We start from the raw sequence: 71,657 nt of genomic DNA, 5'->3' as shown, positions 1-71,657 counted from the left end.
GCCTAACTGGGGTTTTTGGGTGTTCAGGAAGATAAACATTTGCAGATTTTATTGCGTTGATGCATGCATCCCATCACCCTGGGGTTATTTAGTGTCTACCAACACAACACAAGTGAACCTCATGCCTGAGGTAGAGCATGTTGGGCTGACAGGTGGGTAGTATGGTGTTCAATAAGAACAGAATGGTGACTAAAGCTCATCCCACATTCATTACATATAAAGGACTCTTCACTGTTAGTGTCTCTAAACTGGAGTGGAGTTTCTGGTGTTTAATGAGACCTGACTGGTAGCTAAAACATTTATCGCATTCAGTACATTTGTAAGGTCTTTCTCCTGTATGTGACCTCAAGTGGATACTAAGGTCTGAGCTCTGAATGAAGCTTTTCTCACATTCTGTACACTTAAAGGGTCTCTCATCCATGTGACTTCTCAGGTGTCGCACGAGAATTGGCTTGTTATTGAAGCTCTTTCCACACACGTTACATACAAATGGTCTTTCCCCGGTATGCATTCTCTTATGACTAATAAGATGTGAGTTCTGGCTGAAGCTTTTCTCACATTCAGTACATTTATAAGGCTTTTCCCCCGTGTGAGTACTATGATGTCTGATCAGAACTGATTGATAACTGAACGTTTTCCCACATTCTGTACATTCATAGGGCCTCTCCCCAGTGTGGATTCTTTGATGCTTAATTAAATTTGATTTCTGATTGAAGCTTTTCTCACACTCCAGACATCTGTATGGTCTTTCTTGAGTGTGGATTATCTGATGTTGAATCAGGACGGAGGCCTGACTGAAGCTTTTATCACATTCTGTACATGCATACGGTCTCTCTCCTGTGTGAGTCCTCATATGTTTACTGAGATCTGAGCTCTGAATGAAGCTTTTATCACATTCAGAACACTTATAAGGTCTCTCCCCAGTGTGGATTCTCTGATGTTTACTGAGGCTGGAACTGTCACAGAAGCTTTTCTCACATTCCACACATTTGAAGGGTCTCTCTCTCATATTGATCCTTCGGTGGTAGCAGCTGAAGCCAGAGTTCTCTGTAAAGCTTTGTTCCCATTCCATGTAGAAAGCAGAGTTCTCTCCTGCATGGATCTTCTGATGTTTGATGAGGTTTGATTTTTGGTTAAAGCTCTTCTCACAGTCTGTACAGTGGTATGGTTTCTCTCCTGTGTGGGTCCGCAAGTGCCGATTGAGGCTTGGTTTATTATTAAAGCGTTTTTGACATACACTGCACTGGTAGGGTCGCTCTTCTGTATGAATTCTCTGATGTTGAATCAGAATGGAGCCCTGTCTGAAGGTTTTATCGCACTCATTACATTTGTATGGCCTCTCCCCCGTGTGAATTCTCTGATGTCTGCTGAGATCTGAGCTTTGAATGAAGCACTTCTCACACTCATGACATTTATAGGGTCTCTCCCCCGTGTGGATTCTCTGATGTCTTATAAGACTAGGTTTGTTATTGAAGCTTTTCTCACAATGCGTACATGTGAAAGGCTTTTCCCCAGTGTGGATGCGCTGATGTTTTATAAGATTGGAGTTCTGGCTGAAGCCTCTCTCACAGTACATACATTTGTGGTATTTCTCTTTTGATGGACTTTCTGATGTTTCAAAAGATTCATTGGCTCAGCAAAACTTTTTCCACAGTCAGTGCATACATAAAGCATCTCTAATTCTTTGTCACTGGTATATGAATTGTTGTCAGCCCTCTCCCACTGCAAAGGCTGCTCTAGACTGTTGTCTATGGGATCTCTCTGTTCGCTTTGTAATTTCTTCTGTTTCTTGCAAATTTCAGCCTCCTGTGAACAGTGCAGAATCTTCTCTTTGACCTTTCCTGACAATGCTGGATGTGGATCTTGTTTTTCAGAATGCCCATCTTGATGCTGCTTCTGTCTTTTAGCGACATCATCACCTGTTGAATTCAATAAAGTTTGCATATTAATTTGTGTGGCTAATTCAGAAACATGGAAAATGATGGCAGAAAAGGACTGCAAGCTCCATCTAAGATATCATGGTATACAGCCCATCTGATCTCAGGCTTCCTTCCCCTCCCCCAATATCCTGTGTGCTTATCTCATACCTTGAATTCTGGTACTGTTTTGGCATCCACAGGAAGACTGTTCTATGTATCCACTACCTTTTCTGTGAAGAAACATATCCTTATGCTACTCCTTTAGTCTATCCCCTCTGGGCCCTCATTAAAATGATCTTTCCATTGAAAACACTTGCTTCTTGTGCCTTATTTCTATTACTTATAACTTTGATGTAGGGTTATATTTTTTATAGTGCAGACACTTAACTATTTTGGATACCCTTCACTGAACTGCCTCTGTCTATATCATTTTGATGATATGCTCTCCAGCTTTGGACAATATTCTAGAAGAGGTCTCATCAATTACTACATAGAGGCATTATCATCTCCTTTTTTCTACTAGTTAGCACCTAACATTTATCCAGCTCTTCCCACTGCTTTGGCACATTGTTTTGCCATCTTGAAATAATTAAGTATGATCCCTGTGTGTTAAGATTTTAGGTAGTTAGTAATTAGATTCCCAGAAGATTATTGTATGCAAAGTTGGGTTGATAGGAGATCAAAACAATCCTCAATAATTGATAAATGTGGATCAATATATGTATATTGCACATAGCTTAGCATAAGGATCATTGAGGCTTGAAACTGTAGCATTCTGCTTGGTACATATGAGCTAAAAAGACAAGGCAGGAGACATTTGCCTTTCTATTCACAATCTGACCCATTTCAAATTGACAAAACAGATACTAAAATATTTATGTAAGTGTAGTCAAAGTATAGAAAGCAAAAGTAATAGAAACAAAGATTTAAAAAGGGGGGACAGCAGCAAAGTAAAAGAAGAATTCAAAGGAAAACATTAAAAAAAAAAAACACAGACCAATCCATCTCGGCATTGAGTCCATGAAGAGACATAGACTTCAGCAATTTATCCAGCGAAGTTCCCATTGAAGTAGTATATGGGAGAAATTCTGCCTGTTTGAACAGAAAACTTTTGGTTTATAACAAAACAAATACCCCACAGGTCCTCTGGTATTTGGAGTGCCTTTTGCCAGTGTTGTACAAGAGGTACATTTTCTCGAGAATGGCATAGACATGATAAAAGCTGAAAGATCTGTGTTCGGATCATATGGGTGGTTTTATCGAAATAGAGGAGAGAACAAGGACAGCGTATCACGTAGATAATGCCGGAAGTGTGACAGTCAGAGGAGAACCTTAAATCTACGGGTTTATGGAGAGAAGGATGTGAAAAGCCAGAAATGGTTAGAGAGTGGACATGCTTTGCACTTACCACAGGGGGAGTGCCCAGAGCTTAGGCACTCCCCCTGATACTCAGAAGATACAAGCTTGTCACGAAGGTTGTGTCCCCTGCGAAAGGCAAGGCGGAGACTTTTGAAAAATCAAGATGGGACGTAGTAGAGACCAGCGAGACTAGTTCCTTGCACAAAGCAACCTCGATGTTCACTTTCTCTCCCATGGTTATCCACATTGAGTGGTTAAATGCACTTTTAAAATGCGCTTTATATACTGATCGAGATTTATTTTTTCTGAAATCTTCCTCAATGATTCTGACACTTTTACCCATGTGCTTCTGTTTTTCCCTGCTTGTTTGAAATTTGTATCATTAAACATGTCACCAGTCTCTACTACGTGTCCCATCCTGATTTTTTAAAATGTCTCCATTTTGCCTTTCGAAGGGGATGCAAACTTTGCGATAGGCTTGTCTCCTCTGATTATCACGAACCTGTGCAGACACCCTCCCTACACTCCGGACGTTCCCCCTGTGGTAAGTGCAAAGCATGTCCACTCTCTCTAACCATTTCTGGCTTTTCACATCCTTCTCTCTATAAGCTTGTAGATTTAAGGTTCTCCTCAGACTGTAACACCACTGGCATTAACTATGAGATACGCTGTCCTTGTTCTCTCCTCTATAAATTGGGTACAACCATCCTTATAATTTGAACTTGGATCTTTGAGCATTTATCATGTCTATGCCATTCTTGAGAAAATGCTCCTCTTATACAATACTGGCGAGAGGCACACCATATACCAGAGGACCTGTGGTTTTTTTTGTTATAGACAATATTTACTGTTCAAACAGGGGGGGGGGGGGGGATTTTCTCCAGTATACTAGTCAACAGGAAGTTTGCTGGATATATACTCTGAAGTCTGTCTCCTCACGGACTCAATGCTGAGACTGACTGGTCTGTTTTCCCTTTGAATTCTTCTTTTCCTTTGCTGCCTACTCTCCTTTTTGAATTTTTGTAATTTCTTGTCCTTTTTTACAGCCTTTACATCTCCTCTGATGCTCCTCATGATGTTTCCTGGCGTTGACCTGCTGGTAGATACTGTCACATGATTTCGTTATGGGCAACCCTTTGCACCACTATTTAAATCCTCTCTTACCCGCCTCTGCAGCTATGCTATTCGTTATATCTGCCTCTTGATTAGAATCAGTAAGCTGCTGTTGTCACTTTTCTTTTACCTTTTGTTGTAACCTTAATTTTGTTCTACTTTATTTATACTAAACTGCTTCATCACCTAATTTTTTTTTTTTTTTTACTTATTTCTTTTAGAAAAGCCCTTGAGTGTTTTGTTAAGCCATTGCTTTCAAATTACTGGTGAGACCCCATGGTGCTATTACTTTCACTTTCTATACTTTGACCATAATTATATATACTGTTTTAGCATCTGTTGTTTTATCACCTTGCCTGTCTACATTCTGACCCTTTTTTTTTTTTTTTCCCCAGCTTTGGACCTTCCCAATGCAGTTTTTCTAAAATTGCGGTCTGTGTCGGGGGACCGCTAAATTACTGTTATAATATTGGAATCATCTCTATGAAACTTTAATTAAAGCTCGTCTCTGAACAGCATAAAGCTGTGGACATTAAAATTGTGCGCCCTAATCTGTTGGCCCCTACTGATGGAGTCCATTCACCAATTAAAAGGAAAATATTCTTACTATGTTTAGAAAACTGCAAATGCATATTGGGGCGGAGTTTTAAAAGGCCTGCGCGCGCCGGCGTGCCTATTTTGCATAGGCCGCCGGCGCGCGCAGAGCCCCGGGACGCGCGTAAGTCCCGGGGCTTTCTAAAAGGGGCGGGGAGGGGGCATGGTCGGGGGCATTCCCGAAATGACGCGGCGTTTTGGGGCGTGCCCGGGGGCGTGGTGCCGGCCCGGAGGCGTGGTCGAGGCCTCCGGACCAGCTCCAGGGTCGGGTGACGGCGCGCCAGCAGCCCGCTGGCGCGCGCAGATTTACGTCTGCTTTTAGCAGGCGTAAATCTGCCAACAAAGGTAAGGGGTGGGAGGGCAAAGGAAAGTTCCCTCAGAGGCCGCTCCGAAATCGGAGCGGCCTTGGAGGGAACAGGCACGCGCACTGGGGCTCGGCGTGCGCAGGTTGCACAAATGTGCACCCCCTTGCGCGCGCCGACCCCGGATTTTATAAGATACGCGCTGCTACGCGCGTATCTTATAAAATCCAGCGTACTTTTGATCGCGCAATTTTTAAATCTACCCCATTGTGTTTTGTTGGAAATCTGTTTGACTACAGAAGAACATAAAATTTAAATGTGATAGAATATGATATATACACATTGGTCTATCCTAGCAAACAAATGGGAGAGATTTCCATGCTACATAGAATTTGCCCTTTGAAATAGAAAACATAAATAAATAAATAAATTATAGATCCTGATGGCTTATTTGTCTGGATTGGTCTTGGTTCCAAAAGAAATAAATATTTATTAGAACTATTTATGCACCCAATGCATATAGTCATTCTATTTTTCACAATTAGTAACTTTACAGTCGTTTATAGATCATATATTTACTATAGGGGGAGATTTTAATCTAAATCGATCCATGTGTTGATGCTATATCACCATGACTAGCTAAAATTCAGATGAAAAGGGATGGGATTAGCTCTTTCTTTTGAAAGAGCTTCAGTTACTAGATGTCTGGTGGATATAAATCCAGATGTGTTAAGACTTCATTTTACTCCAAACCTTATGATGGTTGCTCCATATAGATTTGCTTAGCTCTACTTCCATGTTTTCATGAGTTCTATGGTATTATGGTACTATGACCATTTTTAATCATGACGCCATTTTCTTTGGTGCTGCAGTTGGACAAGGTCACATCTACAACTTTTAAATGGCACTTTAATAGTTTTTTTTATATCATGATACAACATTTTGTATCTTTATCAGATAAACAAGGCAAGAATATTTAAAGGTGAAAACCACCATGAAATTACTCCAGATACCAGCAGGTCCATAATATACTGTAAGACAGTAATGAGAGGCAAAATTAAAGCATACAGCAAATAGAAAAAATTTGCAATGCAAGAAATTCTGAGATTGATCAAACTATTGATGCTTGAGAAGCAACAACATATTAAGATGACTGCTAAGAATAAAGTATATTTTGACTCAATTAGGAATAATTTAAATCATACTACTGCATTAAAGGGCTTTAGATATGCTAATAAATCTAGCAAATTATTTTGGCTAGACTAGTTAAGAATACTCAAACCTAAAAATTATATAACAGACATGAAAACTATAAAAAGGCTGAAAGACAGAGATATGGAACACATTACAAATTTTTTTTAGAATATTATAAAACAACTATATTCAGAATAATCTGCTTCTGCTGCTCGAAGCGAGCAGTTTGCAGTTGGTCTTCACAAGTGATCAGTTAAATACTCCTATATCTGTGAAGTTGTTGTCAATGGATTAACATAAGAACATGCCACACTGGGTCAGACCAAGGGTCCATCAAGCCCAGCATCCTGTTTCCAACAGTGGCTAATCCAGGCCATAAGAATCTGGCAAGTACCCAAAACTAAGTCTATTCCATGTTACCGTTGCTAGTAATAACAATGGCTATTTTCCAAGTCAACGTAATTAATAGCAGGTAATGGACTTCTCCTCCAAGAACTTATCCAATCCTTTTCTAAACACAGCTATACTAACTGCACTAAACCACATCCTCTGGCAACAAATTCCAGAGTTTAACTGTGCGTTGAGTAAAAAAGAACTTTCTCCTATTAGTTTTAAATGTGCCATATGCTAACTTCATGGAGTGCCCCCTAGTCTATTATCCGAAAGAATAAATAACTGGTTCACATCTACTCGTTCTAGACCTCTCATGATTTTAAACACCTCTATCATATCCCCCCTCAGCTGTCTCTTCTCCAAGCTGAAAAGTCCTAACCTTTTAGTCTTTCCTCATAGGGGAGCTGTTCCATTCCCCTTATTTTGGTAGCCCTTCTCTGTACCTTCTCCATCGCAATTAGATCTTTTTTTAGATGCGGCGACCAGAATTGTACACAGCATTCAAGGTGTGGTCTCACCATGGAGCGATACAGAGGCATTATGACATTTTCCGTTTTATTCACCATTCCCTTTCTAATAATTCCCAACATTGTTTGCTTTTTTGACTGCCGCAGCACACTGAACTGACGATTTCAATGTGTTATCCACTATGATGCCTAGATCTCTTTCTTGGGTTGTAGCACCTAATATGGAACCTAACATTGTGTAACTATAGCATGGGTTCTTTTTCCCTATATGCATCACCTTGCACTTATCCACATTAAATTTCATCTGCCATTTGGATGCCCAATTTTCCAGTCTTCAAGGTCTTCCTGCAATTTATCACAATCTACGGCCCTGGCCGACAGAATGGTCAAGAACTCTGATTCGAGAAGTCCTGTGTGATCGTCCCAGCTCCAGGATGGAATGGGCGGGAAGTCTGGGGTACAGTTGAAAAATGTAGACGATAACCATGGGTTATGATGAACAGAACCCACCGATCCGTGGTAATTGGATTGGGTGCCAATTGGTTGCAAAGTGGCAGAGGCGGGCCTCCCACTGGTAAACTGGGCTGTGGGATCAAGGGGGGGGGGATGACTGCTGCTCTCTGGAAAGGAGTCAAAATCCAGTCGCAGGCCCAGCTTGTGAAGCTGGTTGCGCTCTAGGTGTCCATGTCCTCTCCAAGGGGCCCGATCTAGTCGAGAATGGGATGTGGGAGAATAATATCTGCATGGTCTGTAGTATTGCTTTCTGTCTGTGTCCCTGCAGGCTACGGAGGGTGCAACTGAGGTGACAGTTGTTACAGGGTCTCATGATGGCCCTTTAACTGGGCCACTGCATCTTAGATCTTGTCCCCGAACAGGTTTTCTCCTGTATAGGGGATATCTGCAAGCTTGTTCTGCATCTTCGGGCGTAGGTCTGAGGCCTATGCCCAGAGCCAGGCCCAGCGCCTATCACTAATGCCCGCTGCGGAGACTCTGATGCTGTTTCAAAAGAGTCATAAGCAGCTCTGACCTCAATGTTTACCTGCTTCCAATCCTTTTTTCAGAATGGAGAAGCAATGTCTTTTGAATTTTGCTGTGGTAAGGTGTCTGGCAAAGTCCTGGAACTTGTTTCCAGAGATTCTGTTATATTGGGTCATGCTATTCGCACTATCAACATGGACCCTTGAAAGACTCTACGTCCCAATGCATCCACTGCCTTCTATTCCTTTCCAGGAGGAGCAGAGGAGTGCGGATGGGATATTTTAGCTTTCTTTTGTACCGATTCCACCAACTACTGAATGGTGGGGGCAATTGGCGTTTTTGAAATCCTGGGGCTTGTTGGGACCAGGTAAGTAGCATCTGTCTTCCAGTTTACTGGAGAGTACCTGGATGGTCCCACAGGTGGTGCAAGATGTAAAGTAGAACTTGTGTGCACTGGTATCGCCATTACCCCCTCTTTGGAGCATCTACAAATTGTAAGACCTCCAACATTTTATGGTGAGCATCCTCCTCCGTTATAAGTGGAAAAGGGTACAATGGTCAGACATCTCCTTTGACAAAGCTGGCAAAAACAGAGAGGTCCTCTAGGGGGAAAACGACACCGTTCTTCCGGGGTGAAGGCTCTGAGAGCAATTCATCAGAGGCTTGTGAGAATGGTCCGAGGATGCCTCCTCCCATGTATCATAGGGATTTCTTCCTGTCCCGCTGGTATTCCTGAGGGAGGAAGGATGCTAGAGCCTAGAGCAGTGGGTTGGGCAAGTCCGGTCCTCGAGGGGGCTGCAAACCGTCGGATTTTCAGGATACTCCTAATGAATATGCATGAAATAGATTTGCATACAACTGGGCAGTGTGTATGCAGGTCTCTCTCATGCATTTCCAATTAAGGATATCCTGAAACCCGACTGGTTTGCAGCCCTCGAGGACCGGAAATTGCCCACCCCTGGCCTAGAGGATGAGACGGCATCAATGTAATGTTGAGGTGGCATCGAGATTGATGTGGCACCAGCTTTGAGGAGGTGGTGCTAGCAGAGGCACAGAGGCGGATGAGGGTGCGCTTAGGCACAGACATTCCTGATGGACCCGGAATGGCTCCGGCATCGGTGAATCCCATGCCGGGATCGCGGCCAGAAGTCGCCTCCTCCTCCGAAGAAATCCGTTATGGGAATTGGGATTTGTGGAGGGCCTCGATGGTAGACTAGGTGCCAGCATGTCCGATGGCACGGGCTGAGTCAATAGGGCACCGATGAGGGGTGTCCAAGCGCTCGAGGAGCAGTGCGAACATCAAGGGCACCAGTGGCGATTGGAAGGCCCAAAGGGCATTCAGCACTGCCTGTTGGACTAATCTGTCCAACTCCTCCCTGAAGACTGGTGTAGACAACACTGGCGCCTGGGGTAGGAGGCAGGTTAGGCATAACTGGAGACTCCACAGGGGTCTGTGGAGGCTCAGTACCCGGCATCGATATCAGTGGGGGAACGCCTCGGGGTCTAGGGTCCAGAGGAGGATGGGGGCTCCTCTCCCTGGGCCCTCTTCGCAGGCGGCTCGGTGGAAGTCGATGCCGCTGCAGTATCGGTGCCGGCACCAGGCATGGATGCATGTTGTTGCTGCTTGGGTGTGCTGTTTCCCGGTCTTGTGCTCGGTCCAGTCCTTCTCCGGCACCAAGTGATGATGACTTCCGATACTTTTGAAAGGGTTGGTGATGGATGGTCACCTGCACCATGATGTCCTAGGCGGGGCATCTCCAAGTAGATGGGCCCCATCTGGTCAACGTACACCTTGAACTGGAGTCGATGGAGCAGAACGTTTCGACACAACAAATGCTCCATCTTGTCCAGTCGAGCGTGCCGGCCTTTTGGGGGTCATTTGTGCACAAACTGGGGGTATCGACGGATGTCGTGCTGAGGGTCCTAAGCACAAAATACAAACATTGTGGGGTCTGTTATGGACATGGTTCTCGGACATTCGGGGGCATTTTCTAAAGCCAGTCGCCATGTCCAAAAATATGGCGCGTGGTCGGTGACTGTTGGCCAGAGAGGTTTGCTGCCGGGACACAGACCGCAAACTACGGGGAAAACAATTACCGAGCGTCTGAGGGAATGGAGCGTGATGGGGGGACCCCGGTGAGGGTGATATTTGGAAGGGAAACTTCAATTTCTTTCATGAAAAAAAAGTGTGAGAAATGTCTCACAGAGCTTCTAAACCGCGAGGCAACTTGCTGAGCGGAAAAAAAAAAAAAAAAAAAAAGACTGAAGGGGGACCCCGTGTGGCCACAGGGTTTGTGGCACACTCACAGTGCCAGTCAAAGTTCTAGAAACTTTGACAAAAGTATTTTGTGACAGGGCTCCAACTGATGTCACCCACATGTGAGGACTGTCCTGGGAGAATAGCATTACTGAGCAGCTGCTCCTCGTCATGAGGAAGGCATTTTGAGCACACATACTGATTCCTCTATTTTTCTTTAGCAACCATTTTTTCTCTGAACAGATGGTGCTGGGCAATTAAAAAAAGAAAAAAAAAAGTCCTGCTTGCCAGAAATTTGGTATCTTGAGTTGAGATTGTACAATTTTTCACTATAAAAACGGTAATGCACAGATTCCAGCATTCCCAGCTTTATAAGGCCTCCCGAGCTCTTCAATAGTTATTACCTTTAAGGACAACTCCAGTAATCTCTATTTCAATCCGAGCTCCAGTGGTCCTCGACAAGCTCATCTTTTCTTCAAGCCTCAATATAATCTCAGGTTCAGCAGCTGTAGAAGTCTGAGTCAGGTTCAAAAGAGAAACACATAAAATGATGATGAGCATCAGAAACATTTTAATACAAAAGCTAAAAGTTAGTAATTACACCACCTTTGGACAAATCATGCTTATTTGTCTATACTAGACAACACATCACATGAACCCCTTAACAGTTAGTAAGCCAGACAGACATGTACTCTTTACTACTATGAGGTATTTAAAAAACATGAAGGCACAAAATTAGTCTTCCCTCAAAGGGCACTGCCATACAAGCCTATACCAAACCTGGGGGAAGAATCATGCTTAAAGGCCAAATTGGTGCCTGAATGGCGAGCAATAGCAAATCGTCCTATAATACATAAAGTCAATCTACCCCCCGCCCCCGGCTTTATTCTCATTTCTAACTAATTGTAAAGAAATTTGTTGGCGGAAGCAAAAATGAGCACACAAGGGGCCAATAAAAGTAAAAACATATTCCTACTTTAAATACATTTTTCCGTACAACCTAAGTTCTCCAAGAAGAATACAGCTACTAGCCCTGCACTTCAGCATGTACCAAAACCCTAAGCTGTTAAAAAGTTATTTGCTCCTCCCATGTCAGTGACATACATTGACAAGAAACGTGCCAACTGGGTGTGCGGCCCAAATAACCTCTCAATATCCTGCAGCCTTCCTGAGCTTTCAGCTCCTTCTTTTTGCTCCTCACCTCTGTGAGTGCTTTCAGGTTTTTCTCTTTCCTGCAAACCCCAGTGATTCTGGAGAGGGTCTTCCCCGACCTCTTTAAGCCCCAACTGGATTTCAGGCTCAGCAGCTGTGCACCTCAAACCTGGAAAGGAAACAAAAAACATATTTTAGTTTACGTTTTAATTAAATTTTCCAAATGAATTCAGTGCTGGTGAGAGGTGCCAGAGTGACAGCATTAGAAACGTATCCACCTAACTGACACAGCATGGACAGCAGCATATTCAAGTTATCCCTCAGATTCGTCTTCCGAACAAATGAATAGGTGTTACCAATCTTCACACCGCCCCCCACTGCCAAATAGGGACAGCATAGCAGTATCAGTACAAACTACCTCACAACCCAAGAGTTTAAATACTGCACAGGCATCAGCAGTGCAAATCTCCCTCACACAGCAGAGACAACAGAGGCATTGGCAATAGACGTTTCCGCCACCTGGTGCCCCACCAAAAAGGGAAGAGAAAGAAAATCAGACAGGATTTTAAAAATTAACTTGCTGCTTGCCTGGGACGAGTGGAATTTTTTCAGCAGGCAAGGAGGCGGTGGCATCTTTGGCTCCAATTGGGGTCTGGGAATTCAGAGAGGGTGTGGCAGGCAGGAGGAAAGTGGGTAGAAGAAAGAGTGGGAGGGATGGAGGGAAAAAGAAAGAGAGAGTGGAAGATTGCACATGATTGAGGTAGGTCAGGGAGAGGAGAGAGGGCTGGATGGGAATGAGCTGCAGGTGTGCACTGGCCAGGGAAGGAATACACTTACTATGTACTCCTGCCATCCATATCCCTCTAATTTTATCTGGATGAGGGGCAGGGAGAATGGAGCGAGAAACATGACGAAGGGGGAATACATGGCAAGTGCATTTTCTTGGGGGAATTTTTCAAAGCCGGCAGATGGGAAGGCTGCAGAGAGACATGGAAAGGGGGCTTCTATGGACTATGTGCAAGTGCGAGTGTAAAGTGAGAGGAGTGATCAGGTACAAAAAAACAAAGCAGTCTGAATGTAACACAGGAGCTGGACACCATTGCAAGGACCTAGAATGGGAAGGAAGAGAGAGGAAGAAATTTGAGAGAGAATGGCATGGCTTGCGTTGGGGGTGGTCTAGCTCTGGATAGATTAGGTGGGGGAGGAGAGGCTGAGCAGGATTTGTTGCAGTAGTGTTAGGGAGAGACACTATGAGGTAGGGAGTCAAAAACGTTTGGCAATATGGTCGGTAGAGGGAAGATGATGAGGATCTTAAGTTATCCAACAGAGGAGATTTAAGGTGACAGAGCAGAGGTACTGAACGCCACTTCTCTGGATACAAATACATTTCATAAATAATCACTGCATATGGCCTGAAAACCAGACCTGCTGGTGGACCTTGATGTACAGCATTTGACGTCCCTCTGACAGAGGGAGATGAACAATAGAAGGAATGATGGACTTGAAGCTAAGGGTGGAGGTCCACAGAAGAGACGCGGAGCGCAATACCTTGCACATGAAGGTGGTGAATGAAATCTTAATGACCATGAAATAAGATTAAAAAGCTAGTCTTTACCTAGGGATGTTTCGGCTTTATCATCTTCCTTCATTGTGCCCTCTTAAAGCGTCTTCCACCGTTTTTTCTAAAAGCTCCCACTCCTCTTCAGAGGCTGGACTGCAACAGCATAGGACGTAAGCAGCACCTGAAACAGGAAGCACACACTCATTGTCTCCTCAGTCCCCAACCGGGGGGTAACTCACAGCTGTTAGCCAAAAATATTACACACGCAACAGCAATTAGCTACAATGGCCATGGAATGCCGATGACATGGCAGTTCTCTATTCTTCTGGGCAACCAGCAGTACATGCGCATCTTAAGTGGGTCGCAAAGGGCAGATAAGCCTTGGCTTTCTGACACATACTTGAAGGACGGTTTCTAACACTGGCAAATAATACCCAGTATCATCTCCAGCAGACAAACGGCTTGCTTCTCTACAATCAATAAAGATATCCGAAATACACACTGAGTTATCAATTATTTGAGTACTTATTCAGGATTAAACCTAAATAAATTTGGCATAAAACTGAACTGTATGGGCCAGAATTAGTAACCAAACCCTGGAACTGCATGTTTACATGCATAGATAATTTAAATACTAGGGTGCAATACCTGTTTACAACCCAAGAAATGCATTGAAGTACACTGTTGAGAAAGTTTAAGACTAAATTCAAAATTTACCTCTCTTGGTGTAATCACACTGCCAGAACTGCAGGAAATTGCATATAAAGTACCAGATAAGCCAAAAAAAAAAATAATAATAATTTGGGGATTTTTTTTCCTGCCTTTCCAAATATTGCTCAAGGCGGCACACACTTACCAAGAGACCAGGTAAGTGAATCAGCTTGAAATGACCCAATAATGCCTGGGTATAAGTAACTCTGTTCCTGACCATTTCTATGTGGTTTAGCAGAGCACAGGATGGACTTGTGAAATGACATCCATGCCCTGGGAATATAAACCATGAGGACGACTCCAGCAAGGACTTGATGACAAGTACTGACCTGACTGCTAAACCAGACAGCTTGCAAATACTGACCGAGCAGCAAAGAGCACCAAGCTCTGGATACACCTGAATGCAACAGCTTTTGACATAGACTGAGTAACCTTTTTTATTTTTTCAAGTTTTCATCCTTTAGGGCAGAGCTTTCCAAACTTTTCATGTTGGTGACACACTTTTAGACAAACATAATTTCACGACACAGTAATTCAGTCTACTAGCAAACCAGAGGTTAAAGGTTAAAGAAACTAAACATATTTAGACAATTTATGTATGTTTCCTTAAATATATACATTTATTTATTTATTTATATTCCGCTTTTTTGCACTTTTTTCAGCGCTTCAAAGTGGATTACATTCAGGTACTGTAGGTATTTTCCTATCCCCAGAGGGCTTACAATCTAGAGGGCCTCCACATAAATAAAAATGTTTCATGACACACCTCTCTCATGAAAACCTTTCATTTATATTAAAAATATATAATATTCCAAGTGCTATTTTCCAAAAAAAACCCAAGCCCAAGCACATGTCTGTCCCCACACACATCTCTCTCCCTCCAGCACGTCTGGCTCCCACACTCATGAACCTCTTCTTTTGATTGTTGCCAGTTAAGTGCTTCACTCCCTTCAGGGTTCAAGCCTGCCCTGGTGCATAACACCTTCCAGTATCACCAGAACTCTGTTGCTTGGAGTCAGTAGTCCTCGTAGCCAGGCCTCATCGGCAGCAGCAGCCAGTGACAGGGACAGCTGGGCTTAAGTCCCACCCACCAAGCCCAAAAAAAACCACAATTGACAGCAAAAGTCGCCCAATAATAAGCAACCCACAAACTGAAAAAAAAAAAAAAAAGTGAATTGCTAGAAAAAAAAAAAAGCCCAAACTCACGTTGGAATTGACGGCGCGGTGTGCGACACACTACCGTGTCACGACACACACGTTTGGAAAGCTCTGCTTTAGGGATTCTTTTTCCCTTCACATCAGAAAATGGTTATGAGGTTTTAGGAAAGCAGTACATCAGCAAAAAAATACTCTCACTCTGGTCATCACCCTTCCTTGTTCTCACCACTGCCCTCCGTGCTAAATGGCATATTTGCATATTTGGCATAAAAATCACACCTCTTACTATGCAAAAAAAAAAAGAGTCCTTTTTTTTTCAACTACAATCCATTCAAGATGTTTTTAAACAATTTAAACTATATATAAAATGCATACATTCCTTCATGTAATTAACAGCATGAAAAACTGCTGATGTGGAGGGCATTTTTAAACATATGTAAGCTAATATACTCAAAAGACAAGGACTTTCATGAAAATATAAAAAAACAATTCAAAACAAAAAAGTGACATCTTGATAAGTTGTTGATTTTTGTATTTGCTACACTTTCTATATATTAGACACTTGGTAAATTAACAAGTTTGAAACTTGTTGGCATTAGTGTTAGACATTAATTGCCCTCTCTGTTAGTTGTAGGGCACAAACAGTTAGACCTCAAAAACCACATCCATGTCTTTATAGCTGGTTGGCCACATGCAGGGTCCAAAATCCATTTGCATAAAGATGAAATTCTTATAAAGGGACATTACTCAATCCACAAATATCAAAATCATCTTTGGGTTTGATTTTAAAAGATCTTTGAGGGATTAAACATTCTGACTGCTTTCTCTGAGCACTCCAATTTCACACATCCTTTCCCAGGGGCGGATTGGTCTATCGGGGAATCGGGCATCCCTGGTGGGCCGATCGCTCCAGTCACGTGGTCTGCCATGCACGGCCGTGCAGAGCCGGCTCGGCAGATCATGTGACGTGTCCTGGGCGGCGAATACCCGGGCCGGTCCGACATCGTGAGCCCGCCTCTGTCTTTTCCTGTTACCTTCAGGGCAGGAGGAAATGGGGGGAGGGGACAAGAGAGGGAGAGAGGCTGCATTGGGGGAACAGGCCTCTTCTTTACTCTGTCTGCTCCAGCCTCAGCCTCACCCCAAGCCCTCCCCTCCTGTTCCTTGTAGGCTGTTTGTGAGGGAAGAGGCTGTAGCAGGAAGGTGCAATTGAAACTTACCTGTTAAATTTCCTTTCCTTTAATCCTGCCAGACCAGTCCAGGCAAGTGTGTTATGTCCTCCTGCCAGCAAATGAAGACAGAGAAAAAAGCTCAAAGCTGACTTCACTACACCTGTAAAGATTTGGTTCAACTGAAGGCAATTATTTGTTTTGGTTTCCAAATAACAAAAATCTGATACAGCCAAGAAACTTCACTCTATGATCATCAACCCAGGAATAAAATCCCTACACCAAGCTCATAATAGGCCAGTTGCTTTCTGGTGGGCAGCAGTATACTCACTGTTAGATTTCTGACCTTATCAGACTAGGAACCCTTGATGTTTTGGCTTCCTTAGGTGGGTTCTGGACTGGTCTGGCAGGAGTAAAGGAAAGAAAATTAAGAAGTAAGTTTAAAATTCACCTTCCTTATTGACCAGTTCAGACCAGTGGGATGTACCAAAGCTCCATCAGCCTGGGCAGAAGGAAGCCATGATAGGTCTCAGGAGTCTTGTATCCTCTCCCCACCTATCCTGGGGTGATTAGAGCAGGGATGCAATGGGGGAAGGGGGCAAGGGTGCTGCCCTGCCATTATCTTCTGAACAGATAGATTGTGATTCAGAATTTTTTCACTCTTGTTAAGCAGGGTCACCGACGCCTGCAAACTCTGCTGGCAAGGCCAATTTGCTCTTCTCCTTAATTATTCCTGAAATTGATGCCTTAGAAACCACTGTGCTTTAACAGGTCACATTAATAGACCAAAGATCTATCTGAGAAGAAACTGGTCACTTATAAACATCTCAAAACAGACTTGAAGTGGCTGACCTTGTCCTAAACTACATCGCCTGTCAACCTCATAAGTGAAAATAGCCTGATTCCGACAGTAGTAAAACTCTACCCTTCCCTCCCTCCCCCAAAAAAGGGGAGGCATACTGGGCACATAGATACCCTTTCTTTTAAAATTACCAAAGGCACCAAGGAGTCCTATTTCACCAAGATGTTACCCTATGAAGCTCAAAAAGGAACCAGATCCCTTCAAAATAAGCTCACTTCCAAGCTGAAGAGACCTCCCACAGCGGAGGACTTGTGATCTTGAATCCTCGGAAGAAAATAAGTATCTTATCTGAAAAGGTAGCCAGGAAGCTTCCGTGCCTATGTCTCTTGCAGCAAGCCAAAATCAAATCTCTGTGAGTTATGTCTTCATCCTAATCTCCTTTGGCTGAAGGACAAGATTGAAGGAAGGGAATGAATCCCTCAATAGGAAACATTGTCTCCTTCGTAAACTGACTTTGCAGAGGCTCTAAACTTGAAAGGTCTGCTACGTTGTCTGCTTTCGCACCATCGACGACGGTAACCCCCAACATTTAAGTATCCTCACTATGTAGTCTGGTTTTCTTAGCAGCCAAGGTTGTAAAAGAGAATTGAAGGGATCTTCTAGGGAAGAATCCTCCGACTAGTGTGAAGGAGCACCCCTACTTTCAACTTCAGAACTCAGTCTAGGGAATGTACTGGACACCAGCAGACACACATGCCAGATGCATGGAATACCCACCTGGAAGAGATGGTGAAGATGAGAACAGTAATGGAGTTCAAGGGGGCATGGGATAATCACTGTGGATCCCTAAAGGCTAGGGGGATGGAAATAAATAAATGGGGTAACCTATGTTAACTTGGTGTGTAATATTTCTCCACGAGGATAACCTGCATGGAGCGGCAGTTACTCTGTAAACAACTTGCTGGGCAGACTGGATAGACCACTTGTTCTTTATCTACTGTCATTTACTATATTACTAATTCCCTCAGTTTGTTCATATCAGCTAAAGGCATTACACTGACCACTACCGCCCAGGCTACCTTCTTCCAGCTAGAAGCCAGGATTCCTGGTGTGCTCGACAACTGGCTCTGACCCACTGCCTAGACTTAGGCCCATTGGTTCTTCATTAGGATTACTGCCCCTGCTTCAGCTGTCCTGGATCATAACTCCTTTCTTAATCTATAAGGCTCATGTCTACAACGCAAAAGAACCCTGAAAGAGACTCAAGATCTACTCCCTTCAGGAAGTAACTATGAAAAAAACCACCTGTTCAGGCTCCTTACAACTTCCCTAGAGAGAGGGAAAATAGCCTTGTGACCCTGGCTACTGAATATCATCCTGAGAGGAGAGTAAATTGAGTGAGATGCACCTGGGTTTGTACCTAAGATATACTACAGGGTGGCCCATGGAAAAGTAGCCTGCCTCCAATAAATGGTGCTGGTATTGGAGGCCACCCTGTATGTTCAGCTCCACTGCTCTGGAGCCTAGGACCTGCTGAACAGACCCTGGTTGGGGTGGTTTTGGAATGAGACAATTGGCCACCAAGAGCGAGGCCTTGAACCCATGATTTCCAAAGCCATAAGGTTACCATCTTCTTTGGAGATATACGGGTTTCCTTATACATTAGAGACTGGAAGGACTAATTGCTATTCAATATACGCATCAGTCAGCATAGGGTTTCCACCCCTATGTAATCCTGGGCTTTCCTGTTTCATCTTGGTCCTGAATATTTAGACATCTGATAAGGGAGGCCTTACTACTCTTTGACCAACATGTATTTGAAGTCCTGGGTAGCACAAGGGAACAGCCCTCATAGCTGCCAGTAAGGGATCCAGGATAAATCATCTACCTCGTTATAATCCCTGGAGAGAATAAGCAGTAATGCCCCTGTGTATCTATGAGGGGAATCACCTAAGACAATTGTCTGTCATTTTCCATGGGACCACAAGAATAAAATACTTCATTGCCTCTAGTAGGAGACCTGAAATAAATCATACTATGCCCGTGTTCTCTTTTCAAGGAAGCAATAGTGCCCCAAAGCCGTAATTAACCAAACTAAAAACTAAACTAGTCTAGTATCATTGTCCCTGAGGCCTACACGGAAGGGACAAGGAAGTCTCCCAGCAATGTTCCACCATCTAGTACAGAAGACTTCAAGTGTTTCCATGAAGCAGCATACCCAGAACCCTGCCACGATTAGGAAACTGCCCCAGATAAATCGATTGTCTTGGAATCCTTCCCCAAGGAAGGAGAGCTGCCTGAGCAGATTGCTTGTAGCCTCTGAAATGCCTCCCAACCATGACTGGTCTTGGGCTCTGAACTTTGAGCCCTAAACTTCCAGGATCCATACTACAGACAGTTCTCTTAGAGGATACAAATGTACAACTAGAGGAACGTCCTGAGAGGCAGAGCCATAAACTGTGTGACACCCCCCCCCCTCCCCCCTCCTTGAACTAGCACTGATCAGGTCAGATGGGGGATCTGACTAAAATGAGCTCCCAACTTCACTTATCTCCACAGTGTAAGCCTCACCAGCTATAAACACATCCAGGAGCTATTAGTTCCTGTATAGGGAGGTTCAAGACCTCCATCTTCTATATATCATTAACTGTGGAAATGGTCACTATGGCCTCCAATGAGGGATGTTGGACCCAATGCATGAGGATTTGAGTCACAAGCCATTGTACATAGCAGCCTGGGAAGAGAAACTAGACATTAAAAAAAAAAAAAAAAGAGAGACTATTTAAGCAGAATCTTGTGCTTTCTATCATGGGGGTCCCTGAACATTTTGCTTTCCTCCACCAACTGTGGTCTTAGCCTCTCCCCCATGATCCAATAGCCCATCCTTCTCTTCCCTGGGAAGGTAACATATTTCCCATATAGGCTTGGCCACTTTAGGTTGGAATCAGGTGTCCCACACTGAGGAGAGCCCCATCTCCAACTACCAGATATAGCAGCAAGTGTGTGTGTGTGTATGGCTAAGGGAACAGCTACAAAGCACCCAGGAACAGGATCCCCCCTACAGACTGTCTACCAGTGTTTCACAGAGTGCTGCGACCTGGAATTAAGCATCACCAGCTCCTTTTCCTGAACAGCTTCCACATGGAGGCATTATCCTCCCTTCCCAGGAGGCACAGCTATCTCCTCCTCTTGTCCTGTCGATTAACTAGGGCTGAGGGCTGTCCCAGCCAGAGGAGTGCTCCAAGCACTCTTAACATTGTCAAGGCCAGCTTGAGGGTCTTCCATGTGGGAACATGAATAAGGGCTAGGAAGCACTTGAGGAATCCATAAGGTGCTGCTCAAGTATAACCACACTGGGATTTTTTTTTTTTTAATAGACTGCAGTCATTTCAGCAGCACAAGTTTATTTGGTCTTAATAGTCCCTCTAAGAAGCCTCCTTTTAAGAAGAGGGGAGAGCAGCCAGTTCTATAGATCAGTGGTTCTCAACCTTTTTTCTGTCGGGACACACCTAACAGATGGTTCTCACATGTGTGACACACTGAACACATGACTCATGGGGCTAATGTAAACATACACTCTGCACCCACAGGGACCCCCCTCGATCCCCAACAATGGGTGCAGAGCAGAACTAGGGCATTTTCCCATACAACACATCATACAAAAAAAGATGTTCTGGTGACACCTCAGTTAACGCAAAACAAACTCCCTCTACTACCCTCTACTACCAGTACAATAGCCTTCCTTATGAAAAGACAGTAATTTACCACTAATGCATGTCCTATTGAGAAAACACAACAAATAAGATTGATACAAATGTCTAATATGCTAGTAAAATACTGTATCTCGGTCACAAACACACAACTGACCTTCACCAAGTACAAAAAAACAAAAATTATAAATATGGAGACAAAACTGGAATGGAAATCCAAAAAAGCCACTCTGCATGCAGTGCAAACCTGATGAAATGGAAACAGAAATATAGCACATAACATAGTCCCAGGATCTGCAATAATGCACACAAACTAATCTGCACTCAAACAGTAACAACCCTATCTATGAAAAGGTACACTAATACACCTCCTATTAGGAAAACAGAACAGGCCAAAGCTGCTTATAGACCCCCACACAGAAATAATTGTAAAACTAAATGAATAAATATTTCAAAACAGCTGATGAACAGAGTAACATCCAACAAATAAAAAACATAAAAATATTTAAAATTCTCCAAACACCAATAGAATATTTCAAAATAGCAGATACATCACATAATACTCAATTAAAATGGCAGTCAATCAAGAAAAAAAAAATAAACTTAAAAAGCCACCTTTACTTACCCTCTCCAGCAGCTTTCCTACTCCTTACCCTTGCAGGCCAAAAACACATACTAGAAGCAGCAGTGGCTACTGAAGCTCTGTCCTCATGGTCCTCTTCCTTAGGGCCCCACAACCAGTCTCACACAAACACACACACCAATTAGACCCCACAACCACTCTTTGTCTCTTACACACCAGTGATCTCCCTGACAAGTCTCTCTTCCTCACACACACACTGTAGGGAATTATGAGCTGATGCAGTGGGTTAGCAAATCCTACTGACTCAGCCCTTTCACATACCTTGACTTCCCTATCTCCAACATGCAGAGCACAGCAAGACCTAACCACTGTGAACTCTAAGCTTGTAAGTTGCCCCCATTGCTTAAAGACAGGATGTCTGTCTGCATGCACGCAACTGCCTGCATGAGTCATACACACAAGCTTTAGCAGCCCACCAAACTGCTCTTTCCCTACTTCCTCTTATGCTGCTGTCACACTTAGGCAGCTAGGTTAGCCCATCTCAACCGCCTCATGTCCAGCTTGTGACATCCTCCCTCCCTGCCTGAATACAATGCTCGCTTGCACGTACTCAGCAAGAGGCCAGGAGAAAGACATATATGGTATAAAGGCTGCAGCAGCCAATAATACGAGGGGCATGTATTTACAAGAGCCAATAATGTTATGGCACATCTGTATGCTATGTATTATGTACAATAAAGGAGAGCCCCGGGGGGAGAAAAAAAGGAGCCTTCCCGGGAGCCTTGACCACAAATCCTGCCTGATGTGTCTTCATTGCCGCAACCACTTTTGACACAGCAGTCTTCTCCTGCGCCAGCTCAGTTGGAACCCAGGCTGGGCGCCATGGGCCTTTATTTGCCACTGCTCAGGCATTCCTTGCCCTCCCAACTCCGACCTAGCTTCATCAGGTGGGCAGGGATGGAGGAGGCAGATGGACTCATTCATGTCCAGTTCCTCACAGCTTCTGGAGGAGGGAGGGGGAGGGGGGGGGAGGGGGCAAGGAGAATGCAGACAGTTCTGCTTTGTCCTGATTTCTTCTCTATTTCATTGGGTGGGAAGGGAGAGGTAGACAGCCCTGCTTGTTCCCCCACGCCTCTGTTTTGGTGGCTGGGTAGGCCGGGAGCCAGCAATAAACAGCAGGCTGCTTTCCTGTGGCGCTAGTTATTGTGTGCCCTTCCCCTGCCAGTGGTGTGTCTGCTATAATAAAACAGGTGACTAATGATGCCTTTTTTTCTAGGTAAATATATGTTGGGGGGAAAGTCAACATGGCTACTATGAAGGGATATCCTTATAGCAAGAAGATTGACAGCAGAAAAGCAGCAATTCCTCACATTCCTTCTGAGCTTCATGTAAAGACCCCTTATTCTTGAGCTTTTCATTTGATGGGGGAAAATGATCCCTTCTGGTACTTTACTGAAGCCTTTTTGTACCACATTTCCCCTTTCCCTTCTTTCTTTATTCTAGAGGGTGCATCTTTAGCTACCACTACTACTTACCACTTCTATAGCGCTACTCAGTGTAAGTGGTGCTGTACAAATTAAATCAAGACATATCAAGGAAGAATTGAGAATTTCGTTATTAAAAAAACAAAATAGTTAAAGTCAATACGGCTGTGAGCTGGATACAAATAGCTGAAATGACCCATTACCCTGAGTGTGACCCGAAATTATCCAATCACAGCTCTATCTGGATTTAAGGACTCCCTGGGCCATTGCATAGTTCAGGGAATCTCTCAATCACCCAAACCAATCAGGGATCACTAACCGCTGATCACGCCAGTCACTTCTGCTCAATTTATGTTAAGCATAATGCAGAGCGTGAACTATCAATTTGATCACATCCTGGCCGTTTGACTAAGATGTGAACCTACACGATAGGGGAGATAACACCCTGCCACATTAGGACCTGGTCAAACTAAGAGGAGGATGAAACCAATATTTAATGTCCCTTGCAAAAAACTCCACAGTAACTACTACAGTCCTACTGTATATACTTTATTAGTAGGAAGCCGAAACGGAAAACCGGATGCTCTGCTAGTTGTTTCCTGAGCTGACATCAGCACGCAGCACTCATTCTGTCAGCTCAAGAAAGACACATCCTCAGCCTGCAGAAAACAAAAGGGCACTATACATCTTTACTAGTAACCTGAGCAGCTACAGCCCAAAAGTTACAAGGTAGGCACACACGCCACAATCCAAAGGGCTCGTTTACACACTGCAACTGAATACGTACAAGTGCTAAATACTAGATGTCACAGCTATGGTCTTTAACCCTTAACGCCTCTGCCATGCTATCCCACTGCAACACCCTTTAAACCCAGCAGGTAATGCAAGCTTCAGCTTCGCACCTTTAAAGAGACAAGATAGGAACTCCCCCCCCAAAACACTTCGTTACAGGGCGGGGGCCTCTAGTCTTGTCTGCAGCAGGTTCCTGCCGTGCAAGCCTCTTTGTACCACATCCCCGTGGAAGGAAGCTCTCCAGAACCAGAGACGCCCTCTCTCCGGGATGAATCCAATTTGCTGCTCGCCTGCACCACGACAGAAGTTTCCCCTGCCCGTCTCCTACCTGAGCAGACAGCTGCTCCGCCCTTTGCCGTCTCGTTCCCCTTTGCATTGTGCAACGGTCTGAGTCTGAAGGCAGAAAGAAGCACCTCCAGGCTGTTGCTGCTGCTCCGGCTCGCCTGTCTCTCTTTTTTTTTTTTTTCCTCCCGGAACAGGAAGCCCTTTGTTCCCCTGCAGCCCTCCAGTAAAGTTCCTCCTGCCGGGACTTCCTCCGGGGCCCGGCCAATCGCCGAGCTGCGCCCTGACCTCCCGGCTGTCACCGATCGCACAGAGGGGAGTGGGGACGGCGGGCCCGTGTGAGCTAGCGATGACGAGCTGGGCCGAGCCGAGCCGTGAACGAGCTGCTCCGCCGGGGGAGGGCTTAGGTTAAAGCCACCTCGCTCTGCTCGGACTCGCAGCGCCCCCTCCCGGGGGGGGGCATGTTTGCAGGTTCGCGCTCCGGTCTCTGCCCTGCCCTGCCCTGACCTCACCCCGAGGATTGCTGTCTGCTGAGTTCTGCGCCGGGGATTGCACGCCTTCTGCTTGTCTGTATTTCAGGAAATGGAAGGGCGAAAGGGGTTTGAATCCTTTCTTCGTTGTTGTGATGGCACCCATTTCCGTGAAAGAACTGTTTAACAAAAGTTTCCAATTCCAGTGTTTTTTTAATACCCTTAAAGCAAGAATGTAATGAGCCAGGATAGTGTGGTTGTGTGAGAGAGGAGTGGAGTGGTAGTAGAAATCCATAATATCAAACGTGTGTCTCTTTAAATACAAACAAAAAAAACAAACCCAAACTAGATCACTATACACATAAGCCCATAGGATCTTCTAGGGATTTACTAGGAGAGCGGGTTTCCTTTGTACCAGGTTTCCATGTAGGGTCACCAGTATAAGTGATAGGTGTATCTCAGAAGTGGTAGGGGGCATTTGTGGGTATTACATTTAAATGGATTGGTTAGCCTTGAACCCAAACAAAAGGACTGGCAGATGACATAGGTAAAACAGAACTTACTTTCCTTCGGCAGTTACAGCCATCACAAGCTGCCCTGGCGCTCCTCCTGTTTGTCATCCTTCCTCAGTGATGTAACCCCCTTCTGACAGTTTCTCTGTATGTTCCCGAAAGGGGACAACCGCAGGCTCTTCTGTCAAATCTGTTTCATGTCTCTGTCCCTGAGCAGTGGCCGCCTGTGTTTGGAACTGGCAGGGGCTGAGAGCTTTTCCCATTTCTCCCCCTCGAACTATGCCTGTCTCTACTGCATATTCTGGAGGGCAAAGATAACTGATGGTTTACATCCTCTCCCAGGACTGTGGACTCTGCCCAACCCCCAAAATCTCCCCCCCTTATCTGTTGGCAAACTTGCCTCTCTTTCTTGATTTCTAAACCCTCCTTCCCTCCTAAATATCAGCTGATTGACATGACATGTTAATATTCCAGACTGAACAGTTGATCTCATATTTACCTTATCCCATTCTTAAGACATTTGCATTTTCCCATCCCTTGTTTTGAGGCTCTTTTTTTTTTTTTTTTTTTTACCTAAACTAAGGACAGAGCCGATGCAAGACTAGTAGGTGCCCTAAAGGAACCTTCAGCCTTGCATTCCCCCCCCCCCCCCCCCCCACACACACACAGGTACACAATTTTCAAAAAAATATCAAGCATTACTATGAATGCAAATTCTGCATTTATACTAAGATTCACAGGAAAAAAGAATACAACTTGATATTTCAAAACAGCACACAAATAAAACAGGCTTTCAAAGTGCAGTCTTCTGAGGGAAAGGGTAAAACCACCCCACATGAACCCCAGGCATCCCCCACACTCTGTGTCCCCTCGAGAAGATGCACTATGGTGATGTAATTCCCCTTGCGTCACTATTCGGTGAAAAGCATAGCTGCAGGCAGGAGAGTTTTGCCCTCCCTCCTCCCCTTGAAGACCCCCAGAGTCGCAGCCATTAAGCCAAGGACGGTCAGCTTTACCCCTTATAGTGCGTCAAAAACGAGCGGCCAACCCCCCCCCCCCCAAAACGAATAGCTCCCGCAACATGCAAATGCATGTTGGTGGCCCCTATTAGTTATTCCCGCGCGATCCAGAAAGCAAAATGTGCAGCGAAACCGCACATTTTACTTTCAAAAATTAACACCTGCCCAAAGGCTGGGCGTTAATTTCTGCCGGCGCCGGGGAAGTGTACAGGAAAGCAGAAAAACTGCTTTTCTTAACACCCTCCGACGCGCTATTACCCTTTCCTGTATAAGGGGTAAAGCTAGCGTGTCGAAAACGCGCAGTCAAACCCGGGCTAACAGTGCGCTCCACTGCACTGCACTGTATCGGCCCATAAATAAGGTGATAGCTCCTGGTTTGGTACTTATATTACAGTACTGCCCGCTGTTTTTACTGTTAACTTAAGCTGCTAGAGCTCCTCAAAAGGGGAGGAGGCCCTCTCCTAGATTTTGATTTTAAAAGTAACGAACCTTAATCATCTCACAATCACTCATTACCATGCTAATTGTTGGAGTGTGTCTTCAGATTAATAGGCAAGAAAACACACTGGGAATAGATCAAAAATAATTCTCCAATCCTTAAATGTACTCATACACATAGAGAATTATATAAACATTCCAATGATGTGCAATAATTGTTATTACTCTAACAACTTGTAACAATTACACCATTAAAATTCACCAATAACAATCACTCTTCCATTCATACATTTAAAATCACAAACTGATGACACAGTATAATTCTTACAATTCATCATATATAAGTACAAATTTGCAAAATATCAAACTTTTAATGAGAAAAACTTTTCTTCATGGAGTTTCCAATGGCTTCCAACTTCTCATTAATGTGCTTATATCCTCCAAAGTTATACGTGTGTGTGCTGACTCTCTGCACACACTCGCCGCTGTTTGCAATATTCCACAGCTTTTTTATTTAACTCGTGCCAAGGGAACTAGCCCTATCAACACGCGAGATGCGTTACTTGTGGGAAAGCGTTTGAACTCCTCGGAAGAGGTGGAATTTAATATCGGCATGAGAATTTTACCATTTGTACAGCGTTTGAAATTGTACTGAAAATATTAAGCACAGGTGAATACCTGGTAATTATTAATAGTATGTCCCTGATGAAGCCCAAACGTGGGTGAAACAAGGATCCGTTGTTGGACTGTATAAATGTGGATGGAGTGTTGATAGGGCTAGTTCCCTTGGCACGAGTTAAATAAAAAAGCTGTGGAATATTGCAAACAGCGGCGAGTGTGTGCAGAGTCAGCACACACATGTATAACTTTGGAGGATATAAGCACATTAATGAGAAGTTGGAAGGCATTGGAAACTCCATGAAGAAAAGTTTTTCTCATTAAAAGTTTGATATTTTGCAAATTTGTACTTATATATGATGAATTGTAAGAATTATACTGTGTCATCAGTTTGTGATTTTAATGTATGAATGGAAGAGTGATTGTTATTGGTGAATTTTAATGGTGTAATTGTTTACAAGTTTGTTAGAGTAATAAAAATTATTGCACAACATTGGAATGTTTATATAATTCTCTATGTGTATGAGTACATTCAGATTAATAGGGTCATTTATCAAAATGTTATAAGGCGTTTTCGCATGTGTTAAGGGCTTATCGCATGCGAAAAGCGCCGTTAACGCATGCGATGAAAACACCTTTAACGCATGCGATAGCACCATACTGTATGATGCGATGCAAATCCAAAAAAGAGGAGTGGGCTGGGTTTACCATTTTGCGAACCACTATCGCATGGCTTTAACGTCGATTTTAGCTACACCCTTTTCAGTTTTGGTGAGAGAGAGAGACTAGCCATAATGCCCTCACCCTAGATAGGTATTTATGAGAGGCCCACCTAGTAACTCGAGGTGAAGTTTAGGATTTAGTGTAGGGGTTAGGGGCCACTTTGACATTCAAAGTGAGACGTACCATATTTAGCTAAAGAGGAAGCAAGTGCAATAAGTGAAAATGTAGTGACACGTATTAGATTTTTACCAAATGTGGCAAGAATGGTGATTGGCAGGCATGCACTTTCAAAAGTGTTTCGAAATATTCTAAAGGAGAAAGAATAAAAAAACAAAAAAAAACAGGAACCCATCATCTCTACCGAAAACTTGCTTCAGTTCTCGGCAGCTACCGTCACTTGTAGAGAAGACAGAGAAGCAGGCTGTGGGTCTGTAGCTCAAGTCACCGCTCCTGCCCTCTGCCGGTAGGGATTTTATCTCTCTCAGCTGCACGTATTTGGGTTCACGGACTCGGGGCCTGCCGCGTGCTGTTAGGGTGCATTCTGCAGATTTCACACAAAAACCAAGAGACTCCTTTGATTCCAAGCGTGGTACTATTTTTCTCCCTTGCTCAGTTACAGAGAAAAAAAAAGCATCTCAGATACATATAACTTTATTGACATGACAACGTTTGACAAAGTAATGTACAAACAAAATGGTCAAAATAAAAAATGGAAAAACATTTCAAAACAGCAATAATAGTAAGATAAAATTCGAGGGTATAGGAAGGACAATCACAGTTCCCAGATTTTGTGCTGGTCCTTATCGTCCCTAGTCAGATTCTGGCCTGGTGGCAGGATTCCACGTATTTTACTGCTGTAGCTCTGTTTCTCCTCGGATTATTTCCTGCTCATTGTTTTGTGGGAAGTCTTTGGCTTTCCCCGAAATGGGTTGGATCTCTGGCAGCAAAAGTCTCCCTAAAGCCGCGGCCAGGATTTTTCTGAACACAACAGAGCCCTTTCTGTGGAGGCTGCCCAGCGCATGTTTCCTTATAAGCCACCGTTTCGCTTATAAGGCTTATTGTGTTCTAGCAGGAGCAGTGGATCTCCTCTCGCTAGCCAGCCCGATACAATGAGGGAGGGTCCGGGTGAACCCCGCCGGGGTGAGGCTGTGGGATTGGCTCGGTCCTGCAGGAAGTCTGCTCGTGTTTCGCTCCCGGCGCTGGGAGGGACCGAGGCTTTGCTGTCAGAGCGGAAGAAGCGAGCCCAGAGTGCAGGGCAGGATCCGCCTGTGTCTGCCCCACTTCTGCAGCTGCACGATGCACACGGGGAAGAGACGGCAAAGATCGGAGCAACTTTCTGCTCAGGTAGGAAGGAGAAAGGCAGGAAACTTCTCCCGTATTGGTATGCACCTGGGTAGCAAATCCGAAGGCGGAATCATCCCAGAGGAGAGAATCTCTGGCCCAAGAGAGGGACAGGGATGTTAGAAATTAGTCTTTTGTCTAAAAATCTGGTGTCTGACAGTTTTTATTGGTTCTGTGGGTTTCTGTTAGACTTCGGGTAACTCAGTCTGTCCTGCATTGACCCATCTTTATTCAGAATTAAGAGTTCCTAGCTGCCTTCTTCATGGTCAGGCCAGCATTTTTTTTTTTTAAATCAGAATAAACGATTGCAGTTTTGGGTGCGACCAACACTTGTCTCTCTCCCTCCCTTTTCTATTGTCCTCACCCACCCTATACCCCCTCACCTCCTCTGCCACCATTCCCTTCCATTGCCTATTTCCATTTATGATCATTTAATTTATTTTGGGTGTTGCAAATGCACCACCTCATCTATACACGAGCTGTCATTGCTGAACGGATTTCAGTGGGAAATCAAGGAATGACCCTTCTCTTCATTTTATTTGATGGACTGTACAGACTCAGGATGCTTTACTGGGACGGATAGTGATTTACACCCTTCCCTCCACTGAAGTAGGCTTTCTCTGAGCATGAAGTGAGGCTTGTTGTCAGTCCTGGAATTGTTTCAAGCATGCAGTTAAGAAAAGGAAAAAGCAAAATATCACCCTTAGAACAGGAGTTTGAAGTTAGATGGAGAGCTGTGGGATTAAGGGGCTCTGGTAGAGCACTCCCATAGCTTGTATAAGATCAGGGTTGCACTGTCTACTACTATTACTACTACTACTACTACTACTACTTATCACTTCTATAACACTAACGATATATGCAGCTCTGTACAAACACATATAAGAGAGAGTTCCTTCTTAGTAGAGCGTACAGTCTATTCCAAAAAATTGTATTTCTTTAACTTATTACAATATTTATATTCCATTGATAACAACGTCATGCTCAGCGGATTACAATTGCTACATAAAATACAGCAAATAAAAATGAAAAAAATAACAAAATCACATAAACACATAAATTAAATATAAAAAGAAAATGTAAGAATAGGTTTAAAAATATGGTGGTGCTGCTGCCAAAGGGATTACTTAGGAAAAAGCCTCCACAAACAATAAACATAAGCTTTTTTGAAGGGGTGAATAAAAAGTGAACCTGTAGATGTGGTGTATTTGGATTTTCAGAAGGCGTTCAACATGAGAGGCTTCTAAGAAAACTAAAACGTCATGGGATAGGAGGCGATGTCTTTTTGTGGACTGAAAACTAATTAAAAGACAGGAAACAGAGAGTAGGATTAAATGGTCTGTTTTCACAGTGGAAAAAGGTAAACAGTGGAGTGCCTTGGACTGGTGCTTTTTAATATATTTATAAATGATCTGGAAAGGGGTATCAAAAGTGAGGTGATCAAATTTGAGGATGACACTAAATTATTCAGAGTAGTTAAATCTCAAGCGGATTGTGATAAATTGCAGGAGGACCTTGTGAGACTGGAAGTTTGTGCTTCCAAATAGCAGATGAAATTTAATGTGGACAAGTGCAAAGTGATGCATATATGGAAAAATAACCCTTGCTGTAGTTACACAATGTTAGGTTCTATCTTAGGATTTACCACCCAGGAAAGAGATCTAGGCATCTTAGTGGATAATGTATTGAAATCGTCGACTCAGTGTGCTGTGGCAGTCAAAAAAGCAAACAAAATATTTCTTAGCATCCAGACAGATCAATCTAGAACCAGTGGGTTATGCTTCTCTGCCAGCAAATGGAGATGGAACAAACTGATATCACAGTATATATACTCCTGCAGTGACATCAGCCTGCCAGTATTCTCTGTCTCCAGCAGATGGTGGTGTGCATTTCCCTACTGGGGATTGCTGCAAATTTAGAGGAGAATTAATTGAGATTAGATTTGCCCTGCTCTCCTGCAGTGATACCTAATGGTCCCTCCCCCAATTGAGAATTCTTGAGGTGACTTCTGTGGTCCCTTAGATGAGTGCCTTGGTCCAGTAGCTGGTTAAGGCCGGAGTGGACTTAGCTGTTTTAAAGCAGCGAAAAGCAAAGGAGAAACGGTCAGAGACAGAATGAAAAGGGAAGTGTAGTACTTCCTCCGATCTCTGTGCTTGGTGTGCCATCCCGATGTTTGTTCCCGCTCCCGTGGGGTTAGGGGAACTGGGCAGCCTGGCGGGTTGAGCAGCCCAGATGGGCTAGGCCTTGGGGCTAGGCTTCTTTGGGTGCACTACGTGGTAGGCCGCAGTGGTATTTTTGCATTCTTTTCTGTGTGGCTGCCCTCTATAGGATCGTCGGTGTGCGCAAGTACGTCTGGCTGTGCATCCAAATTGTGCGCCCAGTTTGTTTTGTATGCGCATTGTCCTACTTATCATTGTGCGAGCGCGGTGACAGTGCGCTTAGGGGCGGATTTTAAGAGCCCTGCTCGCCTAAATCCGCCCAAATCCGGGCGGATTTAGGCGAGCAGGGCCCTGCGCACCGGTGAGCCTATTTTACATAGGCCTACCGGCGCGCGCAGAGCCCCGGGACTCGCGTAAGTCCCGGGGTTTTCTGAGGGGGGCGTGTCGGGGGTGGGCCCGAACTGCGCAGCGTTTTCGGGGCGTGTCGGGAGCGTTCCGGGGCGGGCCCGGGGGCGTGGCCGCGCCCTCCGGACCCGCCCCCAGGTCGCGTCCCGGCGCACTAGCGGCCCGCTGGCGCGCGGGGATTTACGCCTCCCTCTGGGAGGCGTAAATCCCCCGACAAAGGTAAGGATGGGGTTTAGTCAGGGCCGGGCGGGTGGGTTAGGTAGGGGAAGGGAGGGGAAGGTGAGGGGAGGGCAAAAGAAAGTTCCCTCCGAGGCTGCTCCGATTTCGGAGCGGCCTCGGAGGGAACGGAGGTAGGCTGCGCGGCTCGGCGCGCGCCGGCTATACAGAATCCATAGCCTTGCGCGCGCCGATCCCGGATTTTAGCGGATATGCGCTCAAGGAGAATTATCTTCATCTGATTTTACTAAGCCTGGGTCCTCCCAGCCTGATGACGACCTGGTTAAGGATATTTCAGGAGGAACACCTGAACTTGGAACTCCCTTGACTGGATCCTCAGCAGGGGCTGGCAGCTCAGTGGGCGCCGCACAAGCGCCTCCTGGGTTTGTCATGGATCCTTCTGCCTTTTCTTGGGTAGACGTTTTTCAAGGATTATAAATAAACCTTTATTCAGGCACAGTCCTCGGCCCCCTTCAATCCGGTTAGGTCGGATCCTCAGGCGGTGGCCTCTCCATCTTCCGGTACTTTGTTTAAGCGTGAAGTACACCTCGAGCGGCAGGTGTCTCGGATAGGAATCAGGATGGCACTGATGATGAGGCAGATCCTGACTTCTTGGAGGATGGGGAAATTCCTCCAGGCCTGGAACCGTATAGAACTATGTTGCGGTTCTTTCATAGGGATGAACTGCTGGCCCTAACTTCCCAGACATTGAAGATTCTGGGAGTTCCTGGGGCTGATTCCATATCTGAGCCAAAGAAAAATCCCATCTTGGTCTCTTTGCATAAAGCCTCTTGTTTTTTTTCCCAGTTATGGAGGCCATTCAAGGATTGATTGATCTTGTGTTTTCCGAAAGTGGATGCGCTTGTCTGTGCCGTATCTAAACGGACTATCCCCGTGGAAGGAGGAGCGGCCTTGAAGGATGTGCATGATAGAAGGATTAAGGCCATTCTTAAGCGTTTGAAGCAGTAGCAATGACATTGCAGATCACTTCTTGTTCCCTCGTGACTCATTTTCGCATGGAAACATTGCGCTCAGTGATAATGGCCATCCAGTTGGGGGAACTTCTGACTTCCTTGAATCTGTCCGAGGCGTACCTCCATATTCCTGTTCAATTGGAGCACCAACGCTTTTTGCATTTTGTGGTGTTGGTGTGCCATTATCAGTTTGGGGCACTGCCTTTTGTTCTGGCCACTGCTCCCAGAACTTTTTCCAAGGTTATGGTGGTGGTGGCGGCAGCAGAACTGAATGGGATCCTCGTACACCCGTATCTAGACGATTGGTTGATTCTGGTCAAATCTCTGGAAGAGAGCCATCTGGTGACCCACAGAGTGATCTCCCTGTTTCAGGAGCTCAGTTGGGTGGTAAACCTAGCCAGGAGCAGTCTTCAGCTATCCCAGTCGGAGTATCTGGGCGTGCTGTTCGACACGAAGCAGGGCAAGGTTTTTCTGCCATAAGCTCATATTCAGAAGTTGATGCCACAGGTGCGTCTCTTGGTGAACACCATATGCCTGACAGTGTAGTCCTATCTACAGGTACTCTGATGGCGGTGACCCTGGAAGTGGTGCTGTGGGCAAGAGTGCATATGCGTCCTCTTCAGCACTCCCTGCTGTCTTATTAGAACCCACAGTTTCAGGACTATTCGATTCGGCTCCACCTGCCGATGGAAGTCTGCTCTCACTTCCAGTGGTGGTTGTAAGTGGAGCATCTGAGAGAGGGAGTTTCCCTGACATCACCAGACTGGTTGATCCTCATGACAGATGTGAGCCTTCAGGGTTGGGGAGCTCACTGTCAGGAACTAAAGGCGCAAGGGCACTGGAATACAGAGGAGTCTGTCTGGAACATCAATTGGCTGGAAGCCCGGGTGGTCTGGTTGGCATGCTTGCAGTTCAGCGACAGGCTGTGGGGTTGAGCAGTCCGAGTAATGTTGGACAATGCAATGACGGTGGCTAACATCAATTGGCAGGGAAGAACCAAGAGCCAGCAAGTGTCACAGAAATGGGTGGATATGCATCTTCAGGAGATTTTGGCTTTGCAGAAAAAGACAATGTAAGAGCAGACTTTCTCAGCAGAGAGAGTCTGGACCCAGGAGAATGAGTATTGTTGAATGAGGCGTTTCAGCTGATAGTGGATTGCTAGGAACTTCCGTTTCTAGACCTGCTGGTGACTTCTCGCAGTGCTAAAGTTAATTGATTCTTCAGTTGCAGGAGAGATCCAAAGTCCTTGGGTATCGATGCTCTGGTGCAGATCTGGCTAGAGGACAAGCTGCTGTATGCCTGTCCCCTGTGGTCCATGTTGGGCAGAATAGTTTGGAGGGTTGAAGGCCACAGGGGCATGGTACTCTTGGTGGGACCAAATTGGCCCAGGAGACCATGGTATGTAGATCTGAGAAGGCTCCTGGTAGACTCCTCCCTCCATCTTCTGATCCACAGGAATCTATTGCAGCAGGGGCCTGTCCTTCACAAAGATCTGACTCAGTTTTGTCTTATGATATGGCCCTTGAGAGGGCTCGCTTGTTGAAGCGTGGATATTCTATTGCGGTGATTGCCATCTTGTTAAGCATGAAAGTTCTTCAGTTCGTTAGCCTATGTGCAGGTTTGGCGAGTGCTTGAGGCTTGGTGTGAAGATCGAGGAGTGCTTCCTCATTCAGTTAGGATCCCGCTCATTTTGGAATTTTTGCAGGATGGGTTAAGTAAAGGGTTGGCCCTTAATTCCTTGAAGGTACAGATAGCAGCACTTGCCTGTTTCAGGGGCCAGGTGAATGGTGAATCCTTATCATCTCATCCTGTTGTGGCCCGTTTCTTGAGGGGAGTGAAACATCTTCGTCCTCCTTTGCAGTTACCAGTTCTCTTGTGGAGTCTTAATCTGGTGTTTGGATTTCTTAGCGGGCCCTATGTTTTGATCGTTGCGTAGCCTTTGTTTGCAGTTACTGACCTTGAAAATGGTGTTTCTGGTAGCGATATGTTCTACACGTCGAATTTCCGAGCTGCAAGCCTTGTCTTGCCAGGAGCCGTTCCTTCAGGTGTCTCCAGGAATGATACAGCTGCATACTGTTCCTTCTTTCTTGCCTAAAGTGGTCTCGGATTTTCACATGATTGAGTCCATTTCTTTTCCGTCCTTGGATAAGGGAAGAGAAGCAGAGGAATAATGCTGTTGCAGTTCTTGTATGTCAAGAGATATGTCATGAGGTATCTGGAGGTTTCTAAATCTATCCGAAAGACAGATCGCCTGTTTGTCCTTCATGGTGGAGGGAAACAGGGCAAGCCAGCGTTGTGGGCTACAATAGTTCGCTGGATTAAGGAGGTAGTCACGGCTGCCTGTGTGTCTGCTGAAAAGTCATTGCCTACTCAGATTAGGGCTCATTCCACTATGGCTCAGGTATGGGCGGAGGTTAGATTGTTGTCTCCCATCGACATTTTCCGAGCTACAATGTGGTCCTCCTTACACACCTTTTCCAGGTATTATTGCCTGGATGAGCAGGCCCAGGAGGATGCAGCCTTTGCACGTGCAGTTTTGACTGAACCAGGGGCAGCCTCTCACCCTATTCGGGAGTAGCCTGAGTACATCCCACTGGTCCTGAATCCATTTATCTACATGCTAGGAAATGAGAAATTACTACTTACCTGATAGTGTCCTTTTCCTTAAGGTAGATGGATTCAGCTTCCCGCCCTTGGCTGCTGAATGATTGTGTTATGGACCTTCTGTGTGGCTACGTGTTACAGGGATTACTGATAAGTGTTTATCCAGGCCCTCGATTAGTATTCATACATTCTTGCCTGAGTTCAGTGTTTCTTGTTGGTTGAGTACAGAAATGGTTGCCTGATTTTAATCAAGTTTTTTGCTAGTCTGTCCATAGTTGCTTTTGACGAGAATACTGACAGTATTCTCACTGCAGGAGTATATATACTGTGACATCAATTTGCTCCGTCTCCATCTGCTGATAGAGGTGTATAATCCACTAGTCCTGATTCCATCTATCTTCGTTAAGGAAAAGGAAATTATCAGGTAAGTAGTAATTTCTCATGTAATCTGTTGCTGCACAGGAAGGCAATGAATCTCCAATAATGGGGAGATATGATCTTTTTTTGCAGCTTTAAATATTAATTGTGCAGCTGAATTTTGTAAAAGCTGAAGAGAGCCTAAACAGTACTGTGGCAAGCCAATAAATAGGGAGTTATAGTAATCAACAGTAGTAAATATAAAAGTCTGAACAAGGGTGTGAAAATTTGAAACTGGTAAAAAAAAAAAAAAAGGACGAAGGTGCGGAGTGTTCTAAATTTATAGTAGCTGGCAGCAAGAACCCTCTGCAAATGATAGGAGAAAGTTAACCTTAAATCAAATAGAAACCAAGGTTCTGCACATTTTCTGAAAACTTAATCTTTTCCCCTTGAAAATTAAATTTGAGGGAGGGAGGGGACGAGTATTGGGTCCTGCAATCCAGGGAGCTTCGGTTTTAAACACATTGAAGGATACAGCATCTGTGTCATCCATTCAATAACTAGCGTTAAAATATTCACATATCTTATCAAAAGTATAAAAAACCATTTATCATTAACTGGGAAATACACCTGAAAATTATCAGCATAACATCTAAAAGTAGCATTACATGATTCTTACAGTGCACATAAAGGAGTCATAAAAAGATTAAATAATATAGATAGAGATGATCCGTGCAGAACACCTACAGACAACTGAGAAGACTATGAATTATTAATTTTAACCCACTGCACCCCAGGGGACAAATAAGCAAATCAGCTAAATACCTTACTGACAATCTCCACCTGGGATAATTTCATGATTGACTGAATCAAATAAGAACATAAGACTTGCTATACTGGGTCAAACCAAAGGTCCATCAAGCCCAGTATCCTCTTTCCAACAGTGGCCAAGCCAGGTCACAAATACCTGGCAGGATCCCATCGGGTAGATAGATTCCAAGCTGCTTATCCCAAGAATAACAGTGGATTTCTGCAACTCTTCTTTAATAATGGTTAATGGACTTTTTTCTCCAGGAACTTGTCCAAACCCTTTTTGAATGCAGCTACACTAATAGCTTTTACCACATCCCCTGGCAATGAATTCCAGAGCTTAATTATACAATGAATAAAAAAATATTTTCTTTTATTAGTTTTAAATGTATTACCTAGTAACTTCATTGCGGATCCCCTAGTCTTTGTACTTTTTGAAAGAGTAAACGACTGATTAACGTTTACTTGCTCCATTTCACTCATTATTTTATAGACCTCTACCATATCTCCCCTCAGCAGTCTCTTCTCCAAGCTGAAGAGTCCTAACCTCTTTAGCCTTTCTTCATAGGGAATTGTTCCATCCCCTTTATCATTTTGGTTGTCCTTCTCTATATCTTTTCTAATTCTGCCATATCTTTTTTGAGATGTGGTATGAGATGTGGAATGCAGCAGAGATATCTAAGAAAATGGCAGTAACAGAAGATCCAGCATCCATGGTGTGAAGGAGGTAATTATTTATTGATACTAAGTGTCTCATTACTATGATTCATCCTGAACCCACATTGATTGTTGTGCAGTGCTTTTTGATCTGAGATATACTCATCTATTTGTTTAAAAAGAATCTTCTCCAATAACTTCCCCAATGTTAGAAGATTGGAGATAGTCTAGAACTCTCAGCTTGATCAAGTGGGAAGGATTTCTTCTTTAAGATTTGACGGATAACTGATTCCTGCAAAATGTCAGGAACAGATCCTTCAGCTAGAGAAAAATTAAGAATCCTGACAAAGGGTTCTGTTATGTCATCTTTTAGATTATGTAATACCCAGAATGGACGCGGTCAAGGTTACAGTGTGACCTTTTTAATTGACTAAGCATATCCTCGACTTCCGTAGATGATACATACTCAAACATCTGCCATTTAGGGTTGCTAAATTCAGTTTTAGAGCATATTGTATTACAATTGTCGACTTCCGTAAAACTTCCTTGGCGAGCCAATGAATTAGCCTTATGCTGCAAAAAATTAGTGTAGGTCTGAGGGGAAATATTTTCCAGAGTCTGCACATGATTAGATTCCAAAAAATTATTAATCATGCTGAACAACTCCATCGAACGACAGGGATTATTAAGAAGTTTTTTGGAAAAAAAAAGATCTTCTAGCTGATATGTAGGTGTTTCTATACTCTGACCTAGCAATCTTAAACAATGATAAATTGAGTTTGCAGGGATAATGCCTCCATTTACATTCAGCTTTCTGCACAAGTCTCTTTTAACATTTAATCTCATCAGAAAACCTTTGGACGCTTTTATGCTGAAAAGCCTTATCCTTAGTTTTTGTTTTTTTTTGAAATTTGTATTTTATTGAATTAAAACTGAAGGACATACAAAGGTATAGTATCACTCCACAGTGTAAACGACATAGTGCACAGAAGGACATACATTGTACACTCTAGACAACGCAGAGTGGAAGTACATGATTGCTACACATGCGTCCCGCCTCAGTAAACTGAGAGCCCGCTTAAGAGAATGCCACCTCCCGCGCATATGGGACCCAAGTCTACTCTCCAAAGCACAGCTATTGCTCAGTATGTCATAGTATATACATATATCAAAAACAACATAATGCTTGACATCAATGTGGTGGTGTGAAACTAACAGATGAATAAAAACTGCTTAAACTCTGTGTGGACCTTCGCTTTTATTGCGTCCACTGTACCCCGACCCTCCCTTACCCATCCCACCCTCCCCCCCCAAACCAGTTCATCCAAAATTCCTTTACCGACCTATCCCGAGGAGTAGATGTAGAGCCCATTAAGAGGACAATGAGGTGAAGAGAAATGTCATAGTTAGAAAAGAAATGTACCTCCTTAAGGACGCCAGTAGAGTGGATCTACCTCTCCACAATTGTGTTACTACCAGATATCAATCCTTAAGTTTCCCCCTAGAAAAGGGCCCCCAGATCTTCTGAAATTTAGGTAGCTGATCCTGCCTGATTGCAGTAAGATGACTCATAAGGTACACCCTATCCAGTCTGTGCAGAACATCACTCAGGGTTGGGGTGTCTGCCCGCTTCCACCAGAACGCAATTTCACACCTGGTCGCTAGTACGACCTGCGCCGTCAATGCTCGTTCCCCGGAGCTACCCTCCTCCGGGTCAGCCTGTAAAAGGCAAAGCTGGGGAGTTAAGTTGATCTTAAAATGTAAGGTATTCTGAATATAGTCCTGAATACTCGTCCAGGTCTGTACCACCTTAGGGCAATCCCACCACATGTGAAAGAAGGTACCCTCTAGGCCACACAACCTCCAACAGCTGGCATTGGGGCGCAAGGACATTTTGTGCAAACGTGCCGGTGTGAGGTACCATCTATAAAGAAGTTTATAGCCATTTTCTTTCAGTGTCGCAGAGACTGAGCACCTAGAAATGCGCAGGTAGCAAGATTCCCAGGCCTTCCCGGTCATGGCTCCGCCCAGATCAGAGTCCCAGCGTGTGCGATATAAAGGCTTCCCTCCTTTTCCATCATTCAGCAAAGCATATATCCTAGAGACATGTCGCCGAACCCGATCCGCGTTCCCACAGAGTGTCAGAAATAGCGGCTGTTCTTGAGCGAACAACCTAGTTAGCCTATAAGTAGAGAAGAAATGAGATAATTGCAGGTAAGTGTAGTGGTCGGACGGTTCTAGGTGGTATTGGGCCAATAAGTCGGTGAATGGTATAAGTTTCCCTCCCTTCCAGAGTTGCCCCAAAGTGGTAAGGCCCCTACGCTGCCATCTGCTAATGAACGCTTCGTCCATCCCCGGGGGGAACATGTGGTTATGAAGAAAGGATGTATACAAATACGCCACGTGGTCTCCCACGAGCTGGGTTTTCCATAGCCGCCAGGTTTCCAGCACCACTTGTGAAAAAGTTGTTAGACTCCCCCCCGTCGGTCTGGGCGTTGCCCATACCCTAGTGACCAAAGGAGGCGCTCGAGCTATCGCCTTCTCTATGGATATCCAGGGTTTGGACTGAGTCTGGCAATGCCAATTGACTATCACAGCCAGCAGGTTAGCCACGTAGTACCATAGTAAATTAGGGAAGTTAAGGCCCCCATGCAACTTATCCTTATATAGCACCGATCTAGCCACCCTTGGGGGTCTCCTTTTCCAGACAAATCGGAATAGCTTCCGCTGCCACAGAGTCAATGCTTTGTAAGGTACCTTGGCAGGCAGAGTCTGGAACAGGTAGCAAAATTTGGGAAGTATCGTCATTTTGACAGCCGCAATGCGCCCTAGCCAGGACAAACTCAGTCTGTCCCATCTATCAAAACTGTGTTGAATGGAGGTAAGAAGAGGCGTGTAGTTTAGCTCAAATAGTTGCCGTAAATCAGGGCAAATCTTAACCCCCAAGTACTTAATCCATTGTTTAGCCTTCTTAAAGGGTAATTGGGCCGCCAGCTGCGAATATGCTAACTCAGGCATGGAAACATTGAGCAACTCAGATTTGTCCTCGTTCATCTTGAACCCGGACACTCTCCCGAAGGATCTAATTGCTTGCGCTAACTCAAATAAGGAGGTGGCAGGGTTCGTGACTGTGAAAAGAAGATCATCCGCAAAAAGGGACAATTTATACTCAGACCCTCCCACGGGCAGACCCGTGATGATCGGGGAGCGTCTGATAGTCTCTGCCAGTGGTTCCAGGGTCAAAGCAAAGAGCAGGGGTGACAAGGGGCATCCCTGCCTGGTACCCCTCCGGACCTCAAAAGGTGGGGAATACGCTCCATTAATCTTAATGCGGGCTTGTGGATGGTCATAAAGTTTAGATACCCAAGTCTGAAAATTAGCACCCAGCCCCATTTTTGACAAGACTTGGAATAGATAGGGCCAGTGAACCCTATCAAACGCCTTTTCGGCATCGATGGAGAGAAGAGTAGCAGGAATATCATTATTTTGTACATGTTCAATCAGTTCGACAACGCGACGCACATTATCGGAAGCGAGCCTCCCAGGGATAAACCCGGACTGGTCCGGAGCCACTAGAATAGGAGCCACCTGTCCCAATCTCCGGGCTAGAATTTTAGCCAAAATCTTTAGGTCAACATTGATAAGCGATATCGGCCTATAGGAGCCGCACAGGGTGTGATCCCTCCCGGGTTTGGCCAGGATAGTAATGCCCGCAGTGTTAGCCTGTTGTGAAATATGGCCCGTGTCCCTGAGATCATTAAACATGTTTACAAGAGGGGTCACCAGTAGGGGGCCGAACACTTTATAAAACTTCCCGGAATACCCGTCCAGTCCAGGGGATTTGCCCATTTTGAGCTCTTTAATAACCTGTAAAACTTCTATTTGTGTCACCTCCCTGTCTAGACGCTGTCTATCTGTCTCCGCTAATGCTGGTAGTGTAACACCCTCCAAATACTTGGAGATCTCTTGAGCAGTTATGGTCTGGTCGGAGTCATAGAGTTCTTGATAAAAGGCATTAAATCGCTTACCTATCTCCCCCTGTGAGTGGAGAAATTGCCCATCTATATTTCGAATTTTCGTAATTTGTGTGACTGCCTCCTTTTCTTTCAGTTTTCGTGCCAATTGTTTGCTCGCCCTATTGCCATATTCGAAATGTTGCTGACGCAGGAGATCTAATTGGTGGGCAATATTCCCCAGCTCTAAATCATGAAGGGCTCTACGTGCCTCTTTTAACTGTTGTGCAACAGAAGGCTCCATAGCCTTTTTGTGGCGTAATTCTAAATGAGCAATGGACTCTAGCAACTGTAGTCGCTTCTTCGCACTATCCTTTTTTACAAACACTGCCCTGGAAATAAATAAACCCCGAAGGACCACTTTCAAACTCTCCCAGAGTGTACCGGGGCCTACCTCCCCATTATCATTCGTGTCCAGGAAATCACGTATGGCTCCATTAATAGTTTCAACAAAAGCCTTATCATCAAGTAAATGCTCATTAAGACGCCAGAACCGAGTCCCCTGCTCCCCCCCGGGCTGCCTCAAAGTAACCCAAATTGGAGCATGATCCGACCAGGTGATATTGCCCACATCTGTATCTAGGACATGGCTCACCAGGGATTTATCAATTAGGAAATAATCGATCCTTGAATAGGATTGGTGTGGATTAGAAAAGAAAGTGTAGTTCCTGGCTGTAGGATTCAATAATCGCCAGATATCGGTTAGGCCCCTATCCTCAATCAAATGCTTAAAGGATTGCCTATCCTTGCGACGCCCCCCTGAACTAGAGCCCGTGTTGTCCAGATAGGGATTTCTGGTGATATTGAAATCCCCACCCACAATAACCTGACCCTCCGACCAATCCGCCAATATCTTGGAAAGCTTTCCATAGAAACCGGCCTGGTCACTTGTGGGCGCATACACATTAACCAGTGTGTAAAGAGTATGGTGAATCTGCACTTTCAGCATGATATATCGGCCCTCCACGTCCCTTAAAATGGTTCCGACCTCTGGCGTGAGATGCTGAGAAAACAAAATGCCCGCCCCGCAATATTTACTCCCTTTAGATGCTGCCGCATGGAAAAAGAGGGGAAAATCCCTGGAGGTCAGCAATTTTTCATACCGTTTGGTCAAGTGGGTTTCCTGACAGAACACAATATCAGCATGTACACGTTTCATATCCTGTAGGAAGGTTTTCCTTTTCATGGGGGAATTCAGCCCTTTAGTGTTTATAGAGAGTAGTTTTAAACTATCCATCTACAAACGTGAGAAGTTGAGGACAGCTTTTCCACCCCGCTGTGAAGAAACAGCATGGCACACCTCCCAGTAGTAACCAGCGGAGTATGCGCCTCGCACCCCACCCCACTGTAGGTCCTGCGGGACTAAGGATAAAGTAATACTGAACCGGTCTCCCTTCACCTACCCCTCCCCACCCTCCCCGTCCCCCAATGCACCCACTATCTGCGTGGGCTTCGACCTTGGAGAGTGATGACATCACCGAGCAAGTCCTATCCCACCCCCCGCCCTCCCCCGTGAACACATACAAGACAACGATATCCAATCAACCTGTAAGACTGTAAAAACTTAACCGAACCGGGGTCCCGGCCTGTGTATGGCCGCAGTGACCCCAAGCCCCCTCGTGAGGCTCCAGTCCAAAGTGAAGAATTGTTACCACAGAGTCCCTTCGCCTCAGCCTGGGCCTTTGGATGCATTAGAATCCTCTGAATTCCTGCGAAGCCGCTTCCCACCCTTAGGCACTCGTTGCCACTTTGGGCACTCTCTCATGTGGGGTGCCTCTGGAGCTCCTACTTTCAGCGGTCGCCGTGACTCTGACATGTAGCCCGCCGCTCTCAGGATCTCCTCAGCCTCCGACACCTGCTGCACTTTAGAGGTGATGCCATTGATAGAAAAACTCAGTCCAAAGGGAAACAGCCATCTAGAGCGAAAGTTCTGATCACGCAATACCTGCACCACTGCCCGGAATTCTCTCCGTTTTTGAATTGTGGTAAATGCCAAGTCCTGGAAGATTTCAATCTTGTTCCCATGCCACTGCAGGGAGCCTTGCTTCCTGGCCGCAGTCATCACCTTTTCCTTCATGGTAAAGTGATGAAAACAAGCAATGATGTCCCGAGCCTGATTATTCCTGGGGTCCCCAAGGATCTGTGTGCTCTGTCCAGTATGATAGAGGTCTCCTCAGCTGCAGCGGGCTCCGCATGAAGCAAGGTCAGGCAAATATCTTGTATAACTTTCATACAATCTGTATTTTCATTAATCTCTGGGATGCCCCTAAACCGGAGGTTAGATCTTCTCAGCCTGTTTTCCATATCCTCCACTTGCCTTGCTAAGGTGTCTTGCGAGTCTCTCAGTTCTGTTGTTCTTCACTGAGGGCCTGATTATGTGACTGCTGCTCCTCTAGTCCCTCCTCCACAGTTTCCACGCGGTGGTTCAACTCAGAGACCTCTGTTTTGAGCCCGGACATTATAGCCTCCATATCTTTTTTATATTGGGCCATGTCTGCTCGTATGGCCCCAAACCAAGCGGAGAAGTCAGCCCGGGATGGTGCCCCGCCGTCTCCCGACTCCGTGGGCCCCGATATTGCCTCCTCCTCCGGGTCAGTGAGCAAGGCCGCTCCGTCCGCCATTTTGTCCGCGCTCTCCGAGTCGAGCTCCGCCGCGGCTGCGGCGAAGGAAAAACGTTTGAGGTCCAATTTTTTTTTGTTAGCTGCCATAGCAGCGCTAGCAGTTGCCGGTCCTCGGTTTTGGAGGGGAACCGAGGCGCAAGGACGCCGATGGTGCCTGATGATCGGGGCGGGAGGTGAGCCGCCGGGTTTAGCCATCCGTCCTGCGCGGTGACGTCATCCGCTCTCATCCTTAGTTTTTAATGGTACAACTACATCCATTGTAGATCTAAGGGTTGTAATCAATGAGCAAGATAAAACTTGGGTGGAGACTTTGCAATTTCTACTTTAACCTTTCTCCCAGATCTTTAAATTGTTCCATATCCATATGGCCCCAATACTCCTTTATCTCAATAAATGATTCTGTATTAGTATTCCCACTTTTTAAGGTTACATTAAAGTAATTAAAACATGATCAGACCAGGGCACAGGAGAAAACTGATGAATTGGAAACAGAAACATTAGCAATATATGGCAATGGGAATAGCAACTGATCCAAGTATGGCCTGCTTTATGTGTGGAAGTTTGAATTGGCGGACTCAATTCAAACGTAGCTAATAAGTTCAAGAAACCATCAAAAATCCTCTTTGGTGAACATTGAGGGTGTAAATTCAAATCTCCAATAATGGACACTTTAGATTGAGCATTTTGAATAAGATCAGCGAGCAAAGAAAGATCTTTTGAGAGTAGATTTTAGAAATTTTATTTATTAAAAAACATTCAGACAACATCCAACAAGGCAATGATCTGTGCAGTCTGGGTAAACAAGCATCGGGGTAACTTGCTTGATGCAGCGGTTACTACCCTTAACCATTAAGACTTATGTTCACCTTTGATGCAACTCCAACATTACTCTCTGCATCAATGGCAGGGGATGGCAGGAAACTTGAATCAAACAGTTACCAACAAGGGCCCTGAAACTGGTGGTTGGTGAAACAGATACGTATGGGAAAATAAGTGTGGGAGCTTGCTGGGCAGACTGGATGGGCCGATTGGACTTTTTCTGCCGTCATTTCTATATTTAATAGGGCTGCAATCAGGATAATCTTAAAAGCAGCCTAAAAAATGTGGGATTTTAGACTGGATTTAAATAAGGCAAGAGAGGGAGCATATTGCACCCAGCTCAGGAAGTGTATTCCAAGCATATGGTACAGCCAGGTAGAAAGCACAGAGTTGAGAATTGGCAGTAGAAGAGAAGAGCATAAATAGGAGTGACTTGCACGAGGAGGGGTGTAGGGAGGGAAAGATGAGAGAGGAGTGATAGTGAGAATCTGCAAAGTGAAGGTCCTTGTAGGTGAGTAAGGGTAGCTCGAACTGTATGCGGGAACAGATGGGGAGCCAATGTAGTGACCTGAGAAGAGAGATTATATGGGTGTAGTGATTTTGGCAAGAGATGTGCAGCTGAATTTTGGATGGATTGTAGTGGAGAAAGACGGGAGACGTGTGAGGAGCTGTTTGCAATAGTCTAAGCAGGAGGTGATGAGAGAGTGGATAAGGGTTCTGGTAGTGTGTTCAGAAAGAGCAGGATGGATTATGGTGATGATAGAAAGAAATGATACATTTTAGCAGTATTTTGAATGTGTGTAGAGAACGATAGTGAAGATGACCCCAAGTTTATGGGCTGATTGGACCGGGAGGATTGCAGTGTTATTCACAGAAATAAAGAAAGGAGGAAGAGAAGAAATGAGCTCGGTGAAAGATAAGGAGCTCAGTCTTAGTCATGTTGAATTTAAGGTGGTGGTGGTGAGGCATCCAGGTAGCAATGTCAGAGAAGCAGGCTTATATTGGGATTGGATTCCTAATGAAATATCTGGTACAGAGAGAGGTAAATCTGGGAATCAGTAGCATAAAGATGGTATTGAAAGCCATGAGAGGAGATCAGAACACTATGGGAATTAGTATAGAAAGAGAAGAGGACCCAGGACAGAGCCCTGAGGCACACCCACTGTTAGTGGGAGGGCAGTAGAGGAGGATCTGCCAGAGGGTACACTAAAAGTGTGATGGGAGAGGTAAGAAGAGAACCAAGAGAGGATGGAGTCCTGAAATCCATGTGAGAAAAGAGCATTAAGGAGTAGGTTGAGATCAACAGTGTAACAAGCAGCAGATAGTCATGGAGGATAAGGATTGAGTAAAGGCCTTTGATTTTAGCCATAAACAGGACATTAGAGATTCTGTGGAATGTAGAGGGCAAAAACCAGACTTGAGTGGACTGAGAATGGCTCAAGATGAAAGTCAAGACAGCGGAGGTCAACAGCACAACAAGTAATTTGGAAGCGAAAGGAAGGAGGGGACGATAGCAAGGTAGGTAGGGTCCAGTGAGGTATTTTGAGTAGTGGTATGATCACAGTATGTTTGAAAGTAGCAGGAAACAGTAGCGGTAGAAAGAGAGAGGTTGTAGATGTGACAGATAGAAGGAATTACCGCAGGGGTATTACAACTGAGGATCTGGGTGGGAATGGAATCAGAGGAACAAGGAGAGAAGATGGGGGTTTCCTCCATTGTGATTTCAAAAAAGAAGGAGAGGGTGACTGGGGCCAGAGGAAGAAAAGAGAAATGAAGTGGGGGAGAGGGAGGCAGAGGTGACCTGATTGAAACCTTGAGGCTAATTTTGTGACCTTGTCATGAAAGTAGTCAACCATAGTCTTGAGTGAAGGGGTGGAGGGAGGTTTGAGTAGGGAATTGAGTGTTGCAAAGAAATCGTGATGAGTGGATACAAGAGGATTTGTCAGATCGATTTCGTAGTCTTGCTAGGCAAGTGCAATAACAGACAAGAAGGAAATCAGCATGAATTTGAAATGCATGAAGTCAAGATGGGCACAGGAACCTAGCCAGAGACATTCTGCAGAGTGGCCACAGGAATATAGGAAGCAAATTATAGGAGTGAGCCGAGGCTGGGGTTTGATGCGTCTTCCACGTCAGGTAAGGAGGGGGTAAGAGTGTCTAAAGTAGAGGAGAGTATAGTGTTGTAAGAAGAAACTGCCTCTTCTACTGACTCTGGCAATGTAGTGGAGGAGAGGAGTGATGAATAGTGGAAAGGATACAAGGGTCGACAGTTTGGATATTCCTCAAGGTGTTGTGGTGACTGATTGATTGAGGCTGTGGGGAGGGTGGTTTAGTGTGAAAGTTTTCAGATGATGGTCTGTGAAAAGAAGAACTGCGATGGAGAAGTCTGAGAGATAGCAGTTGGAAGAAAGGACTAGGTCAAGGCAGTGGCCATGCTAGTGAGTAGGGGGCAGTAGAGAAGAGCTGGAGATCAAATGAGGAGGTTAAGGTAGGGAGTTTTGAGACACAAGCCCTCTTTCAACATCTTGTTGAAACAGCTTCCATTTCAACCTGGAACTCTCCTCTCCTCATTGCTCAACTAGAATATTCATCTGCCTGCTTCCAGGTCAGAGGCTGCTTTATAAAGAGTTTAATCACAGGTTTGGTTTTTTTAGGGTGGTGGTGGTAATACCGAGAGATTAAAAAGTGGGTGGCTGTGGGCAAAGTGGTCTCCTGGCTAGGCCGTTTCCCCAGTGAGGCCATGGCTGAGCAGGGGGGGGGGGGGGGGGTCAAAACTTGTGGCAGGACTATCAGTAGGGTGGCTGTTCTTCCCCTCCCCCAGTGCAAATAGGACTAAGTTCCCCTTATCTCCCTAGATCAGGGGAGAAAAACAATGGAACTGCCCCTTTAGGAACTGAACTTGTAAATATAAAAGGGGAATGAGGAGGAAAAGAGAGCCTGCGCTTGCAGTGAGCAGCCTGTGGCAGTGACTCGCCCTAAAGAGCTAGCAATGAGTGGTGCACTTCCCAGCATTCCTGAAGGTATGGAGTGCAGGAGGAAATGTGGAGGCATTTGGTCTAGGGAGCAGGAAGCTGTTGAGTAAAAGAGAGCAAAGTTACATTTTGAGCAATTTTTGGCCTTGGAAGAAAAATTCCCTGTTGGAGAAAGAGGAAGTTGAGTCACTCACAGACTCCCAACAAGTGCAGCTTGAAGGGATGGCAGAACAGCGGATGCTGTGATAAGACTGTTTAGGGGTGAAGGACTAGTGCAGTGGTGGCTAGGTTTCCCACTCACTAAAATTGGAGGAAGAGCAGCCTAAACAGGAAGGCCCAAAGAGGAATCCACTACTGAAGGGCGTACAGAAGACCTGAAAGGCCTTTCGGTACACTCGGCAATAATGGAAATACCAGGAGTAGCATGGGAACGACCGGATGCAACATTCAAATCCGGAAGGGCGATGGAAAGTTTTATATCCTGTGCAGCAACCAAAAAAGGAACAATTATTCCGACTGCCTAAAGTGGATGCCGCACCTAGCAGCAGTAACTAAGAGAGCCATAATCCCGGTTGAAGGCGGGGCTGCACTTAAGGATCCTCAGGATAGGGAGGCGGAGTCTGCCTTCAGGTAGCCTTTATCCTCAGGCAGCTATTTGTGGGGGTTACGGAGCAAGGGCATTGCTCAGGTGGATACAGCAGTTCCCAGGGAGTGAGGATTCCCGACGCATCGCAGTCAAGCAATGCGCAGACAGCACAACTAGAGTCAGCAGCAGCCTTCATACGGGCCGATAGTGTACAGTGCGCGCCGGCGGAGCGCACTGTTAACCCGCGTTTGGATGTGCGTTTTCGTCACGCTAGCTTTTACCCCTTATTCAGTAAGGGGTAATAGTGCATGGAAAACGCACGGCCAACCCCCCCCCGCCCCGAAACTAATAGTGCCCGCAACATGCAAATGCATGTTGACGGCCCTATTAGTTATTCCCGCACGATTCAGTAAGTAAAATGTGCAGCCAAGCCGCACATTTTACTTTCAGAAATTAGCGCCTACCCAAAGGTAGGAGTTAATTTCTGCCGGCACCGGGAAAGGGTACAGAAAAGCAGTAAAAACTGCTTTTCTGTGCACCCTCTGACTTAATATCATGGCGATATTAAGTTGGAGGTCCCAAAGTAAAAAATAATTAAAAAAAAAAAAAAATGTATAATCAGCCCGCAGCTCTCAATTTTGCCAGCGTCCGGTTTCCAAACCCGTGGCTGTCAGCGGGCTCGAGAAACCGACCCTGGAAAAATTGAGCATCGGCTGTCAAACTCGCTGACAGCTGCCGCTCCTGTCAAAAAGGAGGCGCTAGGGACGCGCTAGTGCAGCCCTTTCAAGGGAGCAGGGAGGAGGCACAGGCAAGGACAGCAAGGACCTTTAACAAGTAGACGTGCCCAGTGCACCTCCATGATCCTGCTGGTAGAAGGGTGTCCATAACAATATTATGAGGAGGAGGCCTGAATTACAGAAAACTGGTGGGTCCTAGAGCTGGTCTGGTGGGGGTATGCAATGCATTGGAAATGAAGGCCCTAGCAAAACAAGCACTCATTCAGTCCCCATGCAACGGACGCAAAGAGATGGCAATACGGCAACAAGAGACAGGTAACTAGAATATTCATGTGCCTGCTTCCAGGTCAGAGGCTGGTTTTTACAGAGTTTAATTACATTTTTTTTTTTAGGGTAGAGGTGGTAATAAAGTGGAATACTGAGAGACCAAAAGTGGGTGGCTACGGGCAAAGAGGAGAGCATATCATGGCAAATTTGCTACATTTTCTCCAATCACAATACAGGAAAAAGGGAAAGGCTGGTACTCGGTTTACTTTGTGGTGCCAAAGAAAGACGGGACCTTTCTTCTGCTACTAGACTTAAAAGGGTTAAACCAGTTGCTGCTGGTGCCCTATTTCTGCATGGAGACATTGAAATTGGTGATTATAGCAGTAAGAAAAGGGGAATTTCTGCGATAGTGTTGTGCGCATCCGTCCGCGGCCCCACCGCAGTCGGCCCTGCTCACCTCGCTCGCGCTCCAACAGGCCCTGGTTCAGCTTCTTCCGCAGCAGTCGCTCCTCGTCAGCGTCTCCTGCTCCGTCCGGGCCCTCGACCTCCCAGGCCGCCCTGCAGGCGTCTTGCAGGCCCTCGGCGTCCTCACTCTTCGGGACCACGCCCCGAGGCACGCACGCACGGATCCCATGGCCCTTTAAAGGGTCCGCGGCGGGAACTCACTCCGCAGCGCACAAGGATGATGTCAGCTGAATCGACTACTTAAGACGAGGGCCCTTTCCCCAGTTCCTCGCCTTGGCAAACTGGTCGTCACCATTGTGTGAGCTAGTTGCCGTCCTTGTTCCTGCGTTCCTGTGCTTGTACCAGTGTTCCTGCATCTGTTCCTGTGTTTCCTGTTCTCGTTCCAGTGTTCCTGCGTTTGCTCCTGTGTTCCCGTGGTCCTTCCTGTGTTCCAGCATCTGTTCCTGTGTTCCTTCGTTCCTGAGTCTTGTTCCACATTCCGCAACCCAGGTTGTACCTTTCTTGGACTGATACCCCGGTACTGACCCCCTGCTTGCCTCTGACTATGCTTGGACTGATACCTGGAACTGACCCTTGCTTGGCTGACCATCCTTGGATGGATACCCTGGCTTTGACCCTTGCGCTCCATTCGGACACTCTCTTCGCTTCTCCTATGACCACCAGGTCCGCCTGCCTCGACACCACCGGCAGCCTCCTTTGAGCTGGACCACTAGGCACTGCTTACTCTGCCCGGAGGACCTTCAGTTCCTGCCTCGTACCCGTGGTCCCCGGGTACTCTCTGTTCCGGTCTAGCTCGTCGGTTCACCGTCAGCCACGCACCTCTCCTCTTGGTGGGCACACCTCTCCATCATCTCTCCGGGAGACCCTCAGAGGCCCACCTAAGCCCAGGCAGCCCGGGAATCCAAGGGCTCAACCTGCGGAGCCCCCGGGCTGTTATTGGTGAAGCTCCTGCCAGCCTCTGTCTCCTTGTGTGCTTCGCCTCCTGGCGGCTGGCGCCCTCTGGGTCCCCTCAGAGGGCCGTACCAATCCTGCGCCAGGCCAAGGGTCCACCTCCAGCACAACAGATAGATCTCTTAGAGGCCTACGTTCACATACCGATAACAAACAACATCAGCAGTATTTGCATTTTACAGTGTTCTGGGACTATTACCAATCAAGGTCTTACTGTTCGGCCTAGCGACAGCCCCCCCAGGACATTCACCAAAGTAATGGTAGTGGTAGGAACCTCCCTGTGCAGGAAGGGAATTAAGAGTTCAGCCGTTTCTGGATGACTGGTCCCAAGCCCTGCCCGGGGGGCCCAGCAGCCAGTCGGGTTTTCAGGATGTCCACAATGAATATGCATGGGGACCAGTGGCTTAGAGTAAGGAAGGAGCAAACTTCATTATCTTATTTCAAGGGTGTGGAAGATCTTTGAGATGTGGTGCAGGAATAGAGGGGTGAATCCGAGCAAGGCACAGGTTAGCCCCTGTCTTGGATTTCCTCCAGGATGGCCTGGACAAAGGCCTAGCAATCTAGTCACTAAGGGGTAGATTTTTAAGAGGCGCGCGAACAGCCTACTTTTGCTTTGCGCATCAGACTCAAGCAAAAGTACGCTGGATTTTTAGTAGATACGCGCGGAGCCGCGCGTATCCACTAAAAGCCGGGATCGGGGCGCGCAAGGCTATCGATTTTGTATAGCCTGCGCGCGCCGAGCCGCGCTGCCTCCCCCCCGTTCCCTCCAAGGCCGCTCCGAAATCGGAGCGGCCTCGGAGGGAACTTTCCTTTGCCCTCCCCTCACCTTACCCTCCCTTCCCCATAACTAACCCACCCACCCGGCCCTGTCTACAACCCCCCCTACCGTTGTCGGGGATTTACGCCTCCGGATGGAGACGTAAATCCCCGCGCGCCAGCGGCCTGCTGCGCGCCGGGCCGCGACCTGGGGGCGGGTACGGAGGGCGCGGCCACGCCCCCGGGCCGTAGCCCACGCCCCGTACCCGCCCCCAAAACGCGGCCGACACGCCCCCGAAACGCCCGCGTCGACCGGGCCCCGGCCCCCCCGACACGCCCCCCGACACGCCCCCCTCCGAAACCCGGGACGTACGCGAGTCCCGGGGCTCTGCGCGCGCCGGGAGGCCTATGTAAAATAGGCTTCCCGGCGCGCAGGGCCCTGCTCGCCTAATCCGCCCGGTTTTGCGGGCGGATTTAGGCGAGCAGGGCCTCTGAAAATCTACCCCTAAGGGTGCAGTTAGCCGCTATATCTTGTTTCAGGGGCAAATCAAAGAGAGCCCTATAATGTTCCATCTGGATGTGGGTTCTAGATAAACAAAAAAAAATTACTTGATTGAAACAGAAATAAGAGACTTCTAAAAATTAAAGTAAGAGGTCTCTCTTTTTCCCTTTCTTTTTTTTCCTCTCACTAAAAGGGCATGAATTTAAATGCAGCCGAGGAGGGAGAGCAGAAAATATGCTCATTCCTAAGACACTTTTTTTGTTCCTTAGTTTGTACTTGGATGTCTTTCATAACCTTTTTTTGTTGAATTTCAGAGGAAGCCTTATCATTCAGCTTGAGCAAAAAGACTACTGACACTTTCCCTGCTGCCCCAGGCTATAGAGGGGGACGTCAGTACAAAAAGTTTGCATTCTGCCTCCATCTGCTGGTAGAGGAGACAGATCCCTCTTGTCTGGACTGATCTGTCAGGACTCAAGGAAAGAAAATTAGCAAGTAAAATCTAATTGAACTTTCTGGGGAAACCTTAAAAAAAATTAAATGTTCCTTTAGATGGAGGGAAAGTAATCGGCATATGATTTTCAGTTTTTCCCTGGCCAAAACCGGGGCAGAACATGGAAACATGATTTGGGGATCGGTGATGTTGGTGACATTTCTTTCTCCCTTCTGGGCCTGATTTGCTAGACGTTTTCCCCCATAAACACAGAATGGGAGTAAAGCTTTAGTAAATTAAAACACTCTATGTGTGGAAGTAGGTAAATCAATAATGATAATTGGTAAATAAAGAATTAAATGTAGGTATTTTTCAGTAGAATTGATGAAACTCCCTCAGAAATCAAGACAAATGTTGGTAAAATTCAATAGTTGCTTGTATCAAGAGATCAGGGACTTTTCAGTTAAAAAAAAAAAAAAAAAAAAAGGATCAAAAGTGAAGGACCTTCTTAATGCAGCTTCTTGTTTCAGGCTCCATTGATCTTCGATGATCTTGCTGTGTACTTCTCTGATGAGGAATGGACTGACTCAGAAAAATGGCAAAATGAACTTACAAGGATGTAATGAGGGAAAATGTTGAAGCACTGATGTCACTAGGTAAAGATTGTTTCTCCTGCTTATCTTTACTATCCTACCCCCCTTTTGGTTTTCATTTCTCCCTTAAATATCTAAGTAAGATTTTATCACCTTTTATTGATTGGGCAATTTCTCCTGTATTTGGCCTTTTTCTTCTCTAACTGCATTCCCTTTAGTTTTGCCTGTATTCCTCCTTTTGTGAGTTTGAGTGTGGAGGGATCTGCCTGGTGTTAGCAGCCTTGCCTGATTTCCATGACATTTAGCCTTTCTCTTCACACCATTTCTGACACCTCCCTATAGAGAACCCCCATTGGTCTCGTCTTCCTCTTCCCCTCGCTGGCTTGCCTTTACACAGTGATCTGTTGTCATTGTGAACTGGAAAGACACAGCAGAGCGTGCTAACGAACAACTCATCCATAAATTAAGAACAGAATTTACCTTGCAAAACTGATGAAGCAACGGGTATGGCCCGCGACACACACTTCCAGCATGCGTAAGGCAGCAAGTGCTGTGAGGTGCGCTTTTTCTCCAGCCTCTCTGCTCTTGTAAAACCTGCTGGCTTTCTTCTGAGCAAACTGTTCCCAAGAGCATTTCAGGTTAGAAAGGAGCTGCGTATTTTCCTGGGAGGAAAGTCTAGCTCCTGCTTCTCTCATGTCTGACAAATGTATTTGAAAAATGTAACATTCTCGACCCCTCTCTTTAATACAAATTTCAGATGATATTAGGGCAAATTTGCTGCCAGTTATGAAGAAGCTTCTCCAATTGCTCAAGCTCATAGAAACATACTTGAAATTCCCCTAAACTAATATTACACTTACATAGGAACCGCAACAGGAACGCTATTACCTGCTGTCTCTTTTCCAAAAATTATTTAGCCTAATCTGGATAGATCTGAATACACCTGGAAGTACTGCAATAGATTTAGCCAAGAAAACTTCTGATTCAGTCTAAAATACATTTGTAAAAAATTATCATCAGATTCTGAGGCTACAAGCAAGTAGCACCCAGGAGATTCTCCTGCCGAGACTTAGGCAATGTAATGTCCACACCAGTATTCTCAGTTGGTAATACATCTCCAACCGGGGTACTGACTGAGGGTTTCACAGTGCTTCATATGGGGAGATAAAATAACTGAGAAATCAAAGGAATTAAATCAAAAGGAAACATTTAAACATTCGGTATAATATCTCCTGAGCATGTCCTTTGAAACTTTTTGGAAAATTTAGAAAACGTAAAATTCTCTATGTGAGAAATTTTTTTTAGCATTTTCAAATTTACGATGTAATACCTCATTGCCCTTTATAAGGGCTAATGGGAAATTCTGCAAATTAAGAATCTGTGAACCCAAACTTGAAACTTTCCATTGTGCTCTTGAATAGAAGAAGTATGGGAAATAATTAGGGAGATGATCCTGTTCCATTGAAGGTTTGACCCTGTCAGTGCTTGAAGACAACGTCTATTGCAATATTTTAATAACTGACCAAAGTGTTTCAAGGGTAATAACAGGTAGTTCATCCCCCACAGAGGAAGGGATCCCAGATACATCACTCACTAAATTTCCTTGTGGTTCTTCCCAGGCTTTCAACACCGCACAACCTTGTACACTGCTAATACATGCAAGTGCCTGCACACAGAGTGTGCGTACGAATTGAGCGGTGCTTGTTTTTTGGAGGGTGCCTAATTTTTGTGTGCATAAATTTTTGAGCACGAGCTGCTTGGACACACATTAATTACCACGATGGCACCTTTGAACAAGAAGCCTAAGCGCCTTTCTCTGTCATATCCAGGCTTCTCAGCCTGACGTGGCTTCTTATCTGTGTTAGTGATGTTTGGACACTCAGGGAGAGTTGTCTTCCTCTGATTTTGCTAAGCCTGGGTCCTCCCATCTTGATGAAGGTTTGGTGACCGCTTTGTATGGAGGTTCGTCAGACGTTGGTAATCCCTTGAGTGGCTCCTCTGCAGGAAACGGCAGTTCAGTTGGCCCTGCTCCAGTTTTTTCTGGGTTTGGACTGGATCCAGCTGCATTTTCTTGGGTGGAGTTTTTTTTTTCCAGCATTTATTTTATTTTATTTTATTTATTTATTTATTTATTTATTTATTTATTAACTAGCATGTAAGAATGCTTTTACATTTAACAAGGAAAGAATAACTTGGAGCCATGAAACAGGGTAAAAAAAACAATTAAATAATAGGATTTTTTCGTGGGACCAGAGATTTACAATCCTTTTTCAGGCGCAGTCCTTCACTTTACCCAATCTGGTCAGGTCGGACCCTCAGCCCGTGGCCCCTCCCTCTTCCACTCCTGTGGTTCAACGCCAGGTGTGCCTCGTTTCGCTGTGGGTATTCCTGACAGGAACCCAGATGGCATGGATGATGAGGCTGATCCTGATTCCCTGGAGGAGGAGGAAATTCCTCCTGGAATGGATCCATATCGGACCATCTTATGGTTCTTTCATAGAGATGAACTGCTGGCTCTGATTTCCCAGACCTTGCAGAAGCTGGTGCAAATTCCATGTCAGAACAGAAGAAGAATCCCATTTTGGTTTCCTTGCATAAAGCCTCTTGTTTTTTCCCAGTTTTGTTGCCATCCCGGAATTGATTGATCTGGAATGGGACACCCTCGATGCAAATTTCAAAGGGGATTGGACATTGGAAGGTCTGTTCCCCTGGATCCAGCTGTGAGAGATTAAGAACATAAGAAATAAGAAATGCCATACTGGGTCAGACCAAGGGTCCATCAAGCCCAGCATCCTGTTTCCAACAGTGGCCAATCCAGGCCATAAGACCTGGCAAGTACCCATAAGAACCTGGCAAGTACCCAAAAACGTCTTCCCAAAGTGGATGCGCTGGTCTGTGCCATCTGTAAACGGACTACTATCCCTGTGGCGGGAGCAGCGGCCTTGAAGAGTGACCTTGATAGGTGGATTGAGTCTATGCTTAATCGGGCCTTTGAAGCAAGTAGCGATGACTTTGCAGATTCCTTCATCTTGCACTCTTGTGGCCCGTTCTTGCCTGCTTCTCTCTCAAGAAGTTTGATGATTCTGAGGTGAATTTCAGAGCAGTTATGGTACCCGCTGGCGCCTTTTTGGTAGATGTGGGCTATGATTTGGTCTGTACCTTGGCCAGCGGAGTGGCTTCTATGGTAGCGGCCAGGCGTCAACTATGGTTGCAAAATTGGTCAGCTGACGCAGCTTCCAAAGCTAATCTTATGAAAATGCCTTTTAATGGCTCGTGCTTGTTTAGGAGCGAGTTGGAGAAGCTGGCCAGAAGTGGGGCGAGTTTCCAGTTCCCCAGTTGCTGGAAGACAAGAAGCAATTGCAGCACCCCTCTGCTATGAGGGGTCATTTCCGGGGCTTCCAGCAATTTTGTCTCTACAGAGGAGCGACCTTTCAGAGGACTCAGCCTTCTGATAGGTCTCACTCCTTTTGTCCCAGACAGTTCAGGAGAGGATTGGGCTTGGATGGTGGGATCTTCTTGAACTTCTCAATGAAGTTTTGCCAATCCACCTTTGGTAACAAGAGATAGGAGATGTCTCTCTCTCTTTTATCAGCGGTGGGTCAAGATCACATCAGATCATTGGGTCATGGAGGTGTTAGAGGGATATGTGCTGGAATTTCGCAGTATCCTTCAGGACATGTTAATGGAGTCTCCTTGCCACTCCCCGCAGAAGAAACAGGCAGTGTAGTCTGCGCTTCTGAGGCTCCTCAGGTTGAGGAGTGTGGTTCCTGTGCCTCCGTTTCAGGAAAGATCGGGGCGATATTCCATTTCTTTTGTTGTGCCCAAGAAGGGAGGGTTCCTTTTGCCCCATCCTGGATCTCAAGTTTGAGGGTGATTCATTTTTGCATGGAAACCTTGTTCTCAGTCATAATGGCCGTGTTATCGGGGGAATTTCTGACATCCCTTCATATTCCCATCCATTTGAAACAATGTTTTCCATGTCTTGCGATGTTGGGGCACCATTATCAGTTTTGGGTGCTGCCCTTTGGTCTAGCCACTGCCCCCAGAACATTTTCCAAGGCAATGGTGGCAGTAGTGGCAGCATTGAGAAGAGATGGGATCCTTCTGCACCCCTACGTGGATGACTGACTGATTCAAGTCAAGCCTCAGGGGGAGAGCCACCTGGTAACCAACAATGTAATCTTCCTTGTTGCAAGAGCTCGGTTGGGTGGTGAACCTGGCCAAGAGCGGTCTTTGGCCCTCCCAGTCATTGGAGTATCTGGGAGTCCGTTTCGACACGAGGCTGGGCAAGGTTTTCCTGCCGGAAGTTTGGATTCAGAAATTGATGTCAGTGTGCTGCTATCTTCAGGTGCTCGGCTTGATGGCAGCAACCTTGCAAGTGGTGCCATGGACGGGGCGCATATGCGTCCTCTTCGGCGCTCACTGCTGTCTCGTTGGAACACACAGTCTCAGGACTATTCTGTTCAGCTCCTCCTGCCGATGGAAATCTGCTCTTCTTCTGGTGCTGGTTGCAGGAGGCTCACCTGAGCACAGGAGTTTCCTTGTCCTCCCCGCTGTGGTTAGTGCTCACAACAGATGCGAGTCTCCAGGGCTGGAGAGCTCACTGTTGAGAGCTGTCAGCCCAAGGATATTGGCGTGCCAAGGAGTCCCTTTGGAACATCAATTGCCTGGAAGCCTAGGTGGTCTGGTTGGCATATTTGCAGGGTCAAGCATTCCGCGTGATGTCTGACAATGTGACGATGGTGGCCTCTATCAACTACCAGGGAGGAACCAAGAGCCAGCAAGTGTCGCTGGAAATAGACTGCTTATGGAGTAGGCAGAAGGACATCTACAGATGATCTCGGCAGCTCACATTGCAGGAAAAGACAACATAAGAGCAGACTTTCTCAGCAGAGAGAGTCTAGAGCCAGGAGAATGGGTGTTGTCGGATGAGGTATTTCAGCTGATAGGGGATTGCTGGGGCCTTCCATTTTTTAACCTCCTGGTGACTTCTTGCAATGTGAAGGTTCCTTGATTCTTCAGTCGCTGGAGAGATCCGTGGTCCCTGGGCATAGAGACTGTCATACAGGTCTGGCCGGAAGACAAGTTGCTGTATGCTTTTCCTCCATGGCCCTTGTTGGGCAGGATAGTTCGCAAGATTGAAGGCCACAGGGGGCTAGTACTCCTGGGAGCGCCGGACTGGCCCAGGAGACCATAGTAAGCAGATCTATGAAGACTACTGGTGGAGACCCCCCATTTGTCTTCTGCTGCACATGAATCTGTTGTGGCAGGGTCTGGTTCTGCACGAGGATCCGACTCTGTGCTGTCTTATGGTTTGGCCTTTGAGAGGGCTTGCTTATTGAAGTGTGGATGTTCTTCTGTGGTGATTACTACCTTACTCCGTGCTCAGAAGTTCTCCACTTCCTTGGCCTAGGTGTGGGTTTGGTGAGTGTTTGAGGCCTGGTGTGAGGAATGCGGTATTCTTCCACACTCTGAGATTCTGCTCATTTTGGACTTTTTGCAGGATGGGTTGCATAAAGGATTGGCCCTGAATTCCTTGAAGGTACATGTTGCGGCTCTTGCCTGTTTTGGGACCCAGTGAATGGTGTTTTCTTGTTGTCTCATTCTGATGTGGCCATTTTTTGAAGGTAATGAAGCATCTTCAGCTTCCCTTGAGGTTACTGGTTCCCTTGTGGAGTCTTAATTTGGTACTGGATTTTTTGGCAGGCCATATGTTCCAACCACTTTGTGGCATTTCCTTGCAGTTATTGACCTTGAAGACAGTGCTCCTGGTGGCTATATGTTCTGCATGTCGAATTCTGAGCTGCAGGCCTTGTCTTGCTGGGAGCCATTTCTTCAGGTGACTCCAGGGGCATTACAGCTGCATACTGTTACATTCCTTTTTGACTAAGATGGTCTCAGAATTTCATTTGTATCAATCCATTTCCTTGCTGTCCCTGGATAAGGTCAGGGACACTGAGGAGTATCGCCTCCTACATCGTTTGGATATCCAGAGACTTGTCGGGTGTTATCTGGAGGTTTCTGAACCTTTCCAAAGATGGATCGCCTGTTTGTCCTCCATGGTGGGAGGAAGCAGAGTGAACCAGCTTCACGGGTTACAGTAGCTTACTGGATTAAGGAAGTAGTCACGGTCGTGTATGTAGATCTGAAAAGCTGTTGCCTATTCAGCTTAGGGCTCATTCCATTAGGGCTTAGGTAGTGTCATGGGCGGAGGTTAGTTTGTTGTCTTCTGTTGATATCTGCCGAGCTGTGACATGGTCCTCCTTACTCACTTTTTCCAGATTTTATCATCTGGATGTGCAGGCCCGGGAGGATGCAGCGTTTGTACATACGATGTTGACTGGACTGCGGGCAGCCTCCCACCCTGTTGGGGAGTAGCTTTGGTATATCCCGCTGGTCCTGAGTCCATCTGTCTACACTAAGGAAAATGAAATTATCAGGAAAGTAATTTCTCCATTTTCTGCTTACCATTCCTCTCCCTATGAACTCAGGTATCTTTCTTGCTTTTGCTGTCATCTTTGGCCACCTTGAAATCATCAGATATAATCAGTCCCAGATCCTGCTTTAGTTTCACGCGTAGAAAAATTTCACCCCCTAGACTATAAGCTCCCTTGGGTTTTTACAACCCAAATGCATGAACCTGCATTTTTTAGCATTAAATCTTAGCTGCCACTCTAGACCATTCCTCAAGCTTTACTAGATCCAGTCTTATGTTTTTCACTCTTTCCAAAAGATAAACCTTTCCCAGTAGACGTTCCACAATGTCACTTACAAAAATGTTCAAAAGAACCGGTCCAAGAACCGATTCCATGCACCACTAGTAACGCCCCTCTACTCACAGTGAACTCCGTTTATCACTGCCTTTATTGCCTCTCACTCAACCAATTTCTAACCCAGTCGGTTGCCTTAGGGCCCACGTTTATCTATAAGTCTGCTATGCAGAACCCTTCGCTTTTCTTGGCTCATCAGTGTCTCTTCAGGAAGGCAGGAATCCCATTCGTTTCTGTCTTCGTCAGGCAGACAGGGAGATATAGCTGTTCAATATCAGCTCCTGGCAGCTCAGAAAGCTTCATATGTGCATAGGGCTCCATCTGCAGGCAGTTTAGCATGTATTATTCTGCAGGAGGAAATTCCATATCAGATAGAAACTGTCTCAGGTCCTCTTGCGATATATCCACCCCTGCCCTCTCTTTGTTTCTCCTCTCCTGGGTTTGTGGCCACCCCATCCCCCAGGTTGAAAACCTCTGGTTAAAAGCAAAAATACTTGTTAGATTCAGCAGAATTTCAGCATGCTGTTTCTTGGCTCCATTGCTTCCTGTTTTTGATATATTCCTGGGTCACCTTTCATTTTTCTCTTTTTATGGACATGACCCCTGTTTTGTTAGAAACCTCTTTTCCTGAGCCCACTTGTATCACTGGTGTTGGCATGGTGTCAGCTCCTAGGCACTCAGTGCTGACATCATGCCAACCTCCCCCTTCCCGGGGCAAACCAAACTCTCTTTTCTGCTCTTCCCCCTGCCCCAGACCTTGGTTCCAGTGACATGATTTTCACAATACAGTGAGTGCATGGACTGCACAGAAGCCCAAGGGAAAGGGGCAGGATCCCAAACATTAGATAGATCACAAGCTTCTATTGCTTATTAATTACCATCAGAGCAGTTTATGGATTTTTCCTCTAGGAACTTATCCAAACATAAAGTCAGTTTACATGAAGTTAAAATGTATTGAAAACATGTACATAACATAAGACAATATGCTTGATATGCTGCTATTAAAAAATATACTTTACATGCTATCAATACTAATCCATCTGCTTTTATAACCTAATAATCATAGGAGTACCTGAGAACTTAATTGTAAACAATTACCTCAAGTCATCTCAATAGGATGATATAAAACATTAAAAAATAACAGTCCTAAGATTTAAATTAAACTCCTAAAACCTAACATAGCCTGAATCAACGAGAAACAGTAAAAGACATGATGATCAAATCAGTCATGTACTTCCCAGAATATATATGCTTGGTTAAAAAGGAGAGTTTTTACAATTTTCCTGAATTTAAGGAATATTCAGTTTTAGCCTCAATAGTAATGGGCCCTGTATACAAAAGAGTCACTCATGTGATTCATCGTCTTATCAGTTTAACAGAAGGAACAGAGTAAATGATGAGCTGCATTTCCAAGTTGGTTGATAGGGCTTCAAGGCATAGTGAAGGTCGATAATATCAGGCCATGGAGTTCTTTAAAAACCATTAATAGCATCTTAAACTTAACTCTCCAGGCTAGAGGAAGCTAATGATACTGAATCCAGAAGAGGGAAATGTGTTGTCTCATTGAAGTTCCTGATACTACTCTAGCCGCAGAGTTTTAAACATACTGAAGAGCCTGCACATTAGTTTGAGGCAGACCGAGATAGAGGACATTACAGTAGTCTAAAGAAGACGTAATTAACCCCTTACCAGAAGACGTAATTAACCCCCCCAGAATATATTCTTCAGTGAGCCTATTGTATTGTGTTTTCTCATCCTGAAAGGGGTTAAGGCATGAACTACTGTTTTAAGGTGTTTTTTTTGGTCAAATAAGTGTGAATTCTACGTATCACCCTAAGCTTATAAAAGAAGTTTCTAACCAGTAAATTTATATGAGGGTGAAGTGATAAATTGGTGTCCACAATTGTGCACCCCCTTGTGCGCGCCGACCCCCGATTTTATAACTTGCGCGCGCCTGTGCACGCAAATTATAAAATCAGGCGTACATGTGTGCGCGCCGGGTAGCGCGCGCACATGTACGCCCGCGCGCACCTTTTAAAATCTACCCCTATGGTTTTATCAATAGCCTCTTTCCGGGAACTTTTGACAGGGACATAGAATTGCACATCATCTGCATAGATAGGCTAGACAAGATCTAGTGCTACGAGAATTTTACAAATTGGCATCATAAAAATATTAAAAAGCCAAACAGAAAGCACCGATCCCTGAGGAACTCTAATAGAAACATCATATAATGCTGACTTAAGAGTTTAGAAATATATGACTTTCTGAGATCTCCTGTCCAAGAATGAAGAAAACCACTGCGGAACAATATTAGCAGTTCCAATATCCTTCAGTCTTTTTAGAAGTTTATCATGGTCTACAGTGTCAAAGGTTATGGTTAAATCTAAAAGCACCAAGAAGAATTCAGTCCCAGAATCGAATCCTCTACGAAAACAATCAAAAAGAGATGTCACTAGATTCCCGGTACTGTGGCTTGCCCGAAACCCATATCGATGCAAATCCAAAATTGCGTATTCATCAAGAAAAGATTGAAGCTGGGGTTTTTTTTTGTATTTAAATGTTTTTTATTGAGCCATTCAGAATAGAAAAACAAAACAAGCATATCAAATGCCATAAAACAGATTGCATACAAAAGCGTCAACACTGTGGTTTACATGCATAGATTATGGCTTTAGAGTTTTAACTTTGTCTCCCTTCCCTCTCCCCTCCCCTCGGCAACAAATTAAATTAAATTCAAGGGATTATGTTTAGATGTAAGGGCGAGTTTTTAGAAACACAGTATAATGCACATAACCCAACAACTTCTTAGCCTTCATCGGGACATTGCATAACGGGCTCTGAGGTGAAAACTCCTAACAACTAATATTGACAGGTACAACATGGACACTCATAAAGTTCCTCCTATTCTTGTTCCGCAAGCCACTTAATATATGGATCCCATGTCGCATGAAAGGGTTTCAGTTGGTCATGGTGAGTCGCTGTGATACGTTCTAGTTGGTAATAACCGTGTAGTCTATGTAAAGCTTTAGCCAAACTGGGTATGTAACACTTTTTCCAGTGGGCTGCCAGCTCAATTCTTGCTGCAATAAATACTTGTTGTGAAAAACGCTGTGTTGGTATATTCAAAGTTTCTATAGGTAGGGTTAAGAGGACATGCCAAGGTTTCACGTCTAAAGGTTGGTGAATAACTAGCGTGATCCAGTTGATTATTGCCGGCCAGATGTTTTGTAACTTCACACATTGCCACCATATATGATAGTAAGAGCCAACACCCCCACATTCCCTCCAACAAGCAGTGGAAATGGCGGGTATGTAACAATGTTGGACGGTTGGAGTAAGGTGCCACAGGTACAGCATTTTATAACAATTTTAAGAACATAAGAAATTGCCATGCTGGGTCAGACCAAGGGTCCATCAAGCCCAGCATCCTGTTTCCAATAGAGGCCAAACCAGGCCACAAGAACCTGGCAATTACCCAAACACTAAGAAGATCCCATACTACTGATGCAATTAATAGCAGTGGCTATTACCTAAGTAAACTTGATTAATAGCCGGTAAATCCATGTTGACTGTGTTCCATTAAACCATGTCTTTCTGTATGCTCTACCATTTGGATCTTGAGAATAGTTTCCACTGTTTTTCCCGGCACTGAAGTCAGGCTCACTGGTCTATAGTTACCCGGATCGCCCCTGGAGCCTTTTTTAAATATTGGGGTTACATTGGCCACCCTCCAGTCTTCAGGTACAATGGATGATTTTAATGATAGGTTACAAATGTTAACTAATAGATCAGAAATTTCATTTTTGAGTTCCTTCAGTACCCTAGGATGCATACCATCCGGTCCAGGTGATTTACTACTCTTTAGATTGTCAATCTGGCCTACTACATCTTCCAGGTTCACAGATATTTCGTTCAGTTCGTCAGTTTTCCTGGATGCTTGCTGAGATAGAGTACTTGTGTGTGATTGTGAATATTTGCACCCATTCTTCTCCATCCAACGTATGCCCAGAGTCCTCGACCAAACCCCTTGTTGTCTGATCTTACCCGGAGACCTCCTAAGCAACAGGGCATATATTTTAGATATTAGGCCTCGCATGTTGTGTGCATTCATACAGAAGTTTTCAAATAAAGAGCCTGAGAGGCTTCTCGGAAAGGGTCGAAATTTCATTGTTGATTTAAGTTTGATGTGTTGTTAGTTGATTTATGGCGTCACCGTGGCCCTCCACCCAATTATGCACTTCATCGACCTGCGCACCGAGAGCTGCAAGGTCCTCCTTAATGTCCGCCATTGAGGCCAGGAGGTCGTTTTTGTGCTGTCGCAGGTCGGTACATAGTTCCATAAACCAATTTCTTATTTCATCTTTCAATCCGATCGTGTTAGGAGATCCAGAGTCGTTGCTCTTATGACCAGGTGTCTCCCCAGACAATCCGGCCTGCTCACCATCCTCGGGCCCGGCATACGCGGCTGTTTTGCTGTAGGAAGATTGCTTTAAGTCGGCCGTCTTCCGTTTCGTCGCCATGCTGAGAAGTATACAGGATGGTGCTGATTTGTGTGCAAACGTTGAGGTTCAAGCACTGATATAAATGGTATTAAGTCATGTGGGGGATGGAGCTCAGTTCTCAGGAGTCCACTCCCATCGGTAGCAGTATAGCACCCCAGATTGAAGCTGTTTTAATGCTTCTTTCTCAAAAACTTTAGCCAATAAAGGCAAGTTAGAGAGAGGCCAGTAATTATTAAGATCATTATTTTATTGTATTTATTTATTTATTTATATTCCGCTTTTCGCACTTTTTTCAGCGCTTCAAAGTGGATTACATTCAGGTACTGTAGGTATTTCCCTATCCCCAGCATCAAGATTTTTAATTTTTTAAGTTTTGGATTAACTGAAACAGTTTTTAGGATAGCAGGAACATAACCTTCTATAAGATTAAACGTGTGCAATATAATGAGCAATATCCAACTGAATACATTTCAAATGGGTATTAGGACAGTAACTCCTTCAAATGAGATTCTGGTGGCACACATCCCAGATTGCAGAGGGCCCATGATTTCTGGTTCCCTACTAAGGGTTGTTGCTGTGATAGCTGGGTTATGAAAGAAGATGGTGGGGCCTCCTCAGGGAGGAAAATCCATGGTGGTTATGAATGAAAGCCTCATGGCACCTTAACTTCATGCCTGCCTCTGCCAGTCATAAACAGCGGTGAGTGGGGAGGTTCTGGCTGGGCTGAAACTTTGCAGAAAATAGGAACCCAAAGAGTGAAAAAGAACTGATACCCAAAACAAAATTTTACTCAAATCAGCAACGCAACACAGTAGTGTATTAAATGTGTATTGAGGCACTTTTATGTTAATGGACCTCATGCAAAGGCTCCTAGACTGCGCCATTGGATGTGGTGTCTTAAGTCTTGCGAATTGAGATGGTGCCTACATTGCATTTATAATCATTGGTCCAGGATAATTATCACCATCGATCACAGATATGTTGTTTTGGGCTGAAACTTCAGCATGGAAGAAGGTGAACCAGGCCTCCACCCTCCAAAAAAAGGTCTGAATGAATTTATTGATGTATTTCAGTGAGTAGCTGAAGCATCTCCCAAAATGCCAGTACTGCAATGTTTGTTTAAAAAAAAAAAAGCTAACAGTGTCATTGGGTGGTGATGATAAAGCTAACGAATGTTTTATAAGGCTAACAGAAGTTTACAAATACAAGCCCTCGGGGCTACTAAGATTCATTCATGTTTATAAACTAGCTCTGCGTCTCAGCCAGTCTACTACAGGTTTCACATACGCTCCCTTCTACACTAGGATTAGTTAATCCTGTATACTAGATCAGGTGGTTTGGCTTCACTCCCTGTTCTGTTCACACTGTAGAATTACTCCAGGAATGAATGTAGAAGTTTCTGTTTCTCTTCAGACTTGGTTCTGGAATGAAGTACAAAATGCCATGTGCCTACATTTTAATCCAGCATTAGTAACTTCTGGAATATTTAATCCAGAAGTAGAGCCACCTCTCAGAGAAGGAATTTGGTTAATGTGGTATTAATGTGCACCTGCTCCCTGTGCACTCTGCAGTGTGAATGCATACAAAGAATGAAGCCGGCCCAAAACTGCACTAGGAGCAGAATTAGCCGCATACATGAAAGTGGGATTTCTCTCTCAAGCTGCTATAACATGGCTCTTTTTCTCAATTATTAAACAAGTAAGATTGCAGTCCCTCTCCCTCTTCTTACAATCTCTTAAAAAAAATAAAATTGTACGGAGACAAAAACAAACATGCTGAGTTAGGTTTCCTTCAGAATCTGCCATATTGTAAGAAGGGTTTGTTTTTTTTAATAGTTAAAACCTTTTAAATGAAAACTGTACTATACAGAAACAATTCCTTCCCTCCTTCCTTGTTCATTAGCATTTGAACTAATATCTGGAATGTCAATTTAATTCAACAGATGATGATGGTATTAACATACCCAAGGAAAAGAATCGGGAAGGAATTGCAGCAGAGATGGAGTCCTGTGCAACATTATCAGAAAAAACTACAAAGGTTATCTGGTCTTCAGACTATGGAGGGAGCACGTCACAGAGACACAAGGATTCCACAGAAAGCAGCGTGGATCAGTTTGCCGAAGGTGAAAGAGGAATTGCCGTGTCCAAAAATGCCCTTCCACAGGAGGTGACCCAGGCAGAAGCAAAACCCTTTAAGTGCACTGAATGTGAGAGAAGCTTCACAAAAAATTCACACCTCATCATACATCGTAGAATCCACACAGGAGAGCGACCCTACAAATGCAGCTGCTGTGAAAAAAGTTTCAGCCAGAACTCGGACCTTAGCCGGCATCAGAGGATTCACACAGGGGAGAAACCATTCCGGTGTCCCGATTGCGGGAAGAGTTTTAGTCAGAACTCGATCCTCAACAGGCACCAGAGAACTCATACAGGGGAAAAGCCGTATAAATGTAACGAGTGTGAAAAGAGCTTCAGTCAGTATTCAAATCTTATCAACCACTGGAGAACTCACACTGACGAAAGGCCCTATAAATGTGCCGAGTGCGATAAGAGCTTTAGCACGAACTCGCATCTTGCACATCATCAGAGGAGCCACATAGCAAAGAGCCTGCGCCACATTATTGACGGCGCCGAAAGCTTTGATGGCTGCCCAAACCTAGTCACGTACCCGAGCAACTGCGTGGAGGAGAACACCTACGACTGTTCGGAATGTGGGAAAAACTTCATCAGCAGGGCTTGTCTGAAATCTCACCAGAGAAACCATTCCAGGGAGAAAATCTACAAGTGTGCAGAATGTGATAAGAGCTTCAGTCGTAGCTCCGATTATATTAGGCATCAGAGGATCCATACGGGAGAGAGGCCCTACAAATGCCATGAATGCGAAAAGACCTTTAGCGAAAATTCGTACCTCCTTAAACACCGGAGAATTCATACAGGGGAGAAACCCTATAAGTGTACGGAATGTGACAGAAGTTTCACAGAAAATTCACATCTTGTTACCCATCAGAGAACTCACACCGGTGAGAAACCGTATGAGTGCACAGAGTGTGGGAAAGGCTTCGCTCTGAACTCCCATCGTGTCGCTCATCAGAGGATACACACCGGAGAGAAACCATTTTTTTGCCTGCACTGTGGGAAAAGCTTCAGTGAAAGTTCAAATCTCGTCAAACACCAGAGAACTCACACAGGCGAGAAACCATATGCGTGTAAGGAATGCGAGAAAAGCTTCAGCCAGTACACGAACCTTAAAAACCACTGGAGAACCCACGCCGGCAAGAGAACTTTTAAATATACAGAAGGGGAAAAAAGCTTTAGCGAGAGCTCACCTCTTCATAGACATCAGAGAGCTCACACAAGAGAGCGCCCACCTAGATATGCCAGTGCAAATTGTGATCTGGTATGATGTACAGAAATTGTTCTTGGCACAAGAAATGTGCGAGTTTAGGGTGGGAGAAGAAGGAGATTCATTCCTCCATGGCATGTGGAGAAATGGGACCAGTTTGGAGACATTTCCCTTATTCTGGAGTATGGAAAATAAACCCGTTTTCCCTAAGAGCAATGCACGCAGAACTACTCAGAGAGCGCTTGTTCTCTTGCCTCCTTGTAGCAAGGAGAGGCATGATGGGTTGTACACGGGCGCCCGCATGCTCAATTTAAAGTTACTGTCCCAGTGTTGGGAATTGCACTCATGGTCAGAGGTGGAGTAAAGTTTCCGGTGCTAGTGTTAGTCTACGGGCAGAAGCTGGAGTTCTGGCGTCAGGCCCTGTAATTGAGATTTATGAGCAGAAAATTATGCTTTGCACAGAAATAATATTTTATGTGCACAAGTCAGGTTTTATGCACATAAAATACTTTTTAATGTGTGACTTGAGTTTTTGTGTGCATAAATCACATCTGAGAGACTCCCACCCCCCCCCCCCCAAGTTTAAAATGTGGTTCAGCCTATACAGAGCACACATTTTAAATGGGGTTTGTGCGCACATTTTCCTGTCCGTGTACTACTTTAACTCCCGATGCATTAGCATACCATAAGTGTATTGCAGTGGGAGTTCAACATTGTTTTAACCTTGGCGTTAAGAAACACTGCACTGAGTTTCAGTGCACAGTTTTAACTCACACCTTACCTCAGGCTCTTGAGGCCTAAATTTAGCACTCTATTTTTTCATTTTTTTTTTTATATCAGCCTCATGGTAATTACACAAAGAAAAATGATTGAATTGGCACAGGTTTTGAAGCTCATGAGCAGTAACAGTTATCAAGGCTGTGAGCTTTGTTGAAACTGACAATTTAAGGTTTGCACTGTGACAGGAATATTTACGTTACGTCCTCTGATAATCAACACAGATATTGTATGGTTTAAGAGAGATTGCACAGAATTGGTAAAGTGGCAAGAAAAATCTAGAACTAAGAGATCATGAGGCTGGAATGGGGCAGACTTGAAAGTAAACTAAACATTTCTCAGGGGTACTGGATGGCTTAATGGTTTTACAGAGCCTTTTGCAGCTAGGTGACCGGAAGGAATCAAGCTCAGTCACTTAAAAAATAAACATGATCAGAAGCCATTTGGACTTGGTGGTGTTCTTCCTCTTCCCCTTGGACAGGTGTCCGTATTGCTGAAACCACCATCTTAGTTTGGCAGTAACCGGTACCTTGTTGGCAGTCTCGGCAAGCATGGGGGAGACGTGAGTTTACTTTTTCACCCTCAGAGGTGGTCCCAGCAACACAGAGCTGAGGTGTCAGCCGGGTAGGGAAGCTGGCATTCTCACTACCCATGTCGTGACTCTTCTGGAGATTTCCCACGTAGTCAAAATGGCACTGTTCACCAGCACTGAAATCACTAGACAAAGCTATTTTTTTTTCCAAGAGGTTTAATCTTCCTGCAGCAGCAATGGTCAGAACACCATCAAGTATCCAGTGGGGTCAGGCGGCAGGGTGTTAATACTTCATATTGGACATGTTTTCAATCTCAGGCAAAATGCCAAAAAGGGACTGTCCTCGGCTCATAGCTCAGAGGGACTGAGAAGGAGGAGGGGAAAAAGAACAGTGAAATGAGAGGAACAGAAATAATTATAATTCAAAAAGAATAATCCCTTACCAGCAGCACTATAAATGTACTGTGGTCTGTAAAGGCATCTGGGGCTCCCTGCTGCTTGGGTGACAGCATGGCAGTCTGGAAGGTAACTGTGGCAGCGCAGCCGACAGCCAGGTCAAAGGTAAGTTTGACTCCAGCTGTTGGATGGAGGTGAGCGAAAAGGAGAAATTATGAATACGGCCACAACAACCCCCTCCCCTGCCCATGGGGTTTCCTGCAGCAGCTCAGGGGTAAATTCACTGGCACTTTGGCATTTTTGCACATGGAGTTTTGTTATTTCATATGTGTGAGTCACAATTTGTATTGCAAAATTTTCAATTAAACGTTTTCAGTTAAACAGTATTTGACAATTTTTAAATTCTTAAGAACATAAGAAATGGCCATGCTGGGTCAGAGACCAAGGGTCCATCAAGCCCAGCATCCTGTTTCCAACAGAGGCCAAACCAGGCCACAAGAACCTGGCAAGTACCCAAACAGCAAGATGTTTCTTTCTCCATTTCTTTTCAAAGTTTTACTTTTTTCCTTTTTTCTGTTCTCTGAAACCTCTCTCCCCTCACAAATATGCCTCTTTTTTCTTCCCCTTTCTCCTTCCTTCTCCTCCTTCCTTCCCATTCTCTGCTTGATCCTCCATCCATTTTTCCTTGCTTCCCTATGTATTTCCTCCTTCCTCTCTCCCATTCATCCTTTCCTTGCTCCTGTTTTTATCTCCCTCCCTCCCTCCCAATTTTTTCCTCCTAGTTCCCACCCTCTCCCTCAATCATGAGCCTCTCTTGCTTCTAGCACCCCCCCCCCCCCACCATCAAGCCTGCACTCTTCAGCTTGCATTTTGTGTGAGCAGCATAGCAATGGCATTTAACTCTTTCTTGACATTTTTCCCAGAATTCTACAGTAGGGCACCCGCACATTTGGCTCAGGAAGCACAGAGCTGCGCCATTGCTTGTTGAACTGGATGCATGGCAGTGTCAGGTCAGCAGCAGAACAGGGGGACCAGGTGGGTATTTGGGCTGTTTCCTGGGATTCGGTTGCATGGCCCAGATTCTACAGCAGGAGGCAGCTGTTGCTGAGGCCGATGAATTGCAGGAAACAGGGGGGGGGGGGGGGGAGGGACCCTTAATCTAGTAAGGTTAACAGATGCTTCGGGTCATCGGGAACAGAATGAGCCAGTCCAGGTTTTGGGTCATGACATCTGTGTACTTGCAGCTCCAGTTACCTTAAGAAAATGCAGGAAAATTGGGATCAACTCTGGCTGCCCCTGTTGACGTGGGGGTCATGTGAAAATCCTACCATGTAAGGATGACAGAGGCAAAGCTTCAGACCCTCAGCAACACAAAAGGGCCTGCAGGCTGTTATCGCCAGCTAAGTCTGCTTCTGTCAGGATGGAGCCCATCATGGGGAGGAAACTGGCACTGCACAGAAAGGAGTGATGCAGGGGATGATAGGAGGGCAAAGGAAGAAGATTTAAAGAGGCAAAGGGAAAGCAATTTAAAATGACAGAACTGCAAATAGAGAAGCAGAGGACTAGAGGCCAGCAGCAAAGTTTCCTCATAGAATATGCACTGACAAATCAGCAAATTGCCTGCCTGGAGCTAAGTGATGACAAAGATAATATTAAAGCAAAAACTAGCAAAAAAAGTAATTTAAATGGCAGGTAAACAAAGTAATTGTCTCGTTCTATGTCTGATTTTTTTTATTCATTCTTGAGAGGACAATGAAAGCTCTTCTCACCATTATGAACTTAGAAGATGCAAATGCTGCTGTGCTGATTGTTGCATGAATCGCACTGGCCTGCTGCAGCACATGCAGGTGCTGAATGGACTCGGGGGACTTTTTTTTTTATTACTTAGAATGGACTCGGGGGGGACTTTTTTTTGTATTACATGATGCTAGTGTTTGATGCTAGTGTTCATGTAATGGTCTGGACACTTCACTTAGAACAATTGCCACATTTTTTTTTTAACCGTATACTGTGCCTCCATATAAATTATCAGCATCTTCCTCCAAGGCTTCTGTTGCAAAAACCTCACTTTTGCCTTGACCTCACTTTATCAAGCTGCATTAATGGTGCCATATTTTTCTACAGCAAAATCTCAAAAGGCCAGTGCCGTTATGAGAAACGGCATTGGCGGGGCAGGAATGAGTGGGGATCACTCGCCCTGGGGAGGGGTTTACTCAGGCATGTTAAGGAGGAATCCGGGGGACCTGCTGGGGGCATGGGAGTGAGTCTGGGGGTGACCATGGAAGGGGGGGAGAGGGGAGGGAGAAAGACCTGGGGAGGGACTTTGTAAAAATGGTGGTAGGC

At 45.2% G+C, this 71,657-nt stretch overlaps 2 protein-coding genes and 1 long non-coding RNA gene across 4 annotated transcripts; 1 reads left to right on the top strand and 2 right to left on the bottom strand.

Annotated features, from left to right (window-relative positions):
• Positions 1 to 196: 196 nt before the first annotated feature.
• On the bottom strand, positions 197 to 1,590 carry LOC115082520 (zinc finger protein 271-like). The gene has a single exon (XM_029586751.1). The coding sequence runs from the start codon at positions 1,574 to 1,576 to the stop codon at positions 197 to 199; it is 1,380 nt and encodes a 459-aa protein (XP_029442611.1). The 5' UTR covers positions 1,577 to 1,590.
• A 10,187-nt stretch (positions 1,591 to 11,777) lies between these two features.
• LOC115082521 lies at positions 11,778 to 24,347 on the bottom strand. Its single transcript, XR_003854188.1, has 3 exons — positions 24,024 to 24,347; positions 13,344 to 13,470; positions 11,778 to 11,897 (listed from the first exon to the last, which is right to left on the bottom strand). It is a non-coding gene; the product is annotated as an uncharacterized LOC115082521 (long non-coding RNA).
• A 4,159-nt stretch (positions 24,348 to 28,506) lies between these two features.
• LOC115082519 (zinc finger protein 664-like) lies at positions 28,507 to 69,690 on the top strand. 2 transcript variants are annotated; one of them, XM_029586749.1, is made up of 4 exons: positions 28,507 to 29,101; positions 37,268 to 37,350; positions 52,930 to 53,055; positions 66,210 to 69,690. In XM_029586749.1, exons 3-4 carry the CDS (start codon positions 53,022 to 53,024, stop codon positions 67,667 to 67,669), a joined length of 1,494 nt encoding a protein of 497 aa, XP_029442609.1. In that variant the 5' UTR covers positions 28,507 to 29,101; positions 37,268 to 37,350; positions 52,930 to 53,021; the 3' UTR covers positions 67,670 to 69,690. The 2 variants fall into 2 exon arrangements, with proteins under 2 accessions (XP_029442609.1, XP_029442610.1); XM_029586750.1 differs by lacking the exon at positions 37,268 to 37,350.
• Positions 69,691 to 71,657: the final 1,967 nt, after the last annotated feature.

Source organism: Rhinatrema bivittatum, unplaced genomic scaffold, assembly GCF_901001135.1.
Source record: "Rhinatrema bivittatum unplaced genomic scaffold, aRhiBiv1.1, whole genome shotgun sequence".
In the NCBI taxonomy this organism is placed as follows: Eukaryota; Metazoa; Chordata; class Amphibia; order Gymnophiona; family Rhinatrematidae; genus Rhinatrema; species Rhinatrema bivittatum.
The sequence above is the reverse complement of the archived record's forward strand: the minus strand, read 5'-3'. Positions and strand labels throughout refer to the sequence as shown.

What these genes read in the sequence shown, in the direction of transcription:
- LOC115082520 (XM_029586751.1), bottom strand. Translation starts at nt 1,576, where the DNA reads ATGTACTGTGAGAGAGGCTTCAGCCAGAACTCCAATCTTATAAAACAT.
- LOC115082519 (XM_029586750.1), top strand. Translation starts at nt 53,022, where the DNA reads ATGAGGGAAAATGTTGAAGCACTGATGTCACTAG. An exon ending in TGAAGCACTGATGTCACTAG is followed by an intron (nt 53,056 to 66,209) that starts GTAAAGATTGTT and finishes TTAATTCAACAG; the next exon opens with ATGATGATGGTATTAACATA.